Raw genomic sequence first — 72,089 nt, forward strand, 5'->3', positions numbered from 1 at the left:
GAGCTGTGCCCCACATTCATTCCCTCTAAAGACCGCAACAAATCATATCCAGTCAGCAGATTAGTAATCTAGAGTCTGCCAGCAAAACAACACATCAGTTTTGAGATTTCATGCTACACTAGTGTAAACTAGCAGTTGGAACGTGTAAGTCTGAAACAGAGAAATGTGCTGTCAGCCTTATTAAAAATCAACTACCTATAAAAAAAAAAAAAGTTGATGTGGAAGTATGACTGGATTTTGGAGAGTAAATTCAAATCATTTTTTTCATATTAGAAAAACTCAACCAACACAGTGTTAAGAATGCTGCTAGTTGTTGCTTTTGTTAGGGTGCTCTTAGTGCCAGGTGGTTCCTTGCATGCTAAATGATCCCATTCACAAGTGTAAGATATTCTGGTCTCAATATATGTCTTAGGTCACTCCTTTAACCCTTTAACTGCCCCACCAAGAAAAAAGCATTTGAAAAATTTTTTGTTTGCATTTCTTATCTCCTTATGTCATTAGTTACCACACTCAATGTATTTTTTTTCAACACGTCCCATAATTTTTTTTAATATCGTCCTCTACCAAATGGTTGATATGTCACTTTATGGAAAAAAGTACCGGAATTCATACACATACTATGGAAATCAGAAAATATGAACTATAATGAATGATCAGAAAGTTATATTTCTCAGCAAATAGTACATTCTGACAGCAGAAAGGATTATATGAAAACATTAGCTTAGCTTTTCTACGTTTACCATAAAGTGACAAATCAACCATTTGGTTGAGCAGGCAGTTAAAGGGTTAATGTATGTTCACATCTTTGTTCACATGTTTAATAGCAGTGGTGGCTTCTTCAAATCTCTAATTTCAAGTATGAGAAAGCAAACTAATGATGCTTGCCTTATCAAATACCACTCATACATTTGTGCAAACAAAGGTGGGATTCTCTTATCTGTATTTAAATGACACCATGAAATAACTTGGCAAAATCTGTTGTATGTTGAGTACTAGAGCCAAAACAAAGCACTATTTAATCTTTCAAAATGTTACACTGTGCAATTTGAAGGTGGAAAAATTATACTTTGCGTTGCATTTAATCAGGCCGTTTCACAACATGACGCATATTTGAAAACTTCCCTACAGCTCAAACAAATGACCCACCGTCTCTCAATATTTGACTGGCTTCAAGAAGGTTGCAAGCATTTGCTGTTGACTGCGGTGTATATATATATATATATATATATATATATATTAATAATTATATTATTGGATTTGGATTATTTTAAGTTTGTCAATGATTCCTGCAAAAGAACAGGAATGTGTTGAAGTGCTGTATTTTGACCATAAGCATAATGTCAATGAGCCCAGAGAATAAAATCCAACTGTCTCTCACAGATTTTCAGGAACAGGTACTCGGAGGCTGAGGTAAGTGAATTCAACGCAGTCTTTTATTTAGACAAAATTCATGAGAGGTGAGTAAGTGTTATCTTGGTGCGGGGTCTGTATAGTTTGTGTCCGTGGGAAGCCAGGGAATTCCGCTTCTATGAAAGCCAGGTGAGTTTGTTACGTGTCGAGACATTCTGGAGACAGGAGAACAAAGACACACAGGTTAACTTCTCAAATGTGATTATACGTTACGGCTGGTGTTTGCTGAGAAGACGAGGTGAGTTGGAGACAAGATCGTGAGGTTAATTCCTGTTGGATTTCCTATTCGAGGCTCGACCCAGAACTGGTGCTGAGATACCTGTTTTATATTGCCTTGATTAGCTCATGTGGCGAGTGGGGCGGGAACTTTGAGCCAACACCGTGATGGAGCCAACAGTGGGAGGAACCAGGGAAGAGCTTTAGCAGAGGGATTGGAAGACATCCCGCAACGATCCAAGGAGGCGGAACCAGGGTGCTTGACGGAACCAGCGGAACAGAGTGCTAGATGGACCAGGTCGACGTTGCTGGTCTGGAAGCCCAAGGCGGAGCGGCTGGCTCGCATGCCTGAAGCGGAGCTGAGGACTCGGCTGACCAGGACGACGATGGGACAAGTGAGGATGACAAGGGAACTGAAGGAAGGGAGGAGCCAGGTGAAGCCAAATGGGTTGAGGGTAGAGGCGAAGCCGGAGACCCTGAAGTCCACGGCGGAAGCTGAACGACGACCGACTGAGGTTTATCTGGATGGACGAGGGAGCCCGGAGGAGTCCTTGGGAGGAGCCGAAGGGATGCAAAGACGGCATGGAGCTGGCGGGCTGACGGGCCGAGGTGGAGGCATGGTTCTGGAGGGCCACAGTGCAGCAGGGGACTTCGCGCAATCCTGAGCTGGTGAACTGAAAACTTCACCAGGGACATCGGGAGCCTCTTCGGAGCCTAACAAGAGGTCGGGAGCCTCTTCGGGGCCTGACTGGACATCGGGAGTCTCTTTGGAGACTAATTGGGGTTCAGGAGCCACTTCTGTGCTTACCGGAAGATCAGGAACCCATCCGGGGCTTAATGGAGGATCGGGAACCCATCTGGGGCTTAACGGAGGATCGTCAGTGGAAGAGTCGTCATTTGTAGGTTCCCCAAAAACAATCTGAAATGGCGGATGAAGTTCTGGAAGGATGAGGTGACCGCAGTTTCCTGACACCACAACGCTTCGGCCCATATCAACGCAGCTCCGCATAGTTGCAGGATAATAAAATAAATTCTATACCTTTCTGTGGGGTATTGATGAGCATGTCATTCTAGGATGAGCAAACATTGTGAGAGGAATTCGTTGCAGTCCTCCTCCAGGCCTGAGAAGGGCGCTGGTTGTGAGACTGGACTTATCACATACACCATAGTGGAAGCGGGATTAGTGCAAACTCTGTCCTCGGGCTATGCTGAACTCACTATCAGTTTTGTCAAGCCTTCTGTCAGGATAGTACACGGAGGCTAAGGTAAGTGAATTCAACAGTCTTTTATTTAGACAAAGTTCGTGAGAGGTGAGTAAGTGTTATCTTGGTGTGGGGTCTGTGGAGTTTGTGTCCGTGGGAAGCCAGGGAATTCCGCTTCTGTAAAAGCCAGGTGAGTTTGTTACGTGTCGAGATGTTTTGGAGAACAAAGACACACAGGCTAACTTCTCTATGGCTAGTGTTTGCTGATAAGACGAGGTGAGTTGGAGACAAGATCGTGAGGTCAATTCCTGTTGGATATCCTTTTTGAGTCTCGACCCGGAACTGGTGCTGAGATACCTGTTTTATTGTGCCTTGATTAGCTCGGTAACTGGGAAGAGGTGTGGGTGCTTAACTTAACAGGGTCCTGACACAGATATGATGGAGCTTTTCTAAGTTCAAAGGGTTATAGACAAGTTTCCAATAAGAGTTATATGAGAACTACAGATCGGATCAGATCAGGGGTATAGAGATAAAAGTGATTTTTTCTTTTTTTTTTCTTTTTTTTTTTTGGCCCTGACATTCCTTCAATTAGTGGCTTTAAAATCATACTGCAAATTTTCCATATCCCAAAGGACACATGAGTTGTACAAAGATTTCTCTCTGGCCCAGCTGAGGGATCCAAAACAGGGGGAATCTCCCATTTAAAGCAGCAAGGTTCAAGACATACATTTCCGCCATTTTTACAACACTGTTTTCAATATCTAAGGGATCAAAAGATACAAATCTATATACAATACAAATAATTACAACATCTGGCTCCATACTAGCTAGCTTGCTTATTGTTTGCTGGCTAAATGCTACAGTAGCTTGTTAAACATTACCCTAGACCAGGGATCTGCACGGGCCACTGTCCTGCAGAGTTTAGCTTCAGCCCTCATAAAAACTCACTTGGCTGTATCTATCTATTAATCCCCAAAACACTGATTGCCTTGTTCGGGTGTGTTTAATTAGGGTGTGAGCTAAACTTTCCAGGACAGTGGCCCTCCAGGACCGGAGTTGCCTATCCCTGCCCTAGACTATTGTTGCATTCTAGTCATGTTGCAGTGAACACAGGGTCTCTTAACAGTAAATGTATTAAATTGAATTAAACTTCTTATTTCATTTACAATAAACTATGGAAATTGCATCTACAAAATACAATACTTTTGTATATTTACAATATAATGTATAATGATTCAATTTACAGCACTTTCTTAAATTGAATAAAACCATAGAAAGCAGAACCACTGACTCACATTTGTCATTTTGTACAATTACAGTAGTACTGAGAACATGTGACTTAATAATTAACATAATTACAACTTGTAACTTTGTGTATATGTAACCTATTGCGATGTTGTATTTAACTGACAGTTTGTCTACTTAATGTTAATGTATTTTTAATGTGCATTGCTCAAAATAACACACACCTTAGTATTAAAACTGTATTTAGACATGCCCAATGTACAAGATCAGGGCTAACAGCTCATACAGTAGCAGCTTAACCTCTAACTAGCTACTTCAGTCAGTCTTCCAAAAGTGTTTCCAGAATCTAACTGGAACTACGCTTGCATATTCTGATGGAAAGAACAACACTGTATTAGTTTGTTTACATAACTGGTGATAAGGTATGCCTATATTTGTTGCACTTAGGATGTCCATTTCTTTGAAGCTGTAAAAAACAGTGTTTAAATCATCCATTAAATACTAAGTACTATGAGTTTGACTGTTCAAACTCATAAAGTCCTGTTTACTATCTGGAACACCACAGTCAACAGATAAAGCCTCACTTCACTTCACTGTGAGCAAGCATGCCAACACAAACAGTTAAATTTATGATGAAGGACCTTGAGTTTTACTGGCTCACAAGTCATGCTGTGCCTGTCGGTGATGTAATCTCACAGTTGTGAATGTTTGGTTACATAAAAAGAAAAAAAAAGGAATAAAAATTTAAATAAAAAAACCATTTCCATTTCACGTAACTTCCTTTCCTTCCTTTATTAAATGGGATTAGACACCGTGGGGCGGCACCTGTGTAAATGCCCACATCAGAGCCATGTTTAATTTTCACAATCCTCTCTGTAACAAGCTATGCAACTTGGTCCCCTGCAAGAGTTATGGAGCGAACGACCCGGGGTTCATGCACCAGGACTATGTGGATGCTGGTTGTGGTTGTGAGATACCACAGGGAGCCAAAGTCTGGTAGAATGAGGTCAGCTCTGATGTACGCAAGACTAGGGAGTGAAACAGTAAGGGTTGAGACAGAAAACAGCAGAGGAAAGCTCATTGTGCATTCTCTGGATGGCTTGCGTAGTTTTGAAATGCCTGCCATGCAAGGGGATCCTGAGGGATTATGTTTTGGTCTTGACTGTAGGTTTGCTTCAAAATTCCCACCTGTGCCCTTTGCCACTTCTTTAATGTTCAGTTTAGAAGGGTTATCTCAAACCACATGCTACGAATTATCTGCCCAGGAAGAGAGGCTGTTCTTGATTTGTGGCTGCATTTTGATTTGATTCTCTGCATTTAAGATGCCATAAAAAAGTAATCTGCCATAGAAATCTTCTTTCCTTAATGTAGTATGAGCTCATTCTACCTGGTTATGCATTGGTATCATTGTGGACATGCATGTTTTACAAAAAAAGAAAAAGGAACAAAAAACAGTTTATTGTTCTTTGAGTTTTGCCAAACAGAAGCCTAATTGCACCTTTTCCTTTTACAAGATTCATTTTCAGGATGAGATCAGGTGACAAACCTCAAACCAAAGAAACCACACAATTTTAGAGGCAATATGATCAGCCTTTTATGGAACATCATTGTCCATTCATAATGTCACAGACTTGATAGAAACTGCTGGAAGGAAAGGAAGTCCAGACATCACACAAGGAAATCTACTACCACTTCAGGAATACTGCAGGGATGCTCAGCAAGGACCTATTCCTGAAAGTCTGAATTACAAAAAAAATGGATACAACGATTCCGCTAGAAAACAAAATGGAAGCCTTAAAGCTTATTCCAATGATAGAGTAAGGTGATAAAGTGGCACTGTGAGGTGAGCTGAGGCAGGTGATGAGCTCTCGGTCAGGGATGTAAGGCAATGTGTGGCACACCTGCTCTTGTCGGGTCGGCCCATGAGAATCGAGTTTCTTTCATCAGCCTGTTGGCTTAGAGGGCCCAGTCAGCTGTGTCCAGAACACTCACACACAATGGGATCGGGAAGAAGTGCTACTGTTGTGTTCAGGGTTTGCAGGAAGTAACACCAAATACCTTGCATGCATTTGCAGAAACGTGCAGAGTGTTAATGGGACGTTATACCCAATAATGACAATTCTGTCATCATTTTTTAACCTCCAGTTAGTCCAAACCTGTAAGAGTTTTTTTTAAATGTATTTTTATTTTTTATTTTTTTTTACTCCTGTTGAAGTTAATAATCATCTTCTTCATTATAATTTTCTGAGCATGGAGACTGTAGATTAAATCCTGGTATCAGTTTTGGACAGGAGAGAGAGCTTCAATTATGTATTTTAATTCCTGCTAAGAGTCCAGCTGCAGCTGAGAAGAATCGATCATCTGGAAACCTAAGGTAGCTTGACATTGCTTGCAGTCTCAGCACGATCACTTTGTGGCACAATTCGGGAGAGATGATGACTAAAGCTGTTTGTTTTGGCAACTGAAATTGAAAAGTGCTCAAAGAGCTCCCAAGTGAGGTAATTAAATATTCCTGTCAATATTACAAGATGTTATCTGTGGTAAACAGCATACTCTACATATCATGCATACTAAACAGAGAACTAGCATTATACAGTTCTCAGCTGAAATGGGGTTAATCTGGTTGAATGCCCCCCAAAAATTATGTCCTCCTAAATATTGAGAAATTAAGAGGTTTATTATTATTATTATTATTATTATTATTATTATTATTATTATTATTATTATTATTATTATTATTATGTCACTTAAATAGGATTTAAAATCCATCTTCATATATTATTTCATAATTATTTAATATTTTAAGTGTACCGCCAATGAGCTGATTAGCAGTTATGGTAAACTGAAATATACTTTTAATGTAATTTCTACTGAAATTTGTATGTTATGTATTTGAATATATTGTATATACTCTACATTCATAGTGAATTTGCAATTTATTACACATATAATACATTAACTATAAATGTAATGTCAAATAATACGTTAACTAACATTAGCTAGCAACAAGCAATATATTTGTGCAAGTATGTATTAATATTTATTAGTGTTAGTTAATGAAAATCAGCTGTTCATTGTTACCCTAGGTTACCTCAGGTCCATTAAATAACATTCATAGATACAACTTTTGAATTTAATAACATATTTGTAAAAGTTGGAAGCAGCATAACTAAGATTAAACTTTAATTAACTTAATTAATTAATTAATTAACTTAATTATTTATTGTTAGTTTATGTCATTTAATTTGGTTAACTAATGTTAATAAATGGAACCTTATTTTATAAAGCGTAACCAATAACTTGGTGAAATATATGACACAGACATTTATGAGATTAGCCTTAATACTGTCGGCAGGAAGGAGTGACAAAACAAGTAGTTCGTGAGAATCACTTCATTGTGTATTCATATCCATATCTAGCAGCAGCCTGTTGTCTCTCTCTCTCTCTCTCTCTCTCTCTCTAGCTTAAGAAAACATTTACCATTTCAGAGACATTCCTCCACTACTAACAATAAGCAGTCTCTTTAGAAACCCCAAAGATAACAGGAAGAAATATACAAATGTCTATGGTTACCTAAATGGGGTCTAACCGGAGCTTTCTTTATACTCACTGACTCTGGCAGACATGACACACACGCACACACACACACACACACACACACACACACACACACACAGGTTATCTGCCCTATCACAGGGGGGCAAAGAAAACACACTGGGGCTATTTTCATGTTAAAACACACAGATTGGATACGAGATTAAAACCCACTTACAGTGTTTTTTTTTTTTTTTATGGTAAGTAATCATCATGACAAAACCAAGCAGTGTTTGGGTTTGTACGTTTATTTTTAATATGCTAAACACCATTAGCCTGTGTTAAATGTGGGTTGCTATCTCAGAAGTCTTCTTGACATGGAACACAGATAGAATGTGCCATTTAGAAGTTTAAAGCAAAAAGAGAGACTGCTTTTGCGCAGTTAAACTTTTTTCCCTCAATCAACACTATTCCTGTGGGCAGAGAGTCTGCTGTGAGAGTCGAGCTCGTAAACAGCTGACCCCAGCTTGAATTGGCCTTTTCTCGCTGCCAAAACCACTCCTACTCCAAATCCAACTCGGACACGGGTGGGGTGTGAGGGGGACTGGAAACCCCTTATCTAATTCCAAGCCAACCTCTGCATCCATGAGAAAATAAAAGTCAAGCGTGGACCAGCTGCACTTTGTGCCTTAATTTAAAGAGAGTGTAAAACAAGAACATATACACTCTGCCTGATTCATTCCACTGATTTGACTGGTCTTCCCCTTTGAATGGCTCTGTGGAAGGAGAAAAGCAATGTCAACATCTGCATTACAATTCCCTGGGCTCCAATGCAGTGTTTACTGAAACAGATTACACTTTACGGAAATTTATAGTATGACCACATTGTGTACATCTGTAAATATATAAAATACATTGCAATCAGCAATACAAGGCTTAACATGGTGGAAAATGTAGTTGGCCTGAAATGTGTACTGTTGATCTCAGCTGGACTTTTGTCATGCTGTAAAATTAAATTAAATTAAATAAAAAAAATAATAATTAATTTCATTGCATTACAGTAATGTAAATGTGGATTTTTATTTTTATAATTTAATTAAAATAATGTCACTATGCATTATTGTATATTTATTTTTTTAGGCTTATTGTATTACTGTAATAGTATTTTCAGCAAAAAAAAAAAAAAAAAAATATATATATATATATATATATATATATATATATTTTTTTTTTTTTTTTTTTCACTACGCTATGATCATGTAAAAACTTGAACGACTCCAAATTAAAACTTTCCCTTTAACTATGGAAGCCTATGTTAGTCACAAAAAAAAAAAAAGAATAAATACAAATAAATAAATAAATACATACATAATTTTAACTTTTTCCTCATAGTTCTGAGTTTATATATATTAATTATATATAAATAAATTAATTCTCAGAATGACTCCAAGTTTACATGCAATTGTGAGTTTATATCTCTCAATTCTGACTTTTATAAATGTATTTTTATATAGAGTTCATATTTCACAATTTGGACTTATTTTTTAACAATTGTGAGTTTTCTTAAAATTGCGAGTTTATATCACACAATTCTGTGAGACAGAAAGTCACAGCTACATTTTCTTTAAACCTTTAAATCCAATCTTTAAATAAAAACTTTAAATCAAAGTACCAGTTTAATCTATCAGTCTTCCATCCAGTGGGAAGGTTCCATGCAGTACCTTGCTGCTATTGGAAACCTTGAGTCATCAAAGAAGTTTCAGTCAACATTTTCATAATTAAGTGACATATTCACCAGGCAATAAAGTCTCCAAAATAATAAAAGAAAAAAAAAAAGAAAAAAAAAAAAAATTAAAACGGGATGGGATGGGGGTAATGAGTACATGATTATTGTTTATTAGAAAACATGAATTCATGCTGATCCAAATCAGCAATATGTTTTTTTTTTCACTAACAAAATAATATGCAAAAATAATCACATCCAAATTCAAATTTAACACTTATTAAATTTTTAAGCCCTAAACGTGAGCCATTAATGCTCAGAGGAGCATACAGAGTCTTGCCTCCAAGTGAGAGGTTGTGAGTTTATCGTAGGGACTCACTTTTAAAACATCACAATAATCCACAAGTAATCCACACCACTCCAGTACATCAGTTGACATTTATGAAGCAAAGACGTCCAATTATGGTCTTCTGATGCAGAATCGAACCTTCTAGGCTACATCTTGGATGGCCTGAGGGTGTTTTTATTTTTTATTTTTTAAGCAAATAAAAAAAAAAAAAAAAACAGATGTTGCAGGTGTATGTTTTAACTGCTAATAATTTATTCATGGCATCGTTTTCCACCATGTCCTTGACCATGAGTAGAATCCAGAGCTACTGGAAACAACTGCCGTTGAACTGGTGTGTTTGCGTGTGAACGTGTGTTTGCGTGTGTATTTGTCCACATCTCAACAGGCATCTGTGTTTCACTATGCCATCTTGCCTCGGGCTTTCTGCTAACCTCAGCTGACATCTGCGTTCAACCACTCACCGTTCAGGAGTGGTGTGTGTGTGTGTGTGAAATTGCTGATCTTTATGAGTGTGTGTGGAATTACTCACATGGAAAGAACCTATATGTGGATATATGCACATATAGGAAACCTATATGCAGTATGCACATATATGCTGCATATATGCACATATATGATAATATATATGCTGCATATATGCCATATATATACTGCATATATGCGTATATATGCCACATATAGGCAAAATTGAGGTGCATATGTGTGCATATACAGGAAAAATAGGTCTCCTGTATTGCTTCCTCATATCCACATATAAGCCCTATACATACAAGATATGTCTTCTATATAGCTAATGGCAAGATCTGGTCATTTTGTAGCTCATATCCCATTTTTGACTGTCATACATGATGCCTAGCTCATATTTTCTATTATCAAGGCAAAAACTAAGAATTAACGAAAAAAATAAAAATATGCAAGAACTTATGTATGTGCGAACATGTGAAATTGGTATCACATGTAATTGGCATGTTATGGAATTGAACGATATGGAATGGCAATACATTAACATGATATACAGCGCCTGACAGTAACGGAGTACATTTACTTGAGTACAGTACTACAATTTTGAGGGATCTGTACTTTACTCGAGTATAATTTTTGGGGAGCACTCATGACTTTACTCAAGTACATTTGAGAGGCAAATATTGTACTCTTTACTCCGCTACATTTTGAAACCGATGTAGTATACATGCCAGACCAGCATGTGGCGCTGTAATTCTGCCACAGAGAACGGAGAAGAAGACATGGATTTGCTGCACGTGGTACACAAACGAACATGGAACAATACATTTATTAATCGGTGTTAATGTTAGTGTTCAGTGTTTGTTCATGTTTTTGTTGCTGTTACGTGATGTAGTGGTGTTTGACTAGGGGTGAGACGTGGGCTGATGACGCCATATTTTCAGAAAATGTACGGATTTGCCGTTGAGACAAAATGCAAAGGAGGCATTTTCAAATATATCCACTCTGGGACACGGTTTCAAAGCATCGGTTTCAGTCTTCCAAAACGCCAGATCCGTGTGGACGAACTTTGTGTGCCAGAAAAAAAAGAGGACACCCTATGGTGTCATTGGATAGTGCAGGAAGGAAGAGGAAGAGGAGGAGGAGGCGTTGGAGGAGGAGGAGGATGATAAGCAAGTCATGACAGACATTCAAAGAATAATAAAGATATATTTTTTTTCTGTTCAGTTTTTGTCTTATTTTTGTTCTTTTTGATTGTTCTTGTAAATACATAATGTTCATTTCTATATTTTTGACTTTTATTTATGTTGCCTAGCAGGTTTTTTGTCTTATTTTTGTTCTTGTACTATATTTTTTGTTTTGTACTATTTGATTGATCTTGAGTAAATAAATTTACTTTAAAACATAAACTTTTATTTATGTTGCCTAGCAGCTATAGATTTTAATTTTACTATTATAGGTGAACATATAGGTACATATATACTGTACATGCATATATGTACCTATATAGGTATATGTATGCACATATATATGTGTACATATATGTGTAAATATATGCGTGCATAAATGTACATATATAATATAGGAAAACTGCCAATTTTATACGTCACATATATTAAAAACCTATATCAAAACCTATATTGAAACATATATGTTTATATAGTTTTTTTTTTCCATGTGGGTATTTTGGTGTGTGAATGCTTGCAGACAGTTGCTTTCTTTGACAGGGGTCATGAACAGAGATGGTTTTGTGTAACAGAGAATACTGCACATGGGACAAGACTAGCAAACAGAAATAGCAGACTGATTCTTGATACGTGGGCCATAATGTGTCCTGAAACTTCACCTGTCAATAGTTGTGAAAATAGCAACTTTACAGTGTTCAAATCATCCAGAAAAGACTGTGTCCCCAACATAAACTGACTAAAAAGACTTAATTTGTATTGCATTATTTGTAATTATCATTCCCTCAAAATGATATATACTTCATATAGATAAATTAATATAGAGTTGTGGTCAAAGGTTTAATTGTTGTTGTGGCGGGAGGAGCAAACGACAGACACAGTGGGTGTAGCCAAGCAGGCTCAGGTTATGGAACAAGAAGTGAATACCCATTAAGGAAGGAGGCCATCGAAATGGTTCATCCTCAATACAGGGAGTCCGGGTTTTACAGGCGGTATTTCATAGTTCTGAAGAAGTGTGTGTGGGAGGGGGGGCGTCCGATTATAGATCTATGTGTTCTAAGTGGTGACGGATTCCTCGTTGCTTCCACTAAGACCGGACAGTGGGTGTGGTTGGAAGGCTCATCAATGGAATTGTGTACACCTGTTCCTTCCCTATAAAGTTTCAACTCAGTTGGGTTTGGTGTGAACTCCTGGTTGATTGATTTGCTTTGTTTATTCTTATGTTATGATTAGTTTAACTGGGTTCTTTCAGACGCTTGGACCATTTGTTTGTTTGATGGAATCATGTTTTGGTTTGTTGATTTCTTTAAGTTTTCTATTTATATTAATTAATTTTATATTAATAAATAACTTTTTGGTTGATTTTAGCTCAATCAGAGCAGATGGCGGTTCGACATTGAGATGTCGTTCTCGCACACATGGGGGAGCTGGGTTTGAGACTGAACGCCAAGAAGAGTGTACTTTCTGCAGTTCAGAGAACCACCTTTCTAGGCGTAGTGTGGGATTCAACCACGATGCAGGCATGTCCCCTGTTCATATCGAGTCGATCCTCATGTCAGTCAAAAGAGACACAGAAGGCCAATAACTCACTGTCAAACAGTTTCAGAGATTGTTGGGTCTGATGGCAGCTGCGTCCAATGTGATACCTCTTGGCCTGCTGTACATGAGACCCCTACAGTGGTGGCTCAAGACCAAGGGATTTTCTCTGAAGGGGAATCCACTTCAAACTATCAAGGTCACTCGGCAATGTCTCATGAGTGGCCACCCTGCCCGGTCTGTGGAGTGGTCACCATCTGACACGGCATATCAATTGTCTAGAGATGATAGCTAGAGATGATTGTCTCTGATGAGGCCAATCGCCATGGTGTCATCTGCAAACTTGATGATGAAGTTGGATAAATGCACTGGCTTGCAGTCTTAGGTGTAGAGGGAGAAGAGAAATGGGTTCAACACACTTCCCTGTGGTACATCAGTGTTGAGTGCTATGGGGTTGTAGTCTTTCAGGCATGTCGGGAGGAGTGTTTCACACAATGTGGTACAATACATGGCACTTAATGCATGTTGGCACTGTTGCTTTGGTGAGGGACAGGTTGAAAATATCTTTGAAGACCCCTTGAAGCTGTTCTGCGCATGCCCTAAGCACACATCCAGGAATGCCGTCGGGGCCAGCAGCCTTGTATGCGTTGACATGGCTCAATGCAGTGTAGACATCTGTGGAGGTGAGTTTGAGGGGTTGGTGGTCTGCTGAGAGTGAGACTTGGTGGGCGTCTCATTGCTGTCACTATTGAAGCCGGCATAAAAGTGATTTAGCTCATTAAAGGAGACATATGTGATTGTTGGAGTGGAGTTGTGGATCTAATGCTGCAGTGATTGGGGTGAAAGAACTGCTTTACAAAGACACAGCGTGTTCACAACTAACTTACTGACAGATTTATGCACTACAGTGTTGTGAGCCTTTCAAATCTGAATTGAGGTACTTCGTAAAAATATCTGAAAAAAGATGGCCAAGAGTTACAGTAAAAACATATAAATTGGTTCATTTTTAGTAACGTTACCACATTCAGTGAAAAATTGTAAATGGTTTAGCATCACATTGCATGTAATTTTGCTATTAAATACTTTTAAATGTATCATTTTTATTCCTAAAACTGTAGAAATACTGTAAAATCCTTGCATCATTCTGGGGCATTCTTGGGTTTGGATTTCTTTTTTGTGAAGAAGGATGGTTCTTTGCATTCCTGCATAGAGTATCGTGGGCTTAACGACATTACAATAAATAACCAGTACCCCTTACCCCTCATGTCATCAGCTTTCGAGATCCTGCAGGGAAAAAAAGGTTTTTACAAAATTGGACCTTCACAACACTTACCACTTAGTGCATATCAAGGAGGGAGATGAGTGAAAGGCCCTGTCCAATACTTCCTAAGGTCACTTTGAAAAGGGTACTTCCATTCAGGCTTGTCAATACACCAGCTGTCTTTCAGGCATTAGTTAATGATGAACTTAGGGACATGTATTTCAGTTTTTGTCTATCTTGATGACATACTTATTTTTTCGTCGTCCCTCCAGGAACATGTCCCACACGTTCGATAGGTACTTAAGCGGCTGTTGAAAAATCACCTTTTACTGAAGGCTGAGAAGGGCATCCTACATGCCAGTTCAGAATATTTTCTGGGTTCAATCATGTCCGCTGAAGGCATCAATATGGACTTTGCAAAAGTATGCATCGTCATAGATTGGCCAGTCCCTGACTCCTGTATGGCTTTTTTGGGATTTGCACATTTTTACTGCTGTTTTATCTGTAATTTCAGTCAAGTAGATGCCCCGGTTACAGCCTTTACGTCAACCGTGTCTTGTTTCGTATGGTCCAATTCTGCTCAAGGAGCATTAGACAAACTAAAGAGGTTATACGTCATACGTCAACAGCGTCATGAGCACACTGATAACAGACCCGGAAGAGAAGACAATGCTGAATAAAATTGTATTTTTTTTTTTTTTTGGACCAAAATGTATTTTCTAAATGACCCTCTGATGTCACATGGACTACTTTGATGAAATCTAAAATATCTTAAAGTGTTCTGAAGATGAATGTAGGTCTAACGGGTTTGGAATGAGGGTGAGTCATTAATGACAATTTTTGGGTGAATTTACCCTTTAAGTTCTACTTCTATAGTTATTTTGGTGAAATTAACTCAAAAGTAATACAAGAGTAATGTAATGCATTACAAATCTGAGACAGTGATATTGTAAGGTAAGGCACTACTTTTAAATGACAGTAACAAGCATCATCACCCCAGCTTTCTGGAGGTTGTTGGTGATTTTACAGACATGTATCCTAGGGTTCATTTTCACAGCTTTTATAATTTGTCTGTAATCTAATCAACTACTGTTGTTTTTCTCAGCCGTTCAGGCCGTCTTTGGTTGCTGATGTCGCCTGTAGTTCCCAAACTCTTGATATCTCTTGTTTTTCCTACTCTTCCGTTCCGATCAAGACATTAAATAGGTTCTCCCTACTCAGTGATTCACCCACTGAGAAACCTGATGAAAGTGCTCTAGTTACATCTTGGCAAATGTAAAAGTGCTGGCTAATGCTGAATGCATTCATAATTTCATTTTGTACTAAAACTGATATAAGAATTAATAAGAACTACATAGACATACAAAAATATATATATACAAATTTACTTTTGAATTTAAAGGGTAAATTCAACCACAAAATGACAATTTTGTCATTAATCACTTACCCCATGTCGTTCCAAACCTGTAAAAGCTCTGTTCGTCTTCAGAACACTATTTATTTTGGATATTTTGGATGGAAACCTGGAGGCTTGAGACTGTCCCATAGACTGCCAAGTAAATAACAGTGTCAAGGACAATAAAGGGTATGAAAAGTCATCGTCAGAATACTCCATCTGCCATCAGACATGCAATCTGGGTTATATTAAGTGACAGGAACACTTTTTGCAGGTAAAAAAAAAATAACGACTTTATTCAATAATTCCTTTGTCAACGGTCTCCTCTGTGTCACTCCATGTCACCATGCTGCGTGTGCTCTTTTGTGTTCTCTGCACCACAAGGATGCTCTGTTTCTATGTGGATTTAGCTTTGATTTGAAATCATACAGTGCATCCTTGTGGTGCGGAAGACACAGAAGAGCATACACAGAACGGTTATATGGAGTGACACAGAGGAGACCCAGACTGCACGTTTGATGGAGGATGGAATAATTGTAACACACCTATCCTTCAATGTGAACAGTATGCAGAGTTGTTATTCAAACCTATATACTGTATGTCACAAGGTAACATATTTGCATAATCCCCACCTGCTCGCGAAATAAGAACACTGACCTGACCTGCCTACAAACACGTCTGCTAGTTAGTGTGTTTACATCAGGTTGAGAATACCTGTTTTAGCCTCACTGGGCATTCTAACACAGTTCCCACACTTGCACCTCAAATATATAATAATAATGAATGCAATAAAACTGCTGTAACATCATGTAAAGTTCCACGTACATCAAGTTTAAACCTACCACTGAGAAACGTCCTGATCAAGTCGTGATTGTGATGGATTTTTCAGTTGAGCGACTGCATCAGTATCATCCTCAGAATCGGGATCTAATTGATAAGGTAATAAAGCTTAAGCTGAAAAAAGACTTTCTCTGTCTCTACAGCCTTGTTGGGCCCAACAGCGTATGGCAGGGTTAACGGGCAGGTTACTGCAATGATAGCTCCCTTTCATCCCTCTATTTCCCTAACAGCTGTGCTTAATAAACCTTAAAAAACGGTAACACATGCAAGCTATTTAGTGGGCTGCACCCAACAAAGGAAGCTTTTAATATAAGGACATCCAGCAGGGCATGTAATTGTCAGTGAATGCAGGAGCCGGGGAATATGTGTGCAATGTGTGCAATTAATACTTGTTCCGCCTCTTAATTACGGGAACTCAACAAGCACCTCACTTGGTCATACAATGTGCTGTGATGAGGTTAGATGGTGGACTGGCTCGAAATCAGACTCAAAATTAGAAATAGAAAGGGCGGTGCAGTGGACGGACGACCTTATTATATTTTTGTTGGTTGACATACAGGCATTGTGGTTGCTCTTATGCAGACTTCCCATCTTCATTTGTGGCCATTCAAGTGTAAACAAAGAATGACAATATACATACAGTGTTTAAACCATGTTTATATCTTAACTGTTGTTCAGCCAGTTATGGCTAATAATTGTTCTCAATAATAGTGTCTGTGCCTTAATCTTGAAACTAAGCCAATCCATATCAGGTCACATAAAGACTCCGCTTTAAGTCCCTCTTGGCATGTCGAACAAAATACTGAGCAGAACATAATGATTAAAGAAAAGTATTCAAAACTAAAAATAATAACAAAGGATTAAAATAGAGCGGGGAAAAATGTACGTTGGGGAAACACTACGCTCTACAGTAGAAGAGACATGTAATTTTAAACGGAGGCTTCCATGCCTCTGTAAGTAATTATAGCTCTCAAATAGACAAAATGAAATGAAATGATAAAATACTACATATGCCCGTCAAAATAGTCCTGCTCCATTTAAAAGAGCAATATGTTTGGACACAAATGCATGCAAGTGGCCATTTTTAGAAATTCTGGGAAAGCAAGAAAATGACTTAACTCCCTCACTGCTGAAATGTATACAAAACAACACATTGAAAAACAATTGAGGGAAATTTGACTCAAAAAATGAACTGCCTGGGTTCCACAAGAGGTTTGGAATGATACAAGATTGATTACATCATGACATAATGATAACAACACTTCTTTGGTCAACCAGAAATATCAAAATATTCAACCAGCCTCAATTTGCTGAGGCTGTAATCAGGGTACATTTTTTGCAGATGAGATCATTCAATTAGATGAGTTTGTCATCTAATTAACTAACTGTCAACTTGAGGTCAGGATAGTCAGATATCCTTTAAAGTTGAACATTTCTGCTAGTCCTTTAATAATTTATTTAATAGTAGTTATAATATATAATTGTTTCATTTGCTCCTGTGTTCTCTAGCCTTCTATTTTAGAATTCTGATTAAAGACCTTTTATCTTTGGACTCTACTCCTATGCTGTGCACTTTGATTCTACAGCAACCCATATCAGCTGTAATCTGTAAACTGATATTAAATCAGTCATATAATTTTTATTGTTATTACTTAAATAAAATAATGTTTAAAAAAAGTTTATTTAGATCATTTTAGAAGCACATTTTTATCTTACTACCTGCATTCTCGATTTTGAATCCAATTGAAAACCTGCCTCTGGGCACTAATTTTAATAATAAAAAAATATATTTTATATGAACAAATACAACCCTCAGACACAAACAAATGCTTGACGTCTTCCACTTGGCATCATAGACCTATCCACACCCTTTCTGGACTCTTCTTTTTAAAAAGTGCATTATGATGTGAAAGGTGTGAGTGACATGTTTATTTTAGTTCACAATTAGTCTCGCCAAACCCACACTGATCTTCCCCCCATGTTTGCCTGTTGATTGACTTGTACATGCTCCAACTGTTGCATCACTGTGGTCCGATGACCAGAGCAGACAGAAACCTACAGTACAAAGAAAAAAGGAATGCAAACTCCAGCTTGAGGGTTGGAACTTCTAATAAACTTGAATTAGGGTGCTTTTGATTGAAGATTTTGATGGAATGGCTCATCATTACTAAACTTTATGACAGTATTGTATAATTTGCATCGCGCACAATCATTTTCTTAACAAACCTTTCTGAAAGAAACTATGCTTGATTATGTGATTCTTCATCAAATGTTAAAGAGCCACACAGATGGGAAATCAAAAATTACCTGTGTTACAGTGTATGATGTAGATGTCCATCAGTGTAAACAATGTGCAAAGTAATTAAACCAAAAAGTACACAATTTATAAAGTTATTGGCTTCTAAAGTAAGGAGTCGACTCTGAATTGCTGAAACGAGTCGTTATAGATTTCAAATCTTTTGCCCATCTCTATGTACGTCACTAGGGACACTTTGCATAATAATCTCCGCCTACCGTCTTGAGAGAAACGGAACTCTGACCCGCCCCCCCCCCCCCACACACACAGACGATCTGGTTGGTGTGAGAGCATCATGTCGAGGAGACAGTGTGTTTTTAATTGTAAAGACAAGTTTGTTTTATTTTCACTGCCAAAGAATGACGATCAGAAGAACCAATGGCTAAAATTTATTTTTACCACAATACCAGAGCAGTACAACAAATCCCTTTTGTTGTGTTCACAACATTTCACTGATGACTGCTTTTCTAATCTCGGTGAGTACAGCAGGATTTTCAAAGCGTTTGGCCATAAAAGAGTGTTCATTACCAACTTTATTTAGACCAACAAGCATCTCCGAATCACAACGCAAAGTATGATTATGAAGTTATGTGTTTGTTTTCTTCTGAGCGTCTTATCCGTATGTGTGCTGTCTGCAGCCTTTGTCTGCACTGATCTTCATTTACAAACACGTCATTAAAATGAACTGTAACTCCGTGAATACTCAACGAAGAGACATGAGAGAGATATCTATACAAAGCTTGACATGTCTACTTTAAAACTAAACAAGTGCTGCCGAAAACAGATATTCTGTGATAAAGTAATCCATATGAAAACAACGCTATGTCTGTTTTTCATGTCTCCCTTCGTTATATCTAATGTGACCACACCCCCGCGCTGAACTCGCTATTCAGATTCAAACTGAAGCGCGCGGCTTGAATACGCCCACACAGAAGAAAAAGCAGCGAGACTGTTCAAGTTTTTTATTTTACTGTTTGCTTCGCGATGAGAGGAATAAGACATAATTCACCCCAAACAGATGCTAACGCATTGTTTACCGTGAAGTTGTGTGCAGAACAACCAATCAAAACAATGTCAGTTGACCAATCAGAACACAGTATGCTACCGAAAGGTGGGGTTTAAGGAAACTGAATCTTTTGAACAACTTCGCGCGAACCGTTTGGGGATCTCTGAGAATTGAAGTAATTTTAAAATGATTATTTTGACAAAATAACAATGTTTTTTTAACCTTGGATGGATTTAAACCTAATGTACAGGACTTATAAACAGTGATAGGAAGCTTAGAATTTTAATCTTACTGGCTCTTTAATTCTGTCAGAATCATTATCATCAAAGATGACTGACAATTAGCATACAGTTTGGACTGGCGGTATAGTTCAGTTCTGGGCAAGAACTCCCTGGGCATCCATGCAGCCTAGCATGGATAAGAGCAGGGAAAGCAGCGATAACCTCCCAAGGTAAACAGAACAGAACCAACATAAATTTATTTCAGATATCGTTAAAGTTCAATAATTTAATGTACACATTTTAGAATTTGTCTGATTCAAAGGAGATTCAGAAGGCTGAATCCTGACTGACAGAGGAGGAGTTGGCAAATACAATTGGCTTTGATCGGTAAATAAAATGAGATCCTTACCAGTTTACCAGTAAGTTTTCCTATGATAAATTCCGAGACCAACACATTTCCATGGGAATTTGTAATTATATTAGGTTTTGGCAAATTGGTGCTGAATAATAATTTATATGGATTTGCATTATCTCATTCATACATTTTCATATGTAGCTTATGGCCCACTGATGGCTGAGACTAGGGATGATACTCCATGTTTATTTATATTTCTTTTTTCCAAGAATCCAGTCTTCATACAAAAAATTTCATCATATGCATTCATATGAAAAATACTCCTAAAGTAAGGTTGGCCGAGCCACAGTCTCATAGCAGGACTCACTTTATCATTGTGACAAAGAGTTTATTTTGGATCCTAGTTAGATGTTATAAGTAAACACACCATCCCCTTATTCTGAGTCAAACAGATAAATCATGACTGATCTTCTCAAGGATTCCAAACACATGTAGCAGATCCTTTTTTAGATTGTTATTGCCAGCAGGTGATTAATAATACAAAATAAATAAATTCCTCGCTCATCCTCTTTCCACAAGGGAGATCTTTTGATTGAATTTATTGATTTGCTTGAGGCCAGCTAGTAGGCTGCTACAGGAATTCAGGAATTCAGACTAAACCTTCAGATTGAATGAACACAGTAGAGCCCTGCATCTAAAAAGGAAGCCAACTCAACCAACTTGTTGGGACATAATCAAAACCTTGCTTTTTGCTAAACTAATTCAGCTCATGTCAGATGTGCAAGCAACAAGTTTGTCTGTTTAAATAACATATTTTATTCATGAAACAAAGCTGAGATATTTGACAGGAAGGACTGATGGATCACTGTACTTTGTTTCTAGTCTTTCCACCCTGTTCACAATGAATTCCAATTCCAAGGTGAATTCTACACGCAACAGACATCAGAGCACAGAGTGGTGAAATGCTTCCTCCTGGTGGACAAATCTTGATTCACTGTAAAGCTAAAGAGTTTTGCTAAGGGGTGTACAATCCTGATTCAAGGAGGGCCACTTTCCTGCAGAATTTAGCTTCAACACACCTGTCACACGAAACACATGTTGCGAGTAAAGAGCTCAAATATATATATATACTCATGATGCTTTATTATTGCTGCATGTACAACAATACACTGAGCCTTAATCAAGTTAGACATCATATTTCATCAGTGTTCCTGTAGCTCAAGTGGTAGAGCATTGTGTTAGCAAGCAAGTAAGCACAAGATTGGGGGTTTGATTTCCCCAGGAACAAATGATAGGTAAAAATTGTTAGCCTGAATGCAACGTAAGTCACTTTGGATAAAAGCATCTGCTAAATGCATAAAATTTAAGGTAATGTTAGTTAGACGCTAACAGATGCTGAGCTAAAATGTCCAAGTTTCTGCCCAAATGCACTTTGTTACTTCCTATCCTTATCTCTACCGACAGCATAAAGTCTTGTCTGAAGGCACTTCCACGGTGTGAGAGTAGGTGCATGTTTGGTTTAATTAGGTTTGCATTCTGTCCCTCTGGCATCTTGGTCCATGCTGATGTGACCATGATTTACAAGCAGGAGACTGAGGCCTGTCATGTTATTCTGGGAAACCTGACTGGATATCTCACATCTGCTGAAACTTTGCAGGGGGGGTGTTTTTTTTTTTTTCCTACTGAAGTTTCTGCATGGGTTCCAGCAGGGAATCGCGGGGGAACCTGAGACAGCTTGTTGCGCTCCATGGCAGACCCTGGTGGCTAAATTCAGATTGATGGCTCATTGGGATTGGCTGAGCCGTGAGGCTGGCGAATGGAGGGGGATGGGTGCTATGGAAGCTCCGCTTAATACAGTTAGCAGATACTGACTGGCCATGATTTGAGTTATATCGACAGCTCTCACCCTCCGTGATGAGAGGACTCTAAATACACACACACACACACACACATGCTCCTGAAAGCTCTCATAATATCAAAGAGCTGTCACAGCAAAAAAGTATGATTTGACATTAAAAAAGGATCAGGAAAGGACAAGAAACAGGAAAGTACAACTAGTGAATCCTCGTCTTGTGGAAAAGTTATCTCCTGATGGATGGCTCTGGCGTTTTTCCAGAGAGGAAATAGTCGCATTCTTCTTAAAGCCATGCTGTGACTCCACCGGATGAAGTTCTGAAATAAAGCCCAACAGAGAGCTGCACTTATAACTGAAACACGTTTACGAGCCCCATCCGTCAAACGTTCAAACAGAAGCTTCGGCAGATGGAAGCGGGAGGCTGGGGGGAAGAGGGAATTCTCTCTGCACTGATGAAGTCATTCCTTGTTTCCTCAGCCTTGACTCAAGAGCTCATGCCAGTTCTGTAATCCATAGATTACTAGTTTTTAAAGGCCCAGTGGGTAATTAGTTCATTAATTTCTCCTATTCTAGTTTGAATAAGCAGAGAGAAGTATAAATAAACCCTATGCAGATTGAGATACCAAAAAGTGTAAACAGTGTGGTGCTCTCAAAACAATTATTATTATTATTATTTTTATTATTATTAATTATTATATATTATTATTATTATTATTATTTTTTTTTTATTTATTTATTTTTTTTGTCCTTACCTGCCTGACACAGCAAATATTTAAACCATTAGCAATAGCAGAAGACACCTTTTTGGAACACTTTACTTAAAATCTTTATGTCCAGTATAGTGCATTTTAAATGTAGTCATAATGTGCATTGTAATGCATTATATCTTTCATATGTAATTGCTAAAATGCATTGTAATATCTAAAGTTTTGTTTGACGTTTTAAAATGCATTATACTTTCTAAAGGTGTAACTATTAATAGCTAAGCATTAAAAATGTATTATAACTGTTTTTACATATTGTACAATGCATTGTCAGGCTCATTACAAGGCATATGAATTATATATAGAGGCCTTAAGTACATATTATACATTTTTTTTTGACTGTCACTTTTATTGAACCCAGAACATTCTTCTGCTTTAAGTGTTGTGAAAGTATGCCTAGAGTTTAAAAAATGGCCTGTGTGCAGTCTGCCAGCAGTTAACAGAGGGTAATTAAGTCTGATGCGTACAGATTTCATTAGGCTGTAACAGCTGTACAGTTAGTGAGGGAAGAATGTGTTACCCTTATGAAACAAAAATATATTGCAGTATATTGGAAAATATCATGTAATATATTAGGCATATATTCTTACATATATTTATTTTTTCCAATATATTGCAATATATTGAAAGCGGCAATCATTTGTATATTTTGCAATGTATTATATAATATATGTGTCATCAATATATTATTAAATGTATTCAAATATATAAAATATTAGAAATAAAAAGGGAAAATAATATATTACAATATATCACAATATATTTTAATAAATATATTGGTAAATATATTTTCCTTTCGTAAGGGTATCCCTCATACTATGAAATGTTTGTGCCGCGTATGCTTGTTCCAAAATGTCAAGGATTCAAACAATTTTAAACCAAGTTTACTGGACATAACACTGAGAAATGTTGAAGTTTAAAGACAAATAATTAAGTGCATTAGGCAAGGTCACAGCAAGATATAAATAATATTCCAGAATGGGTTTTAAATTTGTCAGACATCTTCTTCCACTGTATTCAAGATGATGTTATGTTGCTCTGTGGCAGCCTCAGCAAGGTTTTTATGTTTCTGCTCTGGGTCCAATATATTTGAAATCAACTTTCCTGCACATTCTCATTAGCCAGGAGGAAGCCTGGCCCACTGTTTGGAGCTCTGATGAAGTGGTGCTGCATGGAAGAGGTGAGCTTTATTCCCCATGTTTCGGGACCTGACAGCTGGGGAGCTGACGTTGGCTCTGAACCTCTCTGTCACTGTAACTCACTAATGAGGCCCGTAATAGCTGTCATTGGCCATTGAGCTGCTGGAGGAGAGGGGGGGGAGACTGAGGGGGGTTGTTGTGGGGATGAAAAGGGAGAGAGAATCCTGGAATGAGAGTATGTTGCTGTGCAGATGACTGTGGTAAAAAAAAAAAAAAAAAAAAAAAAAAAAATACAGTGCAGGCCCACATGAATCTGTAGCCACAACACTAAGCTGAAAACTGCAGATTCCCAGAGAAATGGAATCTGCCTCTGTATTCATTTAAATTATTATATTTTCACTTCAGTTCAATGACATTTCCTGGTGTAATTAACTATGGGTTTTCACAAGGGTTGGGAGGTATGACATAAATTGGGTATTATTAAATATTTATGTTGTTTACAGTTTTTTTTTATAATGGAAAATCAACTGATATAATGTTAATGTTAATTTATTATTATTATTATTATTATTATTATTATTATTATAAAAAATATTCATAAAACTAAAATAATAAAAATATCTAGCACGGCATTAAAAACAAAAGACTTGAAACTTTAGAAAATTAAATATGACTGGATTAGCCATATTATATGTGATTTCATCAAATGATTTTATCATTTGCTTTTAAATGGAAATAAATATGATGAACTAGGCACGTACACTTATTTAATTTACTGTCATAGAAATTATTTCTATACATTTTTAGTTTAATAAAGAGTTGCATTTTAGATTTTTTTATAAATATGTTTATTAGCCTGTCATATCAATACTGCCTTTCCACATTAAATGGGAACCTGTTAAAAAAAAAAAAAAAATATATATATATATATATATATATATATATATATATATATATATATATATATATATATATATATATATATATATTATTACTGACTGAAATTTTATGTTTTATTATTATTACATGATTTTTTTTCAGTAGATTTTGTTCTTCATACTATTTGACTGTCCTGTGATGCGAAAAAGAAAGAAAGAAAGAAAGAAAGAAAGAAAGAAAGAAAGAAAGAAAGAAAGAAAGAAAGAACTGCGGGAGGGATCAGAATTGTGAGATACAAAAGTTGTAAAAGTTTACATTTGGAAAGTTCTATTCTATTCTATTCTATTCTATTCTATTCTATTCTATTCCATCGCAGAAACTGGTTTTGCTCACAAATGACACATAATGCAAAATAATGTAAAAATCTTCTACAAGACACACAATCTTGTCTGTAACACAAACAGTGCAGTATGAGTTTCATGCAGTTTAATATTTCAACAGTGATCTCAGATCGAGGTAAACATCTATGGTCTTAGAGAAAACACCATTTAAACCCTTCAGAATGTCAAATTCTCGTTGTGTTTAGTTCCTTAGATTTATTTGAATGGGGGTGCACATCTTTATTCCATGTGAACTGGTTAGCATCTGCAGAATAGTTTTGCACTGGCTTGTGTCAGCTGCTACTACAGTACTCTGTGTGGGCACTGCTCCTCCAAAAAGCATAAATATTGAATAGATAGCGGGCCTTGGGAAGAATGTCTATGCTATCTATGTGCTATTATATAACATTCATCTTAATGTGTCAGGGGTCACAGCACCATCACTAATGACTGCAGAAAATAATCATAAAATTCAGCCTTCATCTGAAATGAAATCTAATGTTCTGGAAAGGTTCTCTCAAAGTTACGAACAATCATTCTTAGATATTTAGCATTGCTGTCACGTGCTATCTGTTACTTAGCATTATTCATGATTTACTTTTTTAAGCAATGGTTAGCTAAACCAATAGATGGAGTCAGAGTCACATATCTTACAAGAAAGGACCCGTGTATTTGAATAATGTTTGCCTAATTAGTTTTCTGAGCTACCAAGCACCTACTTGAAAAAGAAGAAACAACAACAAACTATATATATATATATATATATATATATATATATATATATATATATATATATATATATATATATATATATATATGCAGAAAATAATTATAAAATGCTGTGCGTCTAGGATGTGCTGCAATTTAAATGTTCAGCAACATGCGTCGAGGCTGACTGAAAATCATTGACTTGTGGAGACTGGTAGTTGATTTATTGGCTTCTTGTGCCACCTACTGGTCAAAGGTTGGCATGAAATAAATTCATATTCTAGAGCAGTGGTTTCAAATTAAACACTTAAACAAGCTTATTACAATCTTCGTCATTCACGACTGAAGATCACAGGCAGTGTGTTGGAGAAGAGACTAAAAACCCCTCACCAAACAAATGAAAATCAAATTCTACATTTGGACAAATAAGGATTTATTTATTTATTTATTTATTTTTTAATGCTAATTGCAAAATGTTGTTTTTATGTTGCTTTACTTGTATGGTTACATTTGCTGCCTTCATCTGAAATGAAATCTAATGTTCTGGAAAGGTTCTCTCAAAGTTACGAGCAATCATTCTTCCAGTAACACTAATAGAACATTAATTGAAAGTTATCTTAAATAACATTCTCAAAACGTTAAAACAAAAACATAACTTATTAACATTGTTTATTTCCTGAACCATATTATTTGGGTTTTCATTTAAGATGACTTAAAAAAAAAATGGAATATATATATATATATATATATATATATATATTTTTTTTTTTCGAAACATTAGCAAAACATTAGCATATTTCTGTTGTCTGGGTCACAAGGTTTTAGAAGCACTGTGGTTCCTTATCAGGCGACTATCTCTTCTTATGTCATAGAAAAATTCCTATAAGCTGGCATTTCTGTGAGGTACACTGAACAAAACTGAAACATAGGAGTGTCCTTCTCATAACATATCCCCAACCATATCCATTCATGCATTTGTGCATGCTTAACACTCACTAAGATGCACTTGCACATGTTACATTGTCCAAATCAAGGCTAATTCTGATGATACAGCAGTAAGGCCTGTCTAATGGTCGTTAAAGAGGAGATGGAACTGATGAAGTTCCAGAGGCCTCCAAAGAAAGCTAGAAAATAAAGTAAGATATGAGTATCGAAGCTTTCTTAGAATCAAGATCTAGAAAGAATCAGCTCTTGAAAGTTCAAATATCCAGGAAGTGGAACTGGACATAAGCCACCCTGAATCTGACTCACTGGATCGAGCTGAAGGGATCTGTCCTTCCACTGAAGCTCTCTTTGGACTGGCTTATCTGCAGCTGAAATCCCTGTATACTGACTCCTTGCTCATCACATTATATGGGCAACCACTACTTTGCTCATTGACTCAGATCAGGAGGATCAACAACATATGAGTAGCTGAAAAATAAATAATAGTTTACATTACATAAAGATTTGCTATGAACTGAAATAATGTCGCTACCAAATGTTTGTCATATACTTATTTCATTCTTACCCCTTGGTCACTATATAAGATATTTAGCAGTGCTGTCACGTGCTATCTGTTACTTAGCATTATTCATGATGTAATTGTTTAAGCAATGGTTAGCTAAACCAATAGATGGCGTCAGAGTCACATATCTTACAAGAAAGGACCCGTGCATTTGAATAATGTTTGCCTAATTAGTTTTCTGAGCTACCAAGCACCTACTTGAAAAAGAAGAAACAACAACAAACTACATTATATATATATATATATATATATATATATATATATATATATACACACACACACACCATCTTTGTATTTTATATACCACCGTTTTAAGTCGACAACATGTGCTTGGCCAATTATATTTTCAGTTCTTGCCCCTATCTTGCGTTCTATTAGAATATTAAGATACTATTAATCTAATTAAAATTATTGATTCAATTTAAGAAATGCTATTAACAATCAAATTAAATCAGTATTGTCAAAAGTCATCAAAAGCAGGGCAGCTGCTTTCAGACAGAAGCTTGTGTCAATGCAGTGACAGAAATGAACTGTTCCATTAGGGGCAACATTTGCCTTAATAAGACTGTTGTGCAAAGGGAGACATCAGGCGGTGAAACTTGTACTCAACAAACTATCCTCAAAGTCTAGTTCTCCAACAAATATCAATTCTCAGAGTACAAGACAGATAGAGAAATCATGAAGTGATCTCCACTTTTTTCCTGACGTAAAAATGGGTGTCGCCATTTGTGAATTCTATGGGTCTAGCTCCCGGTCTCATTTGCGTCAAGCTATTTTTAACTGTACAAAACAGTTAGTTTTGCTGCTTTATATTGACAATTGTTGTGTACTATCATACTATTTCAATCTGTTATCTATAATAAGAACACACTGGCTTTTTTCTTTGGTGTTGCACCTCTTTTTACTGAGACGTAAGAAAAAGAACATCAGTATCATGATATTAGTAATGTGTAATAGTGAACTCCAAATAGGGCCTGAGTCTATTTTTTTTTCCAGACAACATATCAAATCATCTTTTTCATGTCATGTTTGTTTTCCATAAGGTATATATATATATATATATATATATATATATATATATATATATATATATATATATATATAAAACGTCCCTAGGTTATGAATGTAACCCTAGTCCCTCGAGGGAACGAGATGCTGCGTCAAGCGCTTTTGGGGAACGCCTTTGGCAAAAACAACTCTGAATATTGTGTGCAATCAATGGAAGAGCGTGACATCACAGGCGGGGTGACGTAGCGACCAGGAAGCTATAAAAGCACATGCCGTGCAGCTGGCTTCAGCTTCGAGTAGGGAAGCAAGCCCCGGCAGGAGTGCCGGGAATATGGCTTTGCGACGCAGCGTCTCGTTCCCTCGAGGAATTAGGGTTACATTCGTAACCTAGGGACATTCCTCTTCGGGAACTTGAGCTGCATCGAGCGCTTTTGAGGAACGATGTGCCAACACTGCCAGACTACCAAACCCCTGCCAAGTGTGTATCCGAAGAGCACAGCTAAGGCGAGAGGACAGAAGAGCCAGGAGCGGCTCGCATATCAAGATTGTAAAATCTGGAAAATGTAGAGGGCGTGGACCATCCCGCAGCGTTTCAGATGTCCAAGAGCGACACACCTGCTAGAAAGGCCCTAGAGGCAGCCATACTCCGTGTAGAGTGAGCCTTGGCTCCCAAAGGAAGGGGAAGACCAGAGGACTCATGTGAGACGTTGATAGCCTCAACTATCCAATGACTAAGGGTCTGCTTAGAGGCAGGGGAACCCTTTTTAGGAGGACCGTAGCAAACAAGCAATTGGTCAGATTTTCTCTACAGGGCAGCTCTGTGGACGTATGCTTCCAGTGCTCGCACTAGACACATACAGTTTAGCTTCTCCTGGTCTGGCTCCTGAAAGGGAGGAGGACAGAAGGCCTGCAGTATGTTAGGTTGTGGTGTTACAGAGGGAACTTTAGGAACATAACCCGTTCGAGGGTATAAGAATGCTTTGGCCATACCAGGGGCAAAGAGGCCCGAAGGTCTCCAACTCTAGAGACATAATCGCCAGTAACAGGGCAGTCTTAAGGGTCAGATGTCTATCTGAAATATCTTGAATTGGCTCGAATGAAGCTTTACAGAGAGCCTCTAATACCACAACCAAGTCCCACGGGGGAATACGGGACCGTACTGTAGGTCTCAACCTCAGTGCACCGCGGAGGAAACGTGTAACTAGGGGGTGCCTACCCACTGACTGACCATTGAAAGGGACATGGTAAGCAGCTATGGCCGCCACGTACACCTTTAGGGTGGAGTGAGTTAACCCTGCAGAGAGCCTAGCTTGTAGAAACTCCAGAACTGTACCAACTGGGCAGTTAACAGGGTCAAGCTGGCGGTCTCTGCACCATGAAGTGAAGAGTTTCCACTTCAGGGCATACAGTTTCCTCGTAGAGGGAGCTCTGGATTGGAGGAGGGTCTCAACAACCTCGGTTGAGAGACAGGAAGCTAAGAACTGTGCCCCCTCAGGGGCCACACTCACAACTTCCACAGCTCCGGGTGAGGGTGGATTAGTTTTCCCTGCGACTGAGAGAGTAGATTTGTCCTGATCGGAATCTTCCATGGAGAGCCGTCGAGGAGAGAGATCTGGCGTACTCTCACCAGAACTCCCAGGATCGGAGCGATGGGGGGAAAGGCGTACAGACGAAGCCTCCGCCAAGTCTGTGTCATGTCTGCTCCCACAGATTTTGCCCTGGGACCACCGGAGGATCTGGTATACCAGCTTGTACAAGGGCCGTGAACGCAGACCCCCCTGGTGATTGATATAAGAAACCACCGCTGTGTTGTCGGTGCGCACTAACAAATGACAGCCTCTCAGGTCTGAGAGGAAATATTTCAATGCTCGATACACTGCTAGCATTTCTAGACAATTGATGTGCCATGTCAGATGGCGACTGCTCCAAAGACCGCGGGCAGGGTGGCCATTTCGTTACACATTTCGTGAACATACGGGTTGAGAGTGCAGGCCGAAGGGAAGTACTCGATATTGATAACTTTGCCCCCGAAAGCGAACCTCAGAAACTTCCTGTGTTGTGGAAGGATGGTTATGTGGAAGTATGCGTCTTTGAGATCTATTGTGACAAACCAGTCCTCGGATCTGATTTGAGCTACAACCTGTTTGACAAGTGATCATTTTGAACTTCAGTGACATTACTGAGAGGTTTAACTGACGCAAGTCTAAGATCGGACGCAGTCCCCCATCCTTCTTTGGAACTATGAAATACCGGCTGTAAAACCCGGACTCCCTGTCTAGAGGAGGGACCACCTCGATGGCCTCATTCCATAATAGGTATATGTCGGTGTAACCCCATTGAACCTCGGTGGTGGACGGCGGAACTGAATACAATAGCCTCTTTCTACTGTGTGCAGGACCCATTGAGATACATTTGGCAGTAGTTTCCACGCTGCTAGATAATGTACTAAGGAAATCAGTCTCTCGAGACTGATCTCTGCTGTAAGAGGCCCCCGAAGGGGTGGCAAGCTTCCCAGCTCCGCTATGCTCGCGGGCGGACATAACTGGGAGTGCCGCTCGCGGGAGACGGCTGCGCCCTGAAACACTGGCAGGGTTGCCAGACCGGCCTCCAGAGGGCACTGGGGTGAGACGGGCACCGTATAATGAGGTGGACACCGCTCTACCTCAGTAGGGGCTACCCCTCAAGGTCAATGCGACTCTGGCGTCAGGACCTCTTCGTCGAGGACTTCCTTGCTTCGATAATTGCACGAAGATCTGATTTTGGGTTGGAAGTCCCCGACTCAGAGCGTGGGGGAGCACGAGTGGCGACGCTTTGTTTTTGAGCTTTGTGGTATGAGGAGCTTGCTAGTGGCGTAGGTATCTTCTGCCCAGATAACCCACGAGAGCGACGAGGGAGGAAACTCTGGAACGCCACCGCCTGTTTACGTGCCTCCTGGAACATGTCGACGATGGTATTGACTATGTCGCCGAACAGGCCCGAGACTTGAATCGGGGCGTCCAGGAGGCAGACCCTGTCACGCTCTCTTATCTGAGACAGGGTCAGCCATAAATGCCTCTCCGCGGCCACCAAGGCTGCCATAGACCGCCCAATCGCGTGAGCAGTCTCTTTGTTGGCGCGGAGGGAGAGATCAGCGGTCAGTCTAAGCTCTGAAATATCATCGGACTTGATCCCCTCTCCCTCGTCTACATCTCTCAGCAGGTCGGCTTGATATGCTTGGGGGACGGCCATAGTGTGAAGGACAGATAGCTCGCAAGCGTCTGTTCAACCCGGGGCATCGCTCTGTACCCACGCTCATACAGCCCCGCGATATTGCCGTAATATTGAGAGTCGGGGCCGAAGAGACGGGTCGAATAAGGGTGTTTCCACGACCTCGCTATTTCTTCGTGGAGGTTGGGAAAAAAGGGAAGGCTCCGGGCTGGAGGTGGCTGTCTCGGCTGCAGAAACCGCTCATCTAGTTTACTTTTCTGCGGCTCATGTTTTTTCTCTGCAGGCCACTCAATTTTTAACTTATCAAATGCGCGAGTAACCACTTCCAACAGCTCCTCATACTGGGGCGATAGGGGTGGCAAATCCCTACTAATCGTCTACACATCCACCTCATCAGATGAAGAGAGGAGAGGTGGATTGTCGACCCCTCGCCCTGGGGGGAAGAAACCGACAAGCGTGCTTCCGAACCCAGGGACTGTTTGGGCGCCGGATTGCTGAAAGACGCGAAGCTGAAGCCAGCTGCATGGCACGTGCTTTTATAGCTTCTTGGTCGCTACACCACCCCACCTGTGACGTCACGCTCTTCCATTTGACTGATTGCACACGATATTCAGAGTTGTTCTTGCAAAAGGCATTCCCCAAAATCGCTCGACGCAGCTTAAGTTCCTGAAGAGGAACTAAAATACTACACATTGTAAAAAAAAATTATAAAAAAAAAAAAAAAAAACTTATGCATAATTAAGTAAAAATATATGTAAAAAAAAGAAATGAAATATATGTACCATATTTGTTATATAACATATATCGTGTGTATATTGATAATCCAACCTGTTTATATCACACACCCCAAAATTATTTGAAAACATAAAGCAACTGTATGTTTTCCTCCTTGTAATATCATTTCTAATTGTACAGTGATTCTAATAAAGCGAATGGATTCTGTTTATTTTCCACGCTCCCTCCAAATGTCTCTTTCAGGGAGTATGTAATTTGGTGAACAGGTAAGCAATTCTGTGAGCAGGTCGGATTACTTTAATGCAGCAACAAATGCATGTGTACAACTATACACTGTAATTATGAATGTAGATTCCACAGTTAAAATACACTAACCACACTAATAATATATTAATGTTATCTTCATTATTAGAGTTGGGGTACTCGAACTTGGACTCGGACTCGAGTCCGGACTCGAGTCCAATTTTGAATGAACTCGGACTTGTCACGCACTCGGGTGAATTTGTACTCGGACTTGACATGGACTTGAACATTTTGGACTCGGAAAATATTCCGAGTACAGTCGAGTCCACGTCATGTGTAACAATAAAACCAGCATAAAATTGAAATGATAAATTAATGAATGTCTCCCCTTCTGTCATTTTACTGCACCACACCGGCAGGCAGAAGTCTCATGCTTGCAGACGAAACACACGCACCACTCACTGGATATCAGTGTGGATTAGTGATGGGAAGTTCGATTCTTTTCCGCGAACCGGTTCTTTCGGACGGTTTGATTCAATAAACCGGTTGAAAAAAAAAACAGTTCACCGGATACATAATCCATTGCGATGTATTTGTTATTAAATGAACTTACGTTTCTTCAGATTGCCCTTCATTCAAGCCCTCGGTTTACCCGCACTCATTACATTAGCACAAAATCAGTTCAGAATCAATCACCAAAAGAATCAGTTCGGTTCAGACGCGCTGTGAGTCAGTCGGCTTCATGCTGAACCACTTATGCGCAGTATCATCAGCTCCTCGGTTCTCGAATCGGACGCGTCCGAAAGAAACGGTTTTCGGTTCAGTTTACTGATGATCTGAAAACTGATACAACCGGTTCTTGACTCGAGAACGAGAATCGCTCAAAACCCAGGTAGAAAAATCTGACAGGGTAGGATAAAATGTCAGGACACTGGCACATGCTGCAGTTCAGTATCATCAGCTGCTCTACTCGTGTTCATGTTCTGTTTACTACAAACTCAGTTTGTGAATCTGTCATCATTAACTATAAATACAGTACAGATATTTCATAAATCATCCCTTATTCATATTAAACATGGAGTCTTTAGAGTCTTAATTATTGTCCAACTTCCCTGAAAACCCCTTTGGCCTATAGAGGTCGGGATCGTTGCGTCACGTCGCAATGCATTGTGGGAATCGCGGTACAGAAGTAGATGTACTGTATAGTAGGCATTAGGTAACGTTGGTCATTTGGTCATTAATTTTGATTATTTTTTGGAAAATGGTTCAGTATTGCTGTATTGTGAACTGCTGTAATCGGTTTCATGATCGACAGGGCAAACGCCTCGTGAATCATATTAGTTTTCAACATTTTCCTACTTGGAAAAAAAACACAAGGTGTCTGAAATCACCTTTCACACTGCCATTCCGGCAAATACAGGGGTAAAGTGTTCCTGTAATTGTTCCCTGGTCGCTAGATTTGGCACTTTCACACTGCCAGTGATGACCCGGTATATGTGCGTGCTTTCATACACAACCCCTGAAGATCCTGTAACGACACGTGACATCAGCGCGTGACGTGTAATGTACGAGTCGACAACGCTTGGCACATTATACTTTAACTGAAGCAAGCAAACGATCTCTGCGTCAGCGCGGAAAGTGAGGAACTAACTGATCTCTGCTTCATTACAGTTTGCACATATGTTTTCGTCGCGAATGTTGATCTTCCTTCAAAACAGCCGGTAAAAGAGTCGCGCGATAACGCGCGTCATCACTTCGATACCGAATTAGATCTGGCTTTTGTTCACACAGCGCTCGTTCCGGATCGATTACCGCAACGTTACTATGCCCCTTTCACACTGCACGTCAGACCCGCAATATTCCCGTAACATGGCCTGGTCGCCTTCTGTGTGAAAGCAACCACGTCCCGGAATTGATTACCGAATCGAACCCGGGTCGGGGACATAGATGGCTTGGGTCGCCACTGTACGGAGGGAAACCATCACCTTCGATAATATTATAATACATAGTTATGGTGAGACATGTTGTGTATGGTCTCTCTCTCTCTCTCACATACACACACACAAACTCAGACACAAACACATTACGTTTTCTCTTGTTTTTGGCCAGTAAGGGAGTCAGTTTAGTGTCTGTATTTTTTGTTTAAACATTTTCTTTTGACCCAATCCTGAACTTAATTTGCTTTTTGATATTTTTGTGCTGACTGTATTTAACAAATTTGAACAACTTGTTTAAAAAAAAAAAAAAAAAAACTGGAACGAACTTCAAAATAGGAAGTTAAGCGTCTTGTTTTGGTGAATGGTGGGTTGTGTCTGAGGTGAATGTTCGTCAATATTATACCGGATTACAGAACTACCGGAGGAAAACAGTGGATTTTTGCAAGTATGATAGGTGAGTAATTACTCCTGAAGTGTAACAAACCCGCATAGACAAGCTTCATAGCTCGCCGAATCTGATAAGTGTGTGTGTGTGTGTGTGTCACCACTGATGCTTGGTTAATGTTAACATTTCCTTAGTGAAAAAGATTGTTTTCTCCACGTTTAATTTGCAGATCCATTTATGATCTGCAGGTGAGCCTCCAGTGACTTTTTAAAAAGTGAAAGTGACATTTTTAAATTGATCGGAGGTGTAAGCGCTCACTCCACAGACCCGGTAGGATAAATTATCAGGGAAACTGAGGCTTGGTAAACTTTCATGTGTTCATAGGGATCGATTCCGCCTACAACCTCTTTTTTTTTAATTAGTGTTGTTTGGCTTCATTATTAAGTTTGTCCGTATAGGTATAGGCAACTTTTTTTGTCACGTTCTATAACTTTTTCTGGAGACTGGCTATTATATTATTACAAACCTGCTTTGCGATGCCTCTAAAATGGCCGCCGTTACCCACAATGCACCATTCCATGACGTCTACGCCCGAGCTCTATACATAATCTACAATATACAGATTAGAAACATGTAACGTTAGCCCCTATCTTAAAAAAAACGTATATATATATATATATATATATATATATATATATATATATATATATATATATATATATAGTTTTATCACACTTTCCGATGTTTAACAAAATACTTGAAAAATATCACACTTTCCGATGTTTAACAAAATACTTGAAAAATTACACGCATGCGCAGTATCATCAGTTCATCGGTTCTCAAATCGGACACCTCCGAAAGAAACGGTTTTTGGTTCAGTGTACTGGTGATCCCAAAACCGATGCAACCGACTACCAAAGACAGCAGCAGCAACCAACAGATGCTGCACAGCTCAGCATTGCAGGATTTGCAAGACCAGAACTGACCAAACAAGCAATGCAACTTTATGATGCAAGTTCTCCAAGACAACAAGAAATTCAGAATGTCATCATTAAGGATCTCCTCATTGGCTGCACTTTACCTCTGTCAAATGTGGGGGAGAGGCATTAAATAACTGAAATGTCATCTTTAACTGGAGGACAAAATAGTGTGATACAATAATAAAATAGGTTCATTTGTATTTTCATGAACTTGTAATACAATAAAACCTTTGAAACCTTTTTTGATAGGAAACTAGTTCTGTTGACATAAAATAAAAATGTTCAATGGCAATGACTAGATGTAACAGTGGTATTTTTTTATTATTACATTTTTATATTGCCATTGGTTTAATGGGTTGAAAGGTTAAAATATTAATAGAATGTAAAAATGTACAATACCAATTTATAATCTTTTTTAATTTAATTACTTTCTGGACTCGGGCTGACTCGACTCGGACTCGGCCTTTAAGAACTCGGACTTGAGTCCAACTCGACCCCTTTTGGACTCGGACTCGGACTTGGACTCGATGTTTGTGGACTTGGTCTTGACTCGTACTCGACAAAGGTGGACTCGGACCCAACTCTATTCATTATATAACAATGTCTATATCAAAAATATAGCACAAACACACTTTAAGCAAGCTCTAGTATTATATGTAAGCAGATGTCACTTGTTTTATATTTTTCATGTAATCTATTGTCATTCAGTAATTAATTGTGTCTATCACATTTTGTCTTCTGTATTTTATTGCTTTACTTATCATGGCATTTTGAGATGTGCAGTTAACTGATGTCACAGAATGCACAGCCACAGTCAAGCTTTTATTAGATGCTTCAATCTGTTGTTGAGTACATGGTTAGCAATGTATTTGACAGCCAGCATGGTCTCCTCACAAGTTGGCTTGATCTGAGACTCAGGCAGCAGGAATCCATAACGACCTTCGTCACTCAGCTCGAAGGTGTAGGAGTACTTCACACCCAGGTCATAAGCCCAGTCGCCAGAGCCACCAGCAGCAGGGTGTGCAATGAGTCACAAAATGTATCAGCAAAACATGTGATTCTGGTTATAATCTGTAATCCAAAAGCCCCACCAAAAAAAAAAAAAAAAAAAAACACCTTCATTGCAATATACTTAGAGTATTACATTGTTATCTTAGCAACAACTAGCCTCTATTGGAATCAACTGTGAGCCACAATTTGCGAGTTGCTGCCTATGTAGAGAATTTGATATCAGTCCATTGTAGTTAGATCACTGAAGACTGATGTTTAAGGAAGTAGGAATCTCACTGCATGTAGGTTTTGGACCAGAGCTTTTCTTGGACTCTTTACGCTCACAGATGGTCACAGCGCCAGGGCCGCTAGTGTGTCTGGTTCCATAAAGGGAATGCAGAGCTGCAATAGCTCCCTGAGACACACTCAGCAACCAATAAAGTCAAGATACAAGTTAAGTCTGAAAAAGTACCAGCTGTGATGAGCAGCCAGATCATTTTTGTAGGAATAGGGGAAAAGGAGCAGCTGGGAATATGAGTGGATAGTCAGGTAGGACTTGATGATGGACTTGTTGGAGCAGATTAAGTTGGCCAAATTCTTGGACTCAATCTCAGATTCTACGCTGCTTCCACAGTAGGTTTCACTGCAAGGGTTGTTTGTAGCTCCAGTTGCTGGGAAGTAAACGGCAAACATCAAACATATTTCATGGAACAATGTAATATGACATTATTTGTGAATGTCATGAATGACCACTTCCCAAGATTCCTTGCTGTTTAAGCTATTTAAGCAATGTGCAGTGGACAAATTAATTTCCAAAATACTAATGATTTTATTAGCTTTAATAGGAAGCAAGTACTCACTGCACCATCCAGCATCAAAGTTTCTGTTGGGGTCAGTACCAATACAGCTGTTAACACTGTTCCTGGACTGGGTCTTTCTCCACATCCTGTCCTGTGGGATCAAAACAAGATCTTTCAGATCATAACTGTTCACTCTTAATAATATATATATATATATATATATATATATATATATATATATATATATATATATATATATATATATATATATACTGTAGATTATTTATCTGTGTTTGTGTATAATGACATTTCACACTATCTACTAAATGTATGCACAGTTAGGAAAGCAGTTTTATATTATAACTTCACAGATAATACAAAAATATTACTCTGAAATAAAAGTTTATAGGCCTATCAGTCTACACAATTAAGAAATAGGCTGTGCTTCGTTAAGAGTCATCTGAATGGTGTAGATGCTAATGAGATTGTCAAGACTGTACACTATTATAAAAAGTGTTTTAGTTATAACGTCCCTTTAAGACAAGTCATTTTACTTTGCAGTCATCTTTGAAACACCACTCTGGCATGCAAGTGCTGTTCCTATCTCTTTGAAGAGTTATAGTTCTCCAAAACTGTATGCCAACTTATGATTCAATTTCAGATCTGAAATCACCAATGGAATCAGACAACATTAGCATTAAAAAAAGCGTATTTTTAGGCTACACCAACCAGTACACAAGCACAGTCCCGCTATCGGACTGTTTCTACTGTATAGCAACCGAGACTTCTAGCGGCAGCTGCAGTGATGCAATGACTTTACCGATGAGTATTGCATTTCTTCCCATTCAAAACTATATAAGTGACACATATTAGGTATTCAATACGGTGCTTCTCAAATGGAAGGCTGCATCTAATGAAGGCTGCATATCTCGGCTGGCATGTCATAAAATGTTGCAGAAGGCCATCTCAATAGGAAGGATCCTTGAAAGGCAGCCTTCGGCCCTGTCCCAAATAAATCCCTAAACCCTCGCTGGCTTCCTCTGAGTCCACTTGTGTGTCCTAATGCCACTTTGACTGTCAGGTAGAAGTCTGCTATGAAGCTCGACTTACTGGGTGCTTAACAAAAGTGAGCATTGAGGGTTCATAGGGGCACAAAGGTGCACTTTTGAAAGCTAAAATGATGAATGGGACACCATGCGGTCTCGTGGACTTAACTGACACATAATTAGTTAATTGCAACATTTTATCTCACAATTCTGACTTTTTAATTGCAATTGCAAGTTGCGACTGGATCCAATTGTGAGTTTAAATCGTACAATTCCAAGAATAATAAAAAAAAAATCTGAATTGGGGGATAAAAATTTGTGGGTTTTTTACGTTTTATTCAGTGGTGGAAACAGGCTTCCACAGATACTGAGTTAGTCTGAATTTATTATGAAATCTAAAACAAAAATAATGGTCTCAGACATGAAAACAGATATTATCTTTTGTTACTGTGACACAACGACCAGTTACAGCAGTGCAAAAAAAAAAAAAAAAAAGAACATTTAAGCACAAGCCATATTTCCAACACTATCTCACAACCAAGTCGTACATATTTTATAATACGGCTAATTCATATGAATCCATACGATCAAACTCGTATGATTATGTACTATTTTTCTAGACACCAGTGACTGGTGGGTTTAGGGTTGTGATTAGTTTAAGGTCATTCAGACAAATGCATACGAATTGTGCAACTCATGAAATATGTGCAATTTAGCCTGTCAGGTCATACAAATTCATATGAATTAGCTACCTCCTATATATAGGAATTGCCATGAGATCCACCTGGTTATTTCATGACATTAATTTTGAATCATAAGATACAAGTGCGATGGAAAATCTAATGAATCCTGTGTGTATAATCAAATACTTAACTTCCGTGCCACTTTGCTGTAAAATGGTAAAGACCATGTCAAGCTGGGCTGCAGGAACGTGAATGTCAACAGTCAAGCCAATGGTCACAAGGTCATGACTACCAGGCTTCCAGAAGTCCACCTGCAGGACGTGCAACTTGTACAGTTTGACTTTATAGGATAAACAAGGGACTCATGGAGAGCTATCAAAAAAAAAAACAACAACAACATGCTGTGGATCATCCAGTTAACAACACAGTATTAAGAATCAAGCATATTTAGAGTTTCCCTGATGATTGTCACATCTTCCTCGGATCCTAGTGTCAGACAGAGGCCCTTATCTCTAGAGAAGCACAGAGGGATATATACATATCATCTTAGATAGTATCTCTATATACTGTAATCTTTCTGGTTAAAGTGAAATATTTTTAAGAAGTTACCCCACAAATTTGATCGGCTCACATAGAGCAACAGCCACCAATCCCAAAAGCATAAGGACCCTCATTTTGCCTGTATGTTCATACTTCTGATACTGATATTGATCTCTTTTTATAATTCCAGACCTTCAAGGGCCGCCCAGTCCTGACCTTCTCCAGAATGCCTTCATTATGCATCATGTATAATTCATCTGTTGTACACTCTTTTCTAGATATTTTAGCTATGATTTGAGGTGACAACAGCTTCAAATAAAAATATTTTCACTAGTTCACACTTACATATAATTAGCTGAGGTATGGTATGCATATTTGGCGTGCTGTCCGGGGAAGGGCTCCGAGCTCGGGAATGGCCCGAACCTAGAGTACCCCCCCTTCCCCGTCTATTTATAAAGTGAACTTGAAGTGAGGAGATGGGGTGGAGGAGGGATGCTGATAAACCGTCAATGGATAGAGGTAAGTCAGCGATATTTATACTATGGGATTGATTACTTGATTATGGTCCACCTGTGCTGATTAGGCTAAGTATCTGACACGCTCCTCCCGAATCTTATTAGTAAATGACATTTCACTAGTTCACGCTTACATATAATTAGCTGAGGAATGGTATGCATATTTGGCGTGCTGTCCGGGGAAGGGCTCCGAGCTCGGGAATGGCCCGAACCTAGAGTACCCCCCAAAAAGGCAAATGTACAAGAGGACAGCCGCTAGTTTAAAGAATGCCCCCCCAAAAAAGCATAGAGTACTGGCGGGGCTGATTTGGTTTCTGAGAAGTCATCTCTTGGCAGGCTGGAAGGGCCTACATACTCCGGAGGGAGCGACTTGGGCGTTGGGAGAGTAGGCCCTACCGGCTGCAGCTAGTGAACTACTTGGTTGTTGGCGCCCGGTCGGTAGGGTTCGAGCCGATGCTCAACTGGAGCTTTTTGGCATTGGAATGGTGAGCCCTACCAGCCGATGAGGAGGAGCAGCGTGGTTGTGGTGCCCGACCGGGAGGACCCGAGTTGCCTAGACCAGAATAGGTCACGGTGTCGGCGTACGGGCCCTACTGGCTGATAGCCCCTGCTATTCAGTGGGTGAAGGGCCTAACGCTGACCGAGAGGGCCCATGAAGCCTCCGACAGGAGATTGAGACTCAGGAGGACGGACGTCTGGGTCCTCTCGGTTTGGCAGATAAAAAGCTTTGGGCTGGCCGACATGGAGGACTCTGGTGACATCCGAAGGGAGATCCCGACTCACGGCATCGGATGGACTCACTTGCGGCTGGCAAGCATAGGCCAGACCGGGAGAACTCTCGACAGACGTATGAAGGGAGCACACGCATAAGACGGGTAAGCATTGGCAGACGGGGAGAGTTTGAAAGGAAAACCCAACTGGGAGGACTCTTGCGGCATCCGATGGGTCCTCAAACTCTGAACATCGAATGGGTAAGCCTCGCCAGGCGGGGTTAAAAGATGTGAGAGTGGCTGAGGGTAGCTGAGAGTTTTTTATTTTAATTTTAATTTTTTATTTCATGCAGGATTTTGGCGAGAGGACGAGACTCGTAGCGTCGGATGGTTAAGCCTCGCCTACTGTCAAATGGAAAGGTAAGTTGCGTGGCCGAGAGACTGTTACCGTTATTTTTTATTAAATTTGCGACACCAGATGGGTAGTCTCTCCAGCCATCGGAGGGAAAATTAAGATTGTTTTATCTGCTAAGCACCTGTTAGTGTTCGGCATAAGTGTAACTTGCGGTATTGGATGGGTACATCTTGCCATCGGAGGGAAAATTTGTTTTAGCTGCAATGTACTCGTTGGTGTTCGATAGGTAAGTGTCGCTGACTGAATTTTTTTTTTTTGGAGGGGGGGTTAATCTGGCTTTTTAATCAGGTAAGCTTCACTGGTGGTCGGATGGAAAGTCCCAGATTGCTTAAGCGGGAAAGCATCTGACAGGATTTTAATACTTGCGATGTCATACGAGTAAGCTTTGCTGATAGTTGAACGGATAAGGCAAAGGTTGGCTCAACCGGGAGCACTTTTGCAGCGCCTGACAGGGAGTTCGATACTAAGGATGATTTGTTTGTCTACGAGGGTAGACGCTGTGAGGCTTACTTGAATAATTGTTTAGCAAATCCAATGAGCTGCTTCCGACAATGAGTCCGAAAAATCTTGGTGCAGTCATAGTATTCGAAATTAAGCGTGCAAAAATAAATTGGATTTCCTGTGCCAGTGTACCCCAAATAGGTGCCATGTAGCGGCGATGTGGTCATTTTCAGCACGTGAGATCGATGGTACATATCAACGATGTAATTGTGCATGGGTGGAGTAAGAGAAAGATTCTTTATACTTGTCTGAGCTTACTATTTGCCATTTTGACCATGCAGGTGCACGAAAAGAGCCTATGGAATCACCAATAATCGAAAAATATACTTTTGGACGTACTGATAACTGGCATTAAGTATAAAATACTATATTTAAATACTGCTAGTTCATGTAGTCGGCACTACTGTCATCTCGCTTGTCCTGTGAATTATATATATATATATATATATATATATATATATATATATATATATATATATATATGATAGTAGATTCCATTTAAAGTCCAATGATTTAACCCTAATATGGATGTAAACTAGTGCCTTGAATATAAGGTATTCAAAAACCGGTAAGTGCATATATTTGGAGTGAGTTCGGTTGAAATGATGCCTTGGTCGTACGCACTCCGGACCACATGCCTCATGATGGGACCGACGCGCCACCCCTGAAACCCGAATGAGATGCGTTCTAATGTAACTGTGGCATTAAACTCCGTTAGTGAGAGCTCCTTTAAAAAAATGGCACATATCGGATTACCTGTTAAAGTACGATGGAATACCTTATATCTGCAAACGATGTATGTCTATTTGTGGATGGAGACTTCTTTGCCACCTACAGGCTCACATCATCCTTTGGGAGCACGGGCGAGCGTGAAATGCAGTGCTGAGATGGGATAACGGAGCGGTTTGATAGCCGAATTATGATAGGCCGCCTAATGATTATTATAAAAAACGTTGGTTGGAGAATGGGCCTAATATCGTCTTGGCTATTGTCGATACATGATGCTATCACCACAACCTCGGATGCATGGCATGCCTTTAAGCGGAGGTGATGTGTGTGTTTTTTTTATATATATATATATTTATTTAGGTATAGGAAAGGCTCCTGCTGGAGCAGACACTGCTACGGCAGTGAGGAGGTACAGGAAAGGCTCCTGCGGGAGCAGACACTGCATTGCAGTGAGGAGGTATAGGAAAGGCTCCTGCGGGAGCAGACACTGCTGCGGCAGTGGGGAGATACGGGAAAGGCTCCTGCGGGAGCAGACACTGCGCGGCAGTGAGGAGCTATAGGAAATGCTCCTGTGGAAACAGAGGCTTTTGGAAACGATGAAGCATGTTTAGTCTTGTAAGACGTTGTACCGAAAGACATGATTATAGCAGTAACGTTAACCCCTTACTAGTCACCCCCCATTTTTGGCATGGAGACAGAAATTACATACCCAAAATAAAGATGTTTCTGTTCATGATTCTTCTGACTAGATCCATGATCAACATTAGATTAATTTTGAGTGATCACGCCAGTGAATGGTGAAATAGGTCCCTAAATGATTTAGTCCTACCTGAAGACTTGCAGGGAAATTAAAATGTAAAATTAAATTAAGCATTTAGCAGACGCTTTTATCCAGAGACTTACAAGCTTTTTTTTTTTTATCATGGAACTTATGTCTGTATCATTTCGGTGAGGTTTAAACGTGCGCGCTAAGGCAAATGTAATGCCTTGGCTTCGTGGTTAAAAGTGGCATCATCATCCGAAGGAACGTTTGTATCTGTAGTCCAAATCTATGCGCAATCCACACTCCAGATCAGCGGGTGGCGGTAAAGCACCTTTACGCTGGTTTGCCAAAATCGCCATAAAACACTAGTATAAGAAGACGGAAACTGCATCATGACGTCGTTTAACAAACTTAAGCCGCGAACCTGCTTTTAGATGCAACGCTTTGGATGCCAACTGCCGTAAAAATCCAATGAAGGAAAAGAAGAACCTGTTTTTAGCGTCTTCGCCTGGAAATGTATTGGTTAACGTTGCACCGCTAGAGGAAGCGACCTCAAACTGCCATTCGGCCGGTACGCCTTGGTGAAAGGCTGAGCCGCGGTGAGAACTGTTCAGCCCAGGCTGGTTGGATTCTTTCTGCCGCAATCCAGCGCTCGACGAGAGCTCGGTCTCGGGCGGCGCGATCATTGTATCGAGCGAGGCGAGTTCGGAGCTTGCACGGTCTATTGGCCACGATGTGTGGCTTGGCGAGGAGAGCAGCTGTCGCAATGACGCTTAATGCTGCTCAACGGCCGTGTTTGGCTGGGTAGAAATGATCTTGGGTCCGGCAAAAGCAGCAGGTCTTATAAATCCCCTGCTTAGCACTCTTCGTTGGTACGAAAATTGGGTCTGTGATAAGGTGACTGATGAAGCGAACCAGCATGCTGATAAACCGTCAATGGATAAAGGTAAGTCAGCAGTATTTATACTATGGGATTGATTACTTGATTATGGTCCACCTGTGTTGATTAGGCTAAGTATCTGAAGCGCTCCTCCCGAATCTTATTAGTAAATTACATTTAATCATTAAAATGTTAAAAGACTGATGCTTAAATGTTAACAAAGAAAAGACTTAACAGCCATCATTAAAAATAAGGCTTTTATTTAAGTAGTCCTATACACATACACTGAATATTCAAACAGTAGTAGATAAAAAAAAGGGAATGAACATACAAGAGAGAAAAATAAATTAATGCATTTTTTTAAGGTTACATTATATATATATATATATATATATATATATATATATATATATATATATATATATATATATGTTGATGGCTGATCAAAAATGTCTTGTAGTATCATCTAAAATCCCAAAACTGACAAGTACAGAATTTCAGCTTTGTATTTAATGACTTAACAGATGATGTTGGATCATTCTTGGAAGTTGCTGGGTTGAGCATACCAGAGGTACAATGGGAATTGACATTCATCTTTGAACTGATGCTAAAGTTAGTCCAGACCCACATCCGAGTAACCTCAGTAGGTTCTTGCGAAAGTTGTGTCCAACAAAGCCATAAACAATGGGGTTTACACAACTGTTTAAATAGGAGATGCAGATGGTAACTGGTATGGCTGTGTCAATAACATCCAGTGTTTGGCAGTTTTCCACTACGCCGAGCATGGCCAGCAGATGCATGAAGTGGAAAGCTTGGTGAGGAGCCCAGCAAACAAAGAAAGCTAGCACAGTAGCGGCTATCAGACGCAGAGTTTCATCTTCCCGAGAGCGAACGCTTTTCCTCAACAGACCCTTGGAAACCAGAAGTGCCCGACCGATCAGGCAATAGCAGGTGATGATGACGAGGAAAGGCACAAGGAAACCTAGCACACTTTTTAGCACGCTAAGGGTAACAAGAAGGTTAATCTGCTCACCGTGGTGCAACATAGCGCACAATGTAGAGTTCCCAATGTCGTACACATCCCGGCTTAGCGCTGTAGGAGCACTGAGGAGCAAGGCAAACAGCCATATAAGTACACATGTGAGGTTAGCATAGAAAAGCGTGCGCTGGCATCTGGAACTCAACGGATGTACGATCGCAAGATATCGGTCAATACTAAGAGCGGTGAGGAAGAATATGCTAGTGTAGAGGTTGAAGATGACCAATCCTGCACTTGCCTTGCACAGAAAGGTGCCAAATGGCCAATGGTAACTCATAGCTGTGAAACTGGCCCACAAAGGTAGTGTGATAAGGAAGGTGAGGTCTGATATAGCTAGATTGAGCACAAACACGTTTGGTACTGACTTCAGCTTCATGTAGCGGTAGATGACAGCCACCACCATGCTATTGCCAATGATACCGATTACGAAATTGCATACGTAGGCAACAGGGATGAAGGTGAAGATGAAGCTGTGTCTTCCAGACATGTTGCATTTCACATGGAGGTCCTCACTCAGTCCTGATGTTTTGTTCTCCATTTTTGGACCCCAGTTGTGGTGATTATTTGACTACAAATGGGTTCCGCTATCCACAGGGTGTGTCTGCACTAACCAACACCAGCTTTGGGGGAAAAGGCCTCACTGACACCTATAAAAGAGAACAACAAAAATGTTAGCCACAGTCCAGAGGAAGAGGCATCATTACCACAGGCTGTGATTTATGAGCACGAAAGAGCTCCTGCTATTTCTCTCTCATTAAGGCCTACAGATTAAAACGGTCCTCACTGATCATGCTTCTTCTGCTAAATAAGATGCCATTAAAAACAGATTCTTGATGACTCAGCCTTTTGAAATTACACTCATCTGTCCACCTGGGACCCCTTGAAAATACTCTCTGAAATTGTACAGTGTTTCTCACGGTCATGGAAAACATTAAAATAAGTTCAGGGAATATGTCTATAATACTGTAACTTGTATGTTTAACAGAACTGTTTTTTGGCAGCGCATTGGCCAAGTAAGTTGTTGGCTGATCAAAAAATCCTTTGTAGTGCCTTTTCAGAATCCCAAATCAGAATTACATACGGAATCTCAGCTATGCCTTTTGCACAAAAAATGTCTTAACCGTGGATGTTGAAACGTGTTTGGAGCATGTGGTGTTATGCAGACCAGAGATCCAATGGAGACTGGCATTCATCTTTGAACTAATGCTAGAGTAATTGCTAGATTGTCCAGAGCAACAGCCTAGTAGGTTTATGCAAGAGTTGCATCTATTTGTCTGACTGTTTCAATGAATTAAATTGTATATACATTTCTGGACGTTTTAAATCCGAATGGCAAATTCAGGAATTTAAATGGAATTCAAAATGCATTCTTAATTAAATTGTAATTTAAATTTTGAATGGCCCACAAATGAATTCAATGGATATACATGTAGTTATACTTAATAGATTTACTCTGATAATTATTTATTATTTATTACTTTTCTAAGCATGTAAAATGGATAACATTGTTAGGGTGGTGTTGGCGCAGTGGATAAGACACATGCCATTGGTGTGAGAGACCTGGGTTCGAATCCACTGTGAGACATCAATGTGTCCCTGAGCAAGACACTTAACCCCTAGTTGCTCCAGAGGCGTACGACCTCTGACATATATAGCAATTGTAAGTCGCTTTGGATAAAAGCGTCAGCTAAAATGAATACATGTAAATGTAATATCTTCACTCGTGAAAAATCCTCTCACTGGCCCCTGCTCCCTCTAGTGAAGATATTACTGTGCCAAGACAAAGTGCTTACAAGCACTTGCCATGGTATTCCACCATACAATATAGTGATCCATTTTACACGCTTAGAAAAGTGCAACGTTTTGTTTTGTGTTACCGTCCTAGGTCGAGTTACACTATGCGAGTAACTGTATTTAAATAGGGAAAACGTGGAGGTATTTGGTAGCTTCTCTGCTTGGCCCATATTGAATGAATGGGCTAAGCTAAGTGCTTTCAAAGTGTCACCGCGCGCCAAAGCGATTGAGTGCACGCATTGAGATGAGAGATGTATGTATCAACTCGTCTTAGTTATGGGAAAAACATAGTTTAATATGAAAACACGGTGGAGTATCCCTTTAAGTTCAGAGGTATTCATTTACCATGTAGTGAAACATCTTGCTTTTTTACATTTCCTCAAACGAGAATAGATTTTCCTTGACCACCACTCGGTATGGGTCAATTCGGTTTAGATGCTAAAAAGCTATAGGTAACTAACTAACTAAATAAAAATGCACTGTTAAGTCAAATGTCTATTAAAAAAAAAAAAAACTTTTTGTATTTCTATTTAGTTATGCTTTGGTGACCAATTGGTTATGTGGATCATGCCACATATAAAAAAACAAATAATTATAAACCAACAAAACAAACAATCACACAAAATAAATAAATAATTACAAATACATAAAATTGTGCTTTTGTGTTAAGCCTGTTCTAGCTATAAAGAGAAAATGCTGCTATTTAAAATTGATAGCATATTAGGAAATATATTTCAAGAATGAGTTTTGAAGCTTGTCCTCTCGACTAAAGGGAGCATGGAGGCTCTGAAAGTCACATTGAGACCTTGCAATGTGTCTTTTTCTTGAGACATTTGTGCATACATATGGAAATCCACCTCAAAATTGTTATCAGTATTCACAAACAAATGTAAATGTCATGGAAAATTCATGGAAATTCATTGCTCAAAGTGAGGGTGCCCTGTTATAAAAGTGTGTGTGTGTTACACATAAGCAGATGGATGGAAACTGTTACCTGTAAGTGTTAGGTACAGCAGAACTTGTGCTCATGAAGGTGGCATGGCAGTAAACTTGCTTTTCTAACTACACCATTAATTGATGTAAAAGATTGAGAGAGAGAGAGAGAGAGAGAGAGAGAGAGAGAGAGAGCATTAGAGCATTGCAGAGTTGTTATGTCCCATACACAATGTGCTGAAAGGAGCTCAGCAGGAGAATTTCTAATCAGCACACACCTAAATAAACAGGTCACCAGGTGTCTAGGCTGTTGAAAGTGCCTGTGAGGAAATCAAACTTGTTTGTTGATAAATAATGAGCTTGCTGCTACCAGTATAGAATGAAGAAAAATCGTCAATTTAGAACTTTGTTTAGTAATGTGTATAACTATAATAATTAAATGTATTCTGCATACTTAACTAGAAAATAACTTCATTTTACCACAAGGTGGCACACTACATGGTTTCAGCTGCAAATGCAAATCATGGTCCAAAAACTTAATTTATTAAATTGTATTTAGTAGTTTAATAATCCATATTTAAAATGTAGTAATTCATACTTAAATTTCATATTTAAAAAAAATATATATAATTGTTAAACATTAAGAAACACTTGCAGCAGTTAAACAGACTTTCTTCAGTTCAATTTCTACATTCTAAATTAAAATGATAAAGTTCTGTACATTCAAATTAAAATTAACAATTCAGGAATTAAATTCACATTTAAGTTTTAATTTATTATGACTGGTGCCCAAAGCTTCAATGAACATACCTTTTTTTTTTTTTTGCAAAATTATTTTATTTCATTAAATGTTTGAAATTACAGATATCTTGTTTCTCACCTTATTCCAAAATAAGGGATTGCACTGAAATGTAAAAGGCTTTATAAGTTCTGAAGGATGCATAACCCTGTCAGAAACATAATATAAAACTAAATTAAATTATATTGTTTAGGAAAAAAAAATTGCAAATCCTAATAGTAACATACAATTCCTCATTTACTTGCCTTACGTTTAAAGCAATTTCATTTATATGTCAAGTAAATGTGGGTTTCTTTGGTTTCACAGTCGAGACGTTTTTTTTTAAAGCATGCATTCTTCTGTAAAAGCAACATACAGTACACTACATATCAACTACAGATGTAGCGTTCATTGCGAGAGGAGCACCATGTTAGAGTGTCGAGGGTAACAGGATATATGAAATATCACCCCGGCGTTTCTCCTCCTCAGGCCTGGTGCAGTAAAGCAGTTCCACACATGTCCCATTTGATTCAGTCCTGCTTTCTTTATAAATGAGTGTAACAGTAGGCAGCTGTAAATTTGACTATACGAGGAACACAGAAGCTTAATGTGCAAGACTTGTGCATGTGTTCCCAAGACTTGTGCATTTTATTAGAATTTTATTCTGAATTCACTTTGATAACATGAGATCACATTGAGATTAAACATGATGAGACACATTACTGAGAATGAGTTGAGCTCGCATGAATGACACCAGAACTCAGAACTTTTTTTGAGCCCAGTGTTTCATAGTAGTGTGCAATGCATATGCAATGCGTGCAGCATCGACAGGAAATGTGTTGAAATGAAGGAAATAAAATTTTTTATCTGATTAAAACAGAAGAGCATGGGTTGAAAAATGATGCATCACCATCTTGATGTTAAGACTTTCCAACTCGTAAATACCAACTGCTCAGGAGAACTTGAACACACCGTACACAATCAAAAGAGCACAAAATAGGTACACAAAGCACCAAAGTAACTACGCTTAAGCTAGATAATAATAACTACTAATCTTAATTGTTTCTCCCAGACGGCTATTACATGAAATTGAGAGCGAATGGAAACTTTAATTGAAGACTGTAAAAGGCAGAAAGGCACCTTTATATTAGTGTGAAAAATGCTCTCTCTCTCTCTCTATATACACACACACACACAAACACACACACACACACACATATATATGTGTGTGTGTGTGTGTGTGTGTATGATGTCATGCTCTTAAAAACTTTCAATAAATAAATAAATAAATGCTGAAAATCATGGATGTGTGGTACCATTTCTTCTTTTTATTTTGAGATTGATTTTGAGGTTGAATGTCATTTAATGGGATTTAACTATTTCCTTGCCACTTTGCCTAACAAAACATCTAAAATGAACTCTGTTTGATCAGAAGTGTAGCGTGAGCACCACCATCTGACAGAGCATTAGATTGCCCACTAAGAGTGGTCTCTGATCTAGTTAAAGATTCACTCATTCTGCTCTTCTCTCAGATCTGAGAGGTACCACATGGACATTTCATCAGCACAATGGTGGCCATTCAAAAAGTTTTCTCCTCTGATGACAGAGACGGTTTATATATTTCTGTTGAATAGGCTTTTAAAGCAAAACGCTGTTTGAATTAACAGCACATGGAATGACACGGACATCTATCAGACATTTTTTTTTTAGCCGAGCACAAACGTAAGCCCAACACAGCAATTTACCTTCTGTTATCATGTTTAAGTTCTTATCAGATAGGTGCAAGCTGCTGCTATGGGAGATGTGGACAACAGATTTTAGCCGTAAGACTGCAGCTGATTAAAACTTTGGGTTCATCTGAGCTGAAGAGATGATAATGTTTTTAACAGTGAGAGATAGCACAATCCCTTTGTGCTAAAATATAGTGAACTGCCCGAAGAGGCCGCATGTTAAGGCATTAATAATGAAATAATAATCCTTAGTTTTACCATCAGTTCAAGCATAAAAGAGGAACAGAGTGGCGTGACAGAAAAGTGATGAAACTCAGCTTGTGAGCAGTAAACAAGCCACGACGGTTAAGACAGATGACTCCACTGTGTGACTGTCTCTCTCTCTCTCTCTCTCTCTCTCTATCTCACACACACACACACACACACACACACACACACACACACACACACACACACACACACAGGTGTGCACACACAATGCGCAAAACTGCATTTGAAGAGTCAATAGCAAATACTTAAACTAATAATAAAACATACTTACAGTAGCTGATTCAGAAGCGGCATATTGTTGCATTTGCATTTACATACAATTTCATTTAACTGAAATTAACATTTAATTTAAACATAACATTTTCACATTTAAGTATATTGTTTTAAAGTATATTATTTTGTAATATGTACTCTTTAAAAGTATACTCAATTGTAAATCTTTAAGGGAAAGCTCAATACTGAAAAACAAACAAGTCTAATAAATATAAATTATTGTTATTATTATTATTTAAAGTATTTTTTTAAGTAAGTAGTTACTCTAATCTAATCTAATGTCATTTTAATAAATACTTATTTCATAATGATAAAAAAGTTTGTTCTTTATAATATGAATGTGTACCATATGAATGTAATCCAGACATTCTACACCCATTCATACTGAAGCCCGGCGGGGTGTTGGTATGAGGCTCGGTTGGAGGAAGAGTTTCAGAGGACCAGGTTATAGGAGAGACAATGATATTTTCAGGAAGAATGGTTTCTGGAGTTTCAGATTTCTCTTCGAGAGCGTAGCATCTGGATAGGGTATCGGCCTTTACGTTTTTCACCCCTGGGCGGTACGAGATGGTGAATTGGAAGCTGGTGAAGAATAACGCCCAGCGGGCTTGTCTAGGGTTGAGTCTTTTGGCTACTCGAAGGTACTCTAGGTTCTTATGGTCAGTGAGGACCTGAAATGGATGTTTGGCCACCTCTAGCCAATGCCTCCATTCCTCCAAAGCTAGTTTGATGGCCAACAGCTCCCGATTGTCTACAGTATGTCATAATTTACCTCCGCCGGGTTGAGTTTCCGGGAGAAGAAGGCTCATGGATGGAGGCGGCTGGGGTTCCCCTGCTGCTGAGATAGGAACGCTCCCACTCCGGTGGTTGAGGCATCCACTTATACCACGAAGGGCCAATCGGGATCGGGATGGACCAGGAGTGGGGTGGTCGTAAAGGCCTCTTTCAGGGTTTGGAAGGCTTCTGTGGTGGCAGGAGTCCAGGAGAGAGACTTAGGTTTCTGGCAGAGGAGACTGGAGAGATGATTGGTACTGAAGTAGCGTATAAATCATCTGTAGAAATTGGCAAAGCCTAGGAACCGCTGTAACTCCTTGATGGTGGTGGGAGTGGGCCAATCCTTGACTGCGCTTACCTTCCCCTCGGCCATCTGGATGCCACTGCTATTGATGGTATAGCCAAGGAACTGCACTGAGGGCTGATGGAAGGAACATTTTTCGGCCTTGAGGTAGAGCTGGTAGGCCCTCAGGCATTGCAGGACCTCCGCAACATGGCGCTGATGTTCTGCCATGCTCTGGGAGAAGATGAGGATATAATCGATATAGACCAAGACAAACTTGTGGAGGAAATCCTGGAATATGGAGGGGGCGTTAACAAGTCCATACGGCATGACACAATATTTGTAGTGACCAGTAGGGGTGATGAAAGCGGTCTTCCACTCGTCCCCCTCACGTATCCGGATGAGGTTGTAGGCGCTGTGGAGGTCCAACTTGGTGAACAAAGTGCCACCACTGAGATGTTCCAAGGCAGCTGGGACGAGGGGAAGTGGATATCTAAATTTAACTGTGATGTTATTGAGAGCCCGGTAGTCTATATATGGCCTCAAGCCTCCGTCCTTTTTCTCCACGAAGAAAAAGCTCGAAGCAGCAGGGGAGGTAGATGGATGAATATAACCTTGGGCCAGCGCCTCCTTGATGTAATCCTCCATGGCCTTCTCCTCGGGAATGGATAGGGGATATATCCTTCCCTTTGAATCTGGTTCACTCGAGTCCCCAAGAGTCCCAAGCTGGTCTGCCGAAAACTTCATGGAAATGGTCGATGAAGCTAGAATAGGACTGGATAACTGGGTTATTTTGAGTCCAGATAGAATTTGCCCACAGTAGTGCTTTACCTTGCTGGGAAATAACAAATGCTACTTTTGATCATTCAGTGGGGTACAAGTGCGGTTGCATCTCCAGGACCAGCGGACATTGTAGGAGGAAACCGCTGTATTCCTCTGCCGAACCAGTGTAGGGTGCCGGCCTGGCCATGGGACTGGCGTGAATGGCAGGTGAGGAAGTGTTGACATGGTCGGCGGAAGTGCTCGCTGGTGTAGGGGATTCAGGTGTTGCCATGAGTGTTCGTCGGAGTGCATCAACCAGATCTTGAAAGGGGTCCGTGAAGCTCATGCTTGTGCCTGGCGGTCCGGGTCTGGTCATCTGTTACGGATCACTCGGGAAGCTGAGGAGTAACAGAATGAATATGTTTAAACAGACACAAGCAGAGGAGCAGGTAGTGATGAGTGAGTAAGGGGAAGGATCCGTGGTGAAGACGTCTTGGTGGGAATGTGAGCCACACACACGCACACTGGGGATCTGGGTCTTCGGAGAATCACTGGAGAGAGTAGAAGAGGAGTTAGTCCTTATAGTAAGCATACAGGAATGATCTTTTCGTGAAAGTGACTGGACAAAGATTGAGTGCGTGTGTGTGGCTTTTAGGGTGTTGAGGTGATAGGATGGTGATGTGGATCAGGTGGGTGTGATTAGAACTCCGGTGAGGGTGTGCGTCATGATTGCGTGGAGGTGGAACCTGGCTTGTTTGTAACATCCATTGTGGCTTCTACGTCATGTTAATGACAATGGACACATTTTTTTTTTTTTTTTTTGGACATATGGTTCTGAAAATGTTTACAGCTACCTTCACATAACAGGTTCTTGGCTTAGCTGCTGCTTCCTAATGTTTTAGATTTGTGCTGCTTGTTCATTATTTAGTTTCTTATTTAAATTAATGGATAGGTATTCGGAAATGCTCAATGAACAGGATTAGCTTTTAGTACATTTTACATGCTTACAATGACATTTAAATACATTTAAAATTCTAAATAAACTAGAATTGGTCCTACCTGATGTAGTGGATAAGACATCTCAGTTTCATAGTGTGAGCCAAGCTGCATGAACTGCTCAAAACAGATGTGGAACAGTCAAAGCTCTTGACACTTACACACATCAGCATGTACAAACACAATCCACCCCCCACTGATGAAAACATGACTCAGGTCTCAATGCATTTTCACAGAATCTGCTTGTAAAAACCTGCACCCCCTGCATACACCTACTGAGCATTAGCACTCCTCCCATCTGAGTAGCACATCTCCAGCTCAGCGGTCATTTATTTTATGTCGTCCTCCTATGTTATGAATTATGCAAAGGCCAATCATGACATCACTAATTGTCCTACCCCAAAGATATATTAATAGCACTGTACTTTTTAAAGTTGTAAGCTATGATCCTGTTTAGTATCACAGCTTTACTGGTGAGGTACACCTGTTCAATTGCTTGATAACACAAATCACTAATCAGCCAATCACATGGCAGCAACTCAATGCATTTAGGCATCTAGATGTGGTGAAGACGACTTGCTGAAGTTCAAACTGAGGATCAGAATGGAGAAAAAAGGGGATTTAAATGACTTTGAATGTGGAATGGTTGTTGGTGCCAGACGGTCAGGTCTGAGTATTTTAAACACTGCTGATCTTCTGGGATTTTCACGCACAACTATCTCTAAGGTTTACAGAGAACGGTCCAAAAATTAGAAAATACAAAAATGACAAAAATGCCTTGTTGATGTCAGAGGTCAGAGGAGAATGGGCAGACTTGTTAGAGATGATAGAAAGGCAGCAGTAACTAAAATAGCTCGCGTTACAACCAAGATATACAGAATACCATCTCTGAATGCACAACATGTCGAACCCTGAAGCAGATGGGCTACAGCAGCAGAAGACCACATCGGGTGCCGCTCCTGTCAGATAAGAACAGGAAACAGAGGCTATAATTCACATAGGCTTACCAAAACTGGACAATAGAAGATTGCAAAAAAGTATGAACCAGTTGAGCATTGTTTAAACGCCACAGCCTACCTGAGTATTGTTGCTGACCATGTCCATCCTTTTATGACTACAGTGTAATCATCTTCTGATGGATACTTCCAGCAGGATAATGCACCATTTCACAAAAATCAAATCATCTCAGACTGGTTTCTTGAACCTGACAATGAGTTAAACTTTTTCAAATGGCCTCCACAGTCATCAGATCTCAATCCAATAGAGCATCTTTGGGATGTGGTGGAAAGGGAGATTCACATCATGGATGTGCAGCCAACAAATCTGCAGCAACCCCATGATGCTACCATGTCAATATGGACCAACATCTCTGAGAAACGTTTCCAACACCTTGATGAATCTATGCCATGAAGAATTAAGGGCAAATCTGAATGTAAAAGGGGGTCCAAACCGGAACTAGCAAGGTGTACATAATAACATGGCCAGTGATTGTATATGCATTTGGAATTATGAAAACTTAGATGTTTATTTATTGTATTTTAATTTTTTATGGGGGGATTTTTCCCACTTTCACATTTTTTTTATTTTTTATTTTTTGCTTTCCACTTCAAGCACTGGCTATGATGCATTAGAGAGATTATTACAGAAAATATCCTCTACTTCTGCCATTTATTACGCACTTCAGGATCAGTATTCCACAAAAGTCCTTGGAACAGCTAGCTAGTATCAGCCTGCTAGTTTATGGAAATTGCTGACCCTAGATTAACACAAATGTTTCTAAAGCACTATAGCCTGTCAAAGACTGTCTCCCAAATGGCAAAAAGCTCAAATTTAGTATCCCATAAAGGAAATATAGACTGGGGGAAATGATGGGAAAGACACAGAGAAAATAATTAACCACTACTTTCTTTATGATTTTATCTCTTATAAAATGAATCATATTCATTTGGTATGATGAATGTTGAGGTTTTATAATTCATGCATATATTTATAGATAATCCATGTGGTTCACTGAACTGAAAAATGATTGATATAACAATTTAGAATGTAATTCCACTGTCTTTAGCGTTGTATTTCATGTTGTGCCATGATAAATATAACTTATTTTATGTGTAATTAGTTGTAAAAAAAATAAAAGTGAAAGTGATATACAGCCATGTATGGTGACCTATACTCAGAATTCTTGCTCTGCATTTAACCCATCCAAAGTGAGCACACACACACACACACACACACACTGATACACACGCGCACACACACGCACATACACACACACAGAGAGCAGTGCGCAGCCATTTATCCTGCGGTGCCCGGGGAGCAGTTGGGGATTCAGTGCCTTGCTCAAGGGCACCTCAGTCATAGTATTGCCAGCCCGAGACTCGAAACCCACAACCTTAGGGTTAGGAGTCAAACTCTCTAACCATTAGGCCAAGACTTCCCATAATGCAAAAAGATTTTCACGACTTATCATAATGGGAAATTGTGGAAAGCCTAAATCTGAGAAAATAAGGATTTATTTAATATATACTGTTAGATGCATGCATCCATCCATATTCAGTTATAATCATAGTGGCACCTGTTGACAATGGGAAATGTGGCACAAATATTTACCATTTTATAAGCATATTGCCCAATGTTTGCTGTTCAACTACGGCCAGCAGGTGCCAGTAAGCTCGGTTGCCAGGCCCCTTTCATCGCTGCTTGCAGCTTTAATTATGGATTACTACGTTCATTTAATATAAATGTGCGATTAGTTGAATAATGACAAATTAATGACTACTAGTTACTAGAACAATCTTAAGTGGGGAGTAGACCTACTCAATACCCTCTAGACATCTCTGTTAAAGTTTTAAAGCAATTTAGAAACATTTGCATAAATTCTGGAGAGATGCATAGATTTTTTTCGTTTTGTAATAACAACAACAAACAATCACTTTTCATCCATACATTTCTAGACAATTGCGAGTGAACAGTTATTGCTCTTAGACAGAGACCTACAAGCTGCATGTGAACACAATACACACAACTAAGTATGTATTTTGCATACTATAGTAGGCGTCAGAAGGTTCATGTCTCCCTTTCTTCATTTTCTAAGAATTTATCAGTCGCAACTTATATAACGAAATGATTGTCATTTTCTTAATAAATAAAAAATACAATTATACACTTTTTGCTCGTCTTGTGCAGCTCTGCAAGGCACATGCATAATCTGTGTACCACAGTTCAAGACGGTACGTCTATAAACTCCCAACACTTTTCTCATTCAAATTCAAAATCATGCTACATTGTTGTTTTTTTATTTTTGTATTATTATTATTTAAAAAAAAATATATTGTTTGGCCATCCTTGCACATTCACTTTGTAAACACTGGGTCAGTGCTACTGCAGCAATTTTAGATGATTTTGAAGTTGGAGGAGACAATGAGTTGGGATTTCCCCTTTCATTGGTCACTTAAATGCGCTAGGCACCACCTTACGCATGCGTAAGCTTAGTATACCTGCGTGCTGCTCGCTATTTCGATCATATTTTTAGAAAAGTATCTTGTCCTCTTGATGGAGGATAAGCTCTTTCTATCTCACCTTTGTCTATGGACTTCCCACCAGGATTGGTAAAGGTTTTGCTATGACCAAGGCCTGATTATGTTCCTAATGTCACTTTGAATCCTTTTCGCTTCCAGCAGGTGGTCTTCGAAGCTTTCGAAGCGGAGCGAAGCGGAGGCGCGGCCCGAAGATCTTAGCCTTTGTCCTGTGAGGGCGCTGACGATCTATGTTGATCATACAGCCCGATGGCTGTTCGTCTGTTTTGGTAGTAAAAATATAGGTTGTGCAGTCACAAAGCAACATATGGAGGCTATATCATTATTCTATGAGGCACTTGGGCTCGCTTCACCCACTTTTTGGAATCAAAACAGAACGCAAATCTTCCTTAGAGGATCTTCTATGGATGTTATATGTGCTGCGGCAGGATGGTCCTCACCGAGCACTTTCATCAAATACTACAGCCTGGATGTGAGGACGGCCTCTGGCTCCCAGGTTCTTTCCCCTTGAGCAGATGCTTTTCTTGAATCTTAGCTATATAAGGTATGTCAGGTGTGGTGGTATAGCGTTCCCATACGGTGACTTCACCGCAGCATTGAAGTGACCTATGAAAGGGAACATCTCGGTTACATATGTACAGTAACTACGGTTCCCTCAATAGAGAATGACGTGGCAGTTCGGACAGTTCTGTAGCTTTGATAGCATTTCCTTCGTCCATAAAATCTTGTTTTCATGAAAACTCTTTCTTTTGAAAGACAATAACTTTATACACTTTGCACTTATTTATTTAAAACTTTGCAGGATGTTTACATTCACTTTGAGCTGTGTTACACACTGCATGAAAAGTAATTTTCAAAAATAATTTTTATATAAATGCAAACTATAAAACATTGTCATCTCATAGTAAGTGTCTGAAAACATTACATTTAATTTTCACTCAAGTATATATATATATATATATATATATATATATATATATATATATATATATATATATATATATATATGCCAAAATGTATATTTTTTTTTTTTACTGTCAAGATTTAACAGACACACAGTAAAAAAAAAAAAAAAAAAAATGCAATGAAAAGAGATCGACTAATTTTTTGCGGCTGACCTTATTGCACATGCATTTGCAGTAGTTTCCTTTCAGACAAGAAAAGTATTTAAATGAAGGACACAGCATGGTTTACTAAAGTATGCTGTCAGTTTACTGGTATATGCCCCATTAATTCATGAAAAAAGCATGTCTTTACCCATTTTGTACTTAAGCAAATATGTTGCTAGTTAGTCTTTCAATATTCATAAAAGATATGAAATATAAAGTCACATGGCTACAGTACATACAGCCTATGCTTTCACAAGAATATTACATTTTACTGGTCCTCATTAGTCTGATTAGACAACCTTTGAATTCATAATGTACTGTATATAATTTTGGGAATGTAACTTAATGTTTCATTTGGGTTACACTATGTGACATTTCCCATAGAACCTGGTTTCTTTCATAATGATTTCTCCACAGAACAGCCAGAATATTCCCAAAGATGACTAATATTTAATAAGATTTTGTGCATAGGGCTCAAGCAAGAGGAGACATAGTACTTTTTCAGAGATGGTTTGAATGTGCTATCTCTGGCCCTATGTTTCCTCTAAATGTCAATGGTGTAATTTTAACTTTCTCATATATGTGAAAATCATTTAATCTAATATGAGTTTGAGCTTAGTACCAAGATTCAAATCCAAATCCAAAAGCACATACAATGTGAATCTGAATCACTTGTCATCTTTGTCACTAATGCAAACACACAATGATTGTCTGTGCATGTGTTTTCAAATATTGAAAGATGAATAGATAATGCAGGTGGTAAAAGGTAATTTTTTATTATAAATAAAAGGAAAACAAGCAGGAACTCGAGCTGCGTCGAATGCTATGGGGGACGTCTCAGGCGTCAGCAACTCTGAATATTGTGTGTCATCTGTCCAATGGAAGGGCATGAAGTCACAGGCAGGGTGATTTGTGACCAGGAAGCTATAAAATCACTTGTTGCACAACCAGCAAAAAGTTCCAAAAGTTCCTTCCTCATTGATCTCGTGGTGCATCTGGGCCGCAACAGATGCCCCCTCCACATACCAACTCCTTGCTCCGTTCAAAAACAGTGTTGCCTCTTGCAATGGGCTGGGGACTTCTAACCCCAAAACAGATCTTATGGCAGTTATCAAAGCAAAGAAGTCTTGTCTCTCCTCCGCCGAGATTTAACAGGGTTTTTCCAACATTCACTCATGCAGCTGAAGTTCAAGATGCTCACCATGAAGCATGCTGTATTTCAAATCAGGTCTGAGGACTGGTTTGGCATGATAGATCTCACAGACACATACTTCCATGTCTCCATCCTCCCATAACACAGGAGGTTTCTGAGGTTTGCTTTTGGGTGCGAAGCATACCAATATCGAGGACTTCCGTCCGGCCTTGCACTCTCACCCCAAATGTTTATGAAGTGTGTGGATGCTACTCTGGGTCCACTGTGACTCCAGGGCATCCTCATAATAAATTATATCGACAATTGGTTGATTTTAGCTCAATTTGAGCAGATGGCTGTTCGACATCGAGATGTCATTCTTTCCCACATGGGGGAGCTGGGTTTGAGACAGAACGCCAAGAAAAGTGTGCTTTCTCCATCACAGAGGACCACTTATTTAGGCGTGGTGTGGGATTCGACCACAATGCAGGCACGTCTGTCTCCTGCTCACATCGAGTCGATCCCCACATCAGTCAAGAGAGTCAGAGAGGACCAGTCACTTACTGTAAAGCGGTTTCAGAGACTGCTGGGCCTGGTGGCAGCTGCGGTCAACATGATACCTTTTGGCCTGCTGTACATGAGGCCCCTACAGTGGTGGCTCAGGATCAATGGATTTTCCCTGAGGGGGAATCCACTTTGAACTATCAGTTCATGCGGCGGTGTCTCCGTGCCTTAGACATGTGGAAGAAACCTTGGTTCCTGAATCAGGACCTGGTGCTGGGACCAGTGTAATGCTAGCGATGGATTTGTCCCTCACTGGTTGGGGTGCAGTCATGAATAGCTTTCCTGCCCTAGGCCTGTGGAGGGGTTGCCATCTCTTATGCCACATCAACTGTCTAGAGATGCCGGCCATGTTTCGAGCACTGAAACACTTCCTATCAGACCTAAGAGATTGTCATGTGTTGGTGCGCACTGACAACACATTGGTGGTATCTTACATCAGGTGTAACCATGGTTCTTAGAGGGAACGAAACACTGCACTTCAAAGCCATACTCTCGGCATGCCCTCCAGTGCTTGCTTCACTCCTAGAGGCTGATGCTGGCTGTGCAGCGCGTGCTTTTATAGCTTCCTGGTAGCTTACTTCACCCTACCCGTGATGTCACATCCTTCCATTGGACATATTTGCACAAGATATTCAGAGTCATCCATGCTGGAGGCATTCCCCATAGCATGCAATGCAGCATCTTGTTCCCTCAAAGAACCATGGTTACATGTGTAACATTTTAGAGGATCAAGTTTTTCAGTAATAAATAAAATAAAAATTAGATAGAACAGAAACTGATCAGAGATTGGAAGTGCTTTTTTGGCAGAAAAAGTCCCATATTTGTACCTATACACAATACAAAATTGTTTTTAGAAAGAACTATATGAAAGAATATGACATATTGTGGTGAACAGATAAACGTGCACTCTTTAAATTAAATCAGAGGCACTGTGCCTGCTGGGATGGCTGTGGGGCGGGCACACAGCTATCTGTGAAGAAACAAGCCATATGGAAATCAAATAATTTGACACGTCTACGTACTGAGTGCTTTGCCAATGCCAGGTCTTTCTTCTGTTCACCAGCAAGCCCTAACAATATTTAAACAACATATTCATTTTTCATACACCTGATGACTGGACCATTTGACTTGTCCTGATTTTCTCTTCCAAAAAACAGTTGACAATGAGTGTAGCAGTGGTAAACCAAACTTCAAAGAACCTCAAAGGAAAAAGTTCTCTCCTCAGAGAATGTTTTTGGTCCCATTTCCTCAAAGAAAAAGAAAAATTGCAGTGCTAATGTAAATTACAGTTGTGATTCATTTGGCTAGAGCGGAACTCATGGCACAGACCGTGACTGACTTAACACGCCTCATTCAGAGGCTTTCGATATGAACGAAACCTCCATCCTGACTCATGCATGTGTGTTTTCCTCTTGGTTCCTGTCTGAGAGACCCTGACGTTGTTTTGGCTGTCGAAATTCCGTTTATCATTTTAGATTTTATCTTACTTTTATTTTTATAACTTGAAATCAGACTGATTTAGAAAACAGTGTGTTGAGATTTACGTGCAACACTAGGACATGTACAGAACCAGATCAAAACCTGTCCAAGAGTAAAGGCCTGCGCTAAAGTTTTCACGTTTGCTGCTTTAAATTCTCAAGTTCTTTAAAGCAGGATGGATTCTGATTGGCTGATTTTTTTTGTTTTTTTGCTATCACTGTATAGTAATCATTTTTGGTGTGAACAGGCCTTAACTTTGTCCTTTTGCCATTCATTTATTTCTCAATCTGTGTAGTATTTAATACGAATCTGCAGGACGGATGCCCTTCATTAGCACGTTAGACACCTCTGATCTAGAGTGCTGACTGCTGCCATCTAGTGGTTGTACTAATGGTGTGACGGATGAGATGTTCTTACTGCAGTCGATATGAAACGCCTGATGTCACTGATGAGGTATTAATATGTTGTATAGGTCAGCCACAGTGTTGAGGAAACTACAGTAACAGGGTTTCTACATTTGATAAATAAAGTGTTGGTGCTTTGATGTTTTAAACGGTGTTAAGTGGCATTGTTGTGTGGTTGCTGAAGTGGTTTATTTAATGTATGGTTGTTAGGGTGGATGCTTACCAACCCAAAATGCCAACCCGGAGTCTTTTTAAGAAGGTTATTTATTTTTATTTTTTTTTTTCAAATATGGCTAGGGTCCCTTCTACAATGCAAGTCCGTGGGATTTTTTATCCATGTGCTCCACATGAAGAATGTAAGTTCCAGCAGTTTCTAGAAATTACAATTTGAGATATTCACATCTGTAGCATAATCTTTAGGAAACAAAATACATGCACATAATTTAATATCTGCGGTTGAAAACACCCTGATATTCTGTATGAGCAATAGTAATAGTAATGTATGCCTTTGCAACGCCACTAATTAACAAGAGAAGAGAATACTTCCTCAAACACATATTAACTCCATTGGAAGTAAGTGTGTGTGAGTGTGTGTTTGTGCTCTCATCACAGTGTTGGCCTTGGGCAAAGCAAGTGTTCCATCCCAGACAGTTTGCATTTCTAATGCTTGAGTGAAACGGTAGCCCAGCGGTAACACACAGCACTTTAATTCTTTATTTATTTAGTTGTGTGCTGCATCTGATCTCCTGTTCTAGAATTAATTACTTAATTAGCATAGTGAATTAGCAAATGATTATGATGCATGGAAAAGTTCCAGCAACACCCGGCACAGTTTGGGCATGAGCACCCAGACACACACACACACACACACACACACACACACACACACTAGCTGGGTGGCTCGCAGGCTCGTAGCCAGTAAATTAGAGGGGCTGTAATAAAACAGAACATTTTAACAAATAGCCGCTCCAAAGTGCATGTGATATTGTGCCCTCTGTGCGAGACGTAATACAATCTCAGTGCTAATTTATATTGTAGTATTGTGCTAATGAATTAATTTGTCACCCCAGTCCCACCAACCACGCCATCAATCTATTATTTGCTTCATCTCTGCAAGCATTAAACTACGTATCATAACAAATCTGGGCATTTGTTATGTGTGCATATATGCTTATTTACTTGTATGTGTGTGTATTATTCCAAAACATGTCAATGACATTTTTTTTAAATTTAAATTTTAGTTTTTTTTTTTTTTTTTTTTTTTAAATTTTAAATAAATAAATAAATTTCCATAGAAAACATTCATCATGGATTATAACAATGCCCTTTTTTGAGCATAAGAGATTTCTTAGAAAGACAATGTTTCACATTTCAATAATTCCAATTGTACTACAGTATATATAGAAAATATATATTGGCAAAATCATATAACAACAACAATTATATAATCTACAATCATAATGTGAGCTATAGTAATAGTGACGATGGCCTAGAAAATGGCCCTCTTATTTTAGAAGGCTGTTATTGTGTAGTTGTTCATGACAGCCGATTAGCAACAGCAAAGGTACAAATTCAAACTCAAATTCCTGTATCAACACCATAAATGACATCAGCACACCTCAGAGCGTTATCTGCCTGTGTAATTGCAGTAATTAGCGACGTCTACAGAGACCAGCGAAGGGAATGAGCCGGGATGCTGAGGAGTTCCTCTGAGATCTGTCACATGCCCATCAGAGCCGTGCTGACGTGACTGACAGCTCCTCAGTCTGCGGTGAAGACCAGAGAGACCACAGTGAAAGCACAGCTGCAGATGCTGTGCTGACGAACTCAGGTGACTTGCATTGTAACTGAATCTCATTAACCAAAGGCTTGTACTTGCACATCGAGAAATACATAGCAGTTTTGTGAACACTCATCTGAATGGTGTAGACTCTCGTGCACTTTTCTGAAGGCTCCAAAGTGTTTGTATTGTAGGCCTATATGGTGCTGACCTCCCCCTTCAATGTGTTGACATGACTCACGGTGTTTCACTTAACGTCGGAGGGAATCCTCGCCCTGGCTCTGTAGATCTGCTAGTATTGTAGTGCTGCTTATCCACCTTATTCTTCAATGTGGAAGTAAGACTATGGGCAATACTTCTGGTTCATTAGCATCTGGTTCATTAGCATATTTCGGTATAGGGAAATAACGAGAAGAATAGCAATGTGCAGTAAATGGTAAAACTATATGTGTTCATAACTAAGATAACATATTCAAATAATAAGGTAAGGTAACAATTTTAAGTATCAAGCAGCAAAACGAGCTGTTTTTTTACAGCTAAAAATAGCCAGAACAAAACTAGTCCCATAAAAATGACAAATGGTCACGCTAACTCTTATGGGAAGAATTAAGTGGATAGCAATATTTAACACATTAGTTATTGTGTTTTGGAAATGGAGATGATGGGAAAATCAGCACCTGTACGGAGAAGAAACAGAAATGATCTGAAGCCTGAAGAAAACCCGACAAAACCGAGCATAAACATCTGTACGGTGAAGGAGAGTGTGATGACACGAGCAAGTGATTCCTTTTGTGTTGTACATATAAACAAATTAATTATTGTGTAAGCCACTTTCTAAAACTCACTAGTATCGGTGTAATTTACTGAAACCTCAGAGACGCCATGCTGAACCATGTCGATAGATGGCAGCGAAGCAACTATTGTGGTATCGTACTGAAGACTAGGCTAACGCTAGCTAAAGAACTACTGAATGCACCTTTTAATAATTAGTTAAAATAACAATTTGTATAGTTGATACATTTCTAGATGTTAAAAATGTATTATTTTGCGCAAACTTAACATTAGCCTAGACTGATAAATGCTGTAAAAGTATTGTTTTGTTAGTTTGTGGTACCTTAATACAATAGATAATGTAGCTTACCGAAACTTTCACTGAGTATGAACATTAGAGACATGTAATTGTACCATATCAGTGGGCTAGAAATAAAAAAAAAATAATGAAAAGCATTCTTATTTCAAGACACGTGTAGCGATGTTTTGTCATGCAGCTCACAGCTGTAACACGGAAATTAAAATCAGAGTTTCCCACTGACTTCCTGGCGGGCCAATCAAATGCCTCCAACATGCGCACGACTGCGCCCCACCTCCAGCCCGCTGGCGCTCCCCCCGAAACCAGCACCACAGACTGCATCTCATCTGACGGCCGATGGGAACTACATCAACAGCACATGAAGAAAAAAAACATAAAAATGAAATAAAATATCAGCTTTATTTTAGAAATGTAGATATTGTAACAATGGGAGACCATTCCCAGATTTTGTCAGTCTAAAGTTGCTTCACACACAGCCGAGGTTAACAGCTATGAAATATTAACCAGCCATGGCGATAGACAAATCTCACTATGAGCAATCTGCTCGCTGTCATGCCGTGCTGTAAATAGGTTGTCTATTTGCCTCTAATTTGAAACTCATCTATTTCTGTAAACTGTTTTCAATAGCAAATTGGAAATATATTGCCTCTCTCTCTATCATGCCCTCCTCCTGTTTGTCAAGACAGCAAACTGCTGAGGCTATAACATTCTTTGCCTGTCAGGAATGACGCAGCTGGACACCATGGCATTCTGGATTAAATAAGAAGAAGACTGGCCTAATTAAATGGCACTTTTCTCTCTTTTGATTTTTCTAGTTCGTTTAGAAATTTGACACTAGACTGCAGGCTAGTGTTTGCAGGGATTGCTTGTATGCTTGCATGTGTTGATGCCACTATGAATATATTTATTATTAAAAGTCGTTAAACTAGTTATAATAAAATTAAAGTTTGTAAGGCTACTTGTTCAGAAGAGTAGATAGCTACTATGCAAGATAGTTGCAACAAAAGCTAACCACAGCGTTTAGGGGGTGATTTATTTGTAAAGAGAACAAAATATGTTTTAATAGATTCTTTGCACAGAAGAGTTGGAATGAATCACATTTACAAACTTGTAAACAAACAAAAAAAAAAGGTTTATAAAATTAAAGACCTAAAATGTGTCATGGGGATTGTACAAAATAAATTGTTTCTTTGATTTATTTAATTGGCTTACACAAACCACCTTGAAAGAATTAACTTACTAATACAAATAAACTGTATATTGCTGCTCATGAAAGGAGATGGTAATTGAACACAATGGGACATTAAAGATAACAAGGAATATAGTTAAGAAGAAAAAATGTGACAGTGACATACAGCCAAGTATGGTGACCTATACTCAGAATTCGTGCTCTGCATTTAACCCATCAAAAGTGCACACACACAGAGCAGTGAACACACACACACAGCAGTGTTCATCATTTATGCTGCGGTGCCCGGGGAGCAGTTGGGGGTTCAGTGCCTTGCTCAAGGGCACCTCGGTCGTGTTATTGCCGGCCCAAGACTCGAACCCACAACCTTCGGGTTAGGATTCAAACTCTCTAACCACTAGGCCACAACTTCCCAGTAGCATTTAGCTGCTACTGGAAAAGCTATTGTCAAGTCACATCACTAGAATGTGGATAAGTTAGTAGTGTCCCCACATTTAGTTAAAGGCTTTAATGTACTGTATCAAGTATCAGCAGTATGTAAAACTTTATTTAGTGATTTTATTTCACTTTTTTATTTGATGATATTCTCTGTTTTATGCCCTTTTCCTGTCCTGTGGGAGATAGCAAATGTTTTCAGTCCACCACTGTATTTCTGCTGCTTTTGCCGAGGCGAGCAGGTAAAACGTTCAGCGAGAGTTCTGTTTGTTTTACGAGGAGCGCTCAGACCGCCTGCTGCCACTGAGAGCACTCTTTAGAGGGGGATGTGTGTGCCCGTGTGTACGTGCAGTACGCGGGTAACGTTTCGACAGATCACAGTTGTTTTTGGACATGAGAAAGACCCAAAAGACAGACATGTCCAGAGTGGGTGGAGTCACGCTGTAAAACACAGACTGTGATTGGCTGTGCCCTGCCTCCTTTCAGCTTAAGAACAACAATGATGTTTTACTTCTTAATTCAGTTATTATTTTTTTTTGTACTAAATTAATAAATAAATTAAATAATAAAAAATAAGTAATAAAAAATTAATATACTATTTGTTAATATTATTAGTATAAGTAGTTTTTTTTTTCTTTTTGTATCTATCTGAATGTTGTGTTTTATCTTTTTATCATATTTTTGTTTCACTCATCAGGGTCACCATTCATCCTTTCATCATTTGGACACCATTTCATCGGGAAATACTTTAAATAATTAAATGTATCTGCTGAAAAGTGAACATTTAGGAGTATGCTAGCATATCAATTGTCTCAAAACTAACAGGCAAAGCCTAAATCCACTTAATTTTAATTCACATCTAAAGTCCAGTATCAAACACTTGTAATTGCAGAATAAATTAATCATGAATGAGAGGTATGAATGGGTGTTCCACACTGACAAGTCTGAGTAATTTAAGTAGCTTTAAACTGGAGTTTAAAACTGTAACTATAAGAGAACAAATTAAGTTATAGTTAAATATTAAAATCATCTTAATACAAATAAAAATAGGATATTAGCCAGATGAAGTGTCTAATTGCTAACATGTTGTATATCAGTTATTTTCTGCTCACTGATATGTTCAACAACAATTACAATAAATACTCTAAACAGAAACATCTTTGTGGCCAACAAACACCATAATATTTTTTAAGAAAATGTATTATTTAATATGAGCTTATATGGGTAAATCAAAAACGGTATGTTTTCTCGTATAATGTCGTGTTAATAAATAATATAAACAAGTTGTCATATTGCGTCTCGTTGTGTTTTTAGCCATGAGTGCTGCTTTTTAAAGACTCCATGTCAAGTTAAAAGTATCTCATTGATGCGTCTCGAAAGCCCTACTGAACATATTATTCCATTTATGCCACAAACATAAACACACTCACATTCAACAACATGCTATATGGAAAATATTGTTTACATTAAAGGATAGATATTTCTACTTTGAAAACACAGACAAATAACAATGACACATGACACTGTCAGACTTAACCTTTGTCCTTTAAACTCTCCATCTTCTGTAACTGCAGGTAGCTTATATGCTAAGGTCAAAGGTCATTGCTGGTACGGCTCTCATTTTCTCTTTCTGCACGAACGATTCCCACATTTAAAGAGCTTGGCTTCACTTTTCATCTCATAATGATCATTAATGTCAACATGGTACATTTTAAAGCAGGTGCAGTCTGGAAAATACTTCATGTACACACCATTTACAAACAAGAAATATAGTTCTCATAGTGACATCGGCAATTGGTGTGATTTTAAGATTTTTTTATTTTTTTCTGCAAAACAATATTGCATCATTGTCGGATCACCAAATAATTTAATTTAATGGAAAATAAATAGCAATGCTTTTATGTCTTTATTGTTACGCAGTGGGTTCTTCGTTGCATTATGGACACATGCAACAGACCACACAGCCGCTCAAAATTCTTTCTTGTACTCCCAGAGACTAGCAAAAAAAAAAAAAAAAAAACAATCTTTGATGCTGACACAGCATCACTCAACTACAATCAAAACAAAAGGGCATATTTTGAAGCTATAAATCCAGTCTATTGATTGTGGTTACAAAGTGATGCTTAAAAAAAAATAAAAAATGGTGTGAAAGCAGAAGAGAATGGCTAAAAGCAATGAGGATTTTCGTCTCTATCCACGCAGCATAAATAAACGGGGTCATGGCGAATAGAGGCCCCTCCAAGTTAATGAGAGCTTTGTGTGGCCGCTAGGTTTTACAGGCTTAATTCTTTTGCATATATTGCCAACATAAATATGGACTCTCACCATAGGAGGCCCTACAGAGAATCGTTAAGGCCGGCCATAGCAACAGCGAGCTCGGATGCTCAGGTTTTACTGCGGCTCGTTCAGATTTCTCTCAACCATTTCACCCCGTTTGTGGAGGAAAGAGAGGCTGTAGCATCAATGACCGGGTTAGAAACACAACAAAGCTGACGCTACATCTAGCTCAAGAATGAGCCAGAGATTTGGGGCTTCTAGATCGGTGATGTTTCAAATGGGCTTTTTTAACACGTACTGTAAGCTGCTACGAGATCTTCTTCCTCTTCTTCATTTTTTTTTTTTTCACCGTACATCCTGCGGTTTCTATTTACAGTTTTCTATGTGCGTGACATGTAATTTACACCAGTGAACAGATGTCTTCACTGAAACACCAGTCTGGAAAGAGAGTCCACTGCTCTCAAACCAGGGCTTTAGATCATACACTGACTGGTTTGTTCTTCCAATATTTAATTAGCAAATACTTTGTTTTATAGGAACTAGGAGTTTAACAATTCAATCAACTCACAATGCTATACGATTCACAATTCTGATTTATCGATGGGATTTTCTCATAGTTATATATATATATATATATATATATATATATATATATATAGAGAGAGAGAGAGAGAGAGAGAGAGAGAGAGAGATTTAAGACAAATTATAATTAAAAATGTTTCCTTTTATTATTTATCAAAAAAGATGCTGCACAATTATTTGCTAATTTGAAGCTACTATTAACTAAAATAATGAAATAACACACACACACACACATACTTGTATATAAGTAAAGTATTTAAAAATGTAAAAAAATCCCAACTAAAATAAACAATACAAATAAAATACATTTCTTTGAATAAACGGACTTCAATTTTGCTTGTGTTCTTTCCATTTAAAATTAGAGGTCAACTACTGTCAACTTTTCATAGAAATATTGTTTTAATTTGTAATCAATTTATAGTTTTCTCTGTGCCCTCAGGGCAAACAAATGTATGTAAAATAATAACCTAAAAAATGGCTAAATTTCAATTAAATTTCATAGGAATTGTGATATTGTGTAAATGAATAACATTTATGACCATGGCACAGCCTTAAACTAAAGCATCAGTTATATGGTAAATCATCATTCAATCCCAGCATTCCTGATGATGATGGCATGTCTACTTTCCATGATCCAACCAATAATGCATGAACACATTGAATTATCAAGATCCATGTCTCAGCTTAGACCGCCAAGGATAGCAAGAGCGTTCTGGCTGTAAGAATCTCATTTGTGGAAACTTGGGCATCTACAACAATATTTATCTTCTCCCTCACACACAGTAATGACTCTGGCAGGATGAATGAGACAGTTGTCTTCTTGCCTTCAGGTGAAGAACGACGGAGAGAGCATAGAGTCCTGGCCTACAGCCAGCTCACGACATTGTGGAAGTGAAACGCCTCCGTTCTCCAAGTCGACATATCACCACACGAGAACAATTGAGCATTAGCATAATTAGCTAACATATTGTTAATTCTTTTCTGTGCCGTTGTTGATGTTCCACAGCAACTAAACAAATCTAATTTCAGGGTGAGCTAACAGACTGCCTGAGCTATGGGAAACCTTCGGGGTGAGAAAAACTTTGAGAAGAATACGTCCTCTGTGGCATTAACTCTTTTGCCTGATGGTGCTTGCTAATTATGGCACTTCCTGAGAATGAAAGTAATAGGCTGGTGTCAGTGCCTGAAGCTTATCGAGAAACATGCAGGCAGCCATTACTGGATGCTGCCTTTTTGTCACCATGTTCCTTTGAGGGAGATGAAGAAAAAGTCTGAAACAAAACACAAAAAAGACCAAGACAGGAGAATGAGCGAGATAAACGCACAGAGAACTGAAGACTCGGGGTTCAATCACACATTAAGAAGTCTGTTTCAGATATAATTAACCTTTTGATTTAGGACGAACTGTCTTGTAAACAAGCGTCGCAATTAGCTAGGTTTTGCTATCAGCTGATAGCGATGATTCTCATTAGCATGGCTTGACCTCCTCTAATCTATGCAGACACAGATATGTGACTTGGCCTGATCTGACGCTTGCCTTTGCTTCATTGAGCGTGCCATATGCTAGAGATGAAGCAGGGGGTCTCTAATAAATACAACACCAAGGAGTCCTTGATTCTGGTGTGTTTTTTCCTCTGTCTTCAGGGGAATTGCTGTTATCTGTAGAAAGATGCCGATCTGTTGGTCCTTTTTAGTGTTGTCTCCTGTTTTTTATGCATTGGCTTCATTAGGCAGTCTTAGCAGCTCATTTATGTAGCTTGGCAAAAGTCATTGGATGCCAGCTTGATCATACGGCACCAAGTCCGAGCAGCTTGGAGATACCAGTCGCTCTGTTAAACACTTGCTTGTGAAGATGTAAGTATTGTTTTTGAATACAAATGCACATAATGAGTTGCTGACATTCATTCTTTGTAATATATAATATATTTGTAAAATATATATAATTTTAGACAATTTACCAATGGGGAGGATAGACACTGTACAGACTAGAGTTAATGAGGCAGGGTGTGTGTACACCAACCCGATCTCACGACAATTCGTACATTTTTCACAAGGTGGCTTCTTCGTACGAATTCGTACGACCACACTCGTACAAATTCATATGATTGTTGCCAAATCGTGTATTTTACGAGTTGCACAATTCGTATGAATTTGTACGAATGACCTACACCTAACCCCACCCCTAAACCTAACCGTCACTGGGGTTTAGACAAATCGTATAAAATCGTACAAGTGAGGTCGTACAAATTCGTACGAATAAGCCACCTCGTAAAATACGTACGAATTGGTCGTGAGATAGCGTTGGTGTGCACACACACACAGAAAACAGTTAATGGGAACCTTTT

The 72,089-nt window shown here is 39.1% G+C and overlaps 2 protein-coding genes across 2 annotated transcripts; both read right to left on the reverse strand.

Annotated features, from left to right (window-relative positions):
* Positions 1-36,711: 36,711 nt before the first annotated feature.
* Positions 36,712-40,265, reverse strand: LOC127946118 (carboxypeptidase B-like). The gene is made up of 6 exons (XM_052542420.1): positions 40,239-40,265; positions 39,600-39,793; positions 37,814-37,899; positions 37,426-37,624; positions 37,299-37,378; positions 36,712-36,983 (listed from the first exon to the last, which is right to left on the reverse strand). Exons 1-6 carry the CDS (start codon positions 40,263-40,265, stop codon positions 36,778-36,780), a joined length of 792 nt encoding a protein of 263 aa, XP_052398380.1. The 3' UTR covers positions 36,712-36,777.
* Positions 40,266-44,985: 4,720 nt separating this feature from the next.
* LOC127945824 (type-1 angiotensin II receptor A-like) lies at positions 44,986-46,205 on the reverse strand. Its single transcript, XM_052541902.1, has one exon. The coding sequence runs from the start codon at positions 46,110-46,112 to the stop codon at positions 45,126-45,128; it is 987 nt and encodes a 328-aa protein (XP_052397862.1). The 5' UTR covers positions 46,113-46,205; the 3' UTR covers positions 44,986-45,125.
* Between the last annotated feature and the right edge of the window lie 25,884 nt (positions 46,206-72,089).

Source organism: Carassius gibelio, chromosome A24 (assembly GCF_023724105.1).
Source record: "Carassius gibelio isolate Cgi1373 ecotype wild population from Czech Republic chromosome A24, carGib1.2-hapl.c, whole genome shotgun sequence".
In the NCBI taxonomy this organism is placed as follows: Eukaryota; Metazoa; Chordata; class Actinopteri; order Cypriniformes; family Cyprinidae; genus Carassius; species Carassius gibelio.

What these genes read in the sequence shown, in the direction of transcription:
- LOC127946118 (XM_052542420.1), bottom strand. Translation starts at nt 40,265, where the DNA reads ATGCATAATGAAGGCATTCTGGAGAAG. An exon ending in CTGGCTGCTCATCACAGCTG is followed by an intron (nt 37,379 to 37,425) that starts GTACTTTTTCAG and finishes TTGGTTGCTGAG; the next exon opens with TGTGTCTCAGGGAGCTATTG. An exon ending in CCCTGGCGCTGTGACCATCT is followed by an intron (nt 36,984 to 37,298) that starts GTGAGCGTAAAG and finishes GACTCATTGCAC; the next exon opens with ACCCTGCTGCTGGTGGCTCT.
- LOC127945824 (XM_052541902.1), bottom strand. Translation starts at nt 46,112, where the DNA reads ATGGAGAACAAAACATCAGGACTGAGTGAGGACCTCCATGTGAAATGC.